Source organism: Lactuca virosa, chromosome 9 (genome assembly GCF_052849685.1).
Source record: "Lactuca virosa cultivar CGN04683 chromosome 9, Lactuca_virosa_CGN04683_v6, whole genome shotgun sequence".
NCBI classification, from domain to species: domain Eukaryota; kingdom Viridiplantae; phylum Streptophyta; class Magnoliopsida; order Asterales; family Asteraceae; genus Lactuca; species Lactuca virosa.
In genome coordinates this window covers 265,959,801-266,031,889 of record NC_136434.1, presented here as the reverse complement: position 1 = coordinate 266,031,889, position 72,089 = coordinate 265,959,801, and the positions used below count along the sequence as shown (strand labels likewise).

The window sequence follows — 72,089 nt, the reverse complement described above, 5'->3', positions numbered from 1 at the left end:
GGTCGACAGAGATAACTGACGTGGACACATCGGAAGAAGAACTAGTGTCAGAAGAAGAGGGAACAAAAAGGAAGGATAAAAAAACCTGGAGTACCACAAAGCGAAAGAAGAAAGAAAAAGAAGATGTGTCAGAAGAAGAGTTTTCAGATTACCATAAGGAGTTTGCATCACTGAACTTCAAATAACCATTCTACGACAAAATCAATCACACTCAAGTTCCAAGAAAGTTGAAAAGACCAGTGGTATGGAGATATGATGGCACAACGGATCTTGATGACCACGTATCTAACTTCACATTGGCAATCTGAACTATAACCATGAAGCGAAAATTTTGGTGCATCTTATTCGTAGGGATGTTGGGCGGGTCGGCTTGGTAATGGTTGGAGAGCTTACCTCCTAAGAGCATCGCTATCTACGAAGATTTATGCAAAAAAATTTACTATGATATTTATTCAAAAGAGGAGGTTCCAACAAGAAGCCCAATCCTTATTCGCTTGTTGGCAACGGGAAGGAAAGACCAATAATGCATATCTAGAAAGATTCACAGAGGCATACACATGAGTCCCTGCCTGGAATGACCCAATGATAAATGTAGCTTTAACATACGGCCTCAGAAACGGGTCGTTATTCAGAAAACTCCAAGGGTGTGAATTCAAAAACACAGAGGAGTTATTAGAAAAACTTAATAGATTTATCCGGTTGGAAATCATAGGTCTGGAAAAGGGTGCCTCAGACAGAAAACGGTATAACAGCAGATCATAGCCGACCGACAGGCCAAGTAGTCACTCCTTAAGAATTTTGACTAGACCATGGGTAAGGGGGAGGTACAAAAAGGATCGCGGTTCGGAAACTTACATGGCCAACAAAAAAGGACCCGACCCGACTGGATAACAAGAAAATACTCTTGGTACCCGACTAGGTATTATGAGTTCCATAAATGCCAAGGGCACTCCACAAGCAGCTGTGAACGGCTCAAAAGAGAAAAAGATAAGGGTAAAATACCAATAGTAAAAATCCGAGAATAAGCGGATGATAGAAGACCATAAATTTTGATGATTCGAGCAAGAGAAGAAAGCTCATAGAAGGAGCCTAGGGGTGAAGCACTGAGGGAAGAACGTCGAATTTGGAAACAATGAATCGTACAGGGTGACGAGTCGTTGACCGTCAGTGGAAGGATTGGGCAAATACTCACACGATGGATTTTCATCGACACATGGAGTTCGACCAGTATCATGTACAAAGAGTGCTACTCTAAGTTACCAGAGTTCATGAAGAAGGATCACAAGCCATCCCGGTCGACGGTGTCCGGGTTTGTAGGACAGGCTGTATGGCCCAAAGGGATTCTAACTTTGCGTATATCATTTGAAGATGTGTTTAGTCCCCAAAAGAAAACAATCTTAGTAGATTTCTTGTTGATTAGCATTGTGTCACGTTATAATGTGATATTAGGGTGGATATCCTATACGAGGGACACACAATTACCTTGTTGGTCAGCCATGACACGTAACACGATGTTATATTGCTAAAAAAGGGGAGGAAAGCAAAACATAAAAGCTACATGTCAACCTAATGTCGGTGGTGATTTACGAGCGATATATAGAGCAGACCATCAAGATAGGAAAGTCACTCCCGTCGACTCTAAAGAAGGAATTAATTGTGTTGCTGAGAGCAGAAAAAGATGTGTTTGCATGGAAGCTGGTTGATATGGCTGGGATTCCCCAGGTCCTAGCCGAACACTGGCTATAGATAGTAGATAAGGAAATACTTGTGATCCAAAAGAAAAGACCCATGGCCCCAGAACGAAGCAAAACAGTTTACAACGAGGTGGATGAGATGGTGTCAGCAGGAATACACAGAGAGTTGGTAGCTAATCCTGCACTTGTCAAAAAAGCAGACGGGTCATTACAAATGTGTGTTGATTTTACTAGCTTAAACAAAGCATGCCCAAAGGATGCTTATCCTTTGCCACAAATAGAACAGAAAGTTGAGTCCCTAGAAGGATTCAGATGGAAGTCATTTGTAGATGCATACAAAGGGTACCATCAATTCTTAAATGATTTTGGTAAGTTATCCACCGATTCTTAAATTGACTAACTCTATCTTAATTTCATTAATCCTATTATTCTAAGTTGTCTACCAGCAATGATAGCTCCCTTTGACTCATTCTTTTTGTTCATACTATGTAATGACTTAACATGTATGATTATCAGTGTTGTAAAACTCGCCGAGTTGGCCGATTACTCCTCATAGTACTCGCTACTCGGCCCCTTTCCGAGGCGAGTTATAGAATCTCGAGTATTCCCAATCGGCCCCTTACTGAACTGAGCAATGTTGTAAAACTAGGTCATCTCGGTGATTAATATGTATTATATACTTAAAGATTTATTATTTAACAACCACACATGTGATTATTACTACATATATATCTTAAATTTTCAGTAATTATTCACGAAGTGAGACCATTATGTGTTTTTCAGTTTTTATGTATTCACATGTATCCAATTTTGTTATATATTTCAATAAACTTATGATTTTAACTTATGGTTTTCACATATATAATTTCCCTAAAAATATTTCTACATGAATTACCGAATCCGAGTACTCCCCGAGAATTCCCGAGTACTCCCGAGTACTCGCTACTCGGTAGTCGGCTGAACAGGTACCGAGTAACGAGTTCTATAACCTTGATGATTAGTCTTAGGGTTCATGGCAACTTGTCAAATTGTCCAAGTTATTAGATCAATCACAAATATTAATCTTAACTCTATTATCTTTAACCTAGGGTATCTCTTTACTTAGTTTTCTAGCTTGGAAAAGTTGATAAATAATGTGATTCAAGATACATAAATATGAACCAAATCATAAATCATGCAATAAGTCACATAAACATAACAAAATCAATATCAATACACATGGATCTTTAATTGAGCACAATCATAATAAATTAAAGACAAAACTGCAAAATTGGTCCCTATGGTATTCAAAAAACTTTGGATAGGTCCAAAAAGTTTCCAACTTGCATGGATGGTCCAAAATCAAGGTTTTTCTTTGGTTTTGGTCCTGAAAATACTGAAATGTCCATTTTAACCTTATTATTTCTTTTTTCCATTTTTATTGAGTTTTGTATTTAAAAAATTATAAAAAAAATTAAAAAAATATATATCACCCTACCCCTCTCCACGACTCCACCCCCGTACCCCCTTCTCTCTCTCTCTCTCTCTCTCTCTCTCTCTCTTCTTCTTCTTCTTCTTCTTCTTCTTCTTCTTCTTCTTCTTCTACTTCTTCTTCTTCTTCACATGAAATTAAAAAAAAGAGCAACCTATAACCCCATTGTTCTTCCATTTGACTTTCTCTTTGTCCTTCTCTTTCTCTCTCTCATACAAAACCTGCAACTCAAGAAAAAATTCAGAAAAAAAATTTGTATGTGTGTGCGCTTCATTAGAAACCAAGATCTCCGGCAAACACCAGAACTCCGATGAGCACCGAAACTCCAAGATCGCCCCTACAATCTTCCCATCTCCCTTTCACATGAAAAATCTTTCTTTAACCTGCATCATCTTCTATTTCTCTATCGACATCTTCCTGATACAAAACTCATATACAATAATGAACACACATGCATAGATACACACACACACAAACATTCTACAATCAATTTGCAGGTTTGAATCTTAACTTTACAAGCCCTAGATTTGCAATATCCGTGGCAGTCAAACCTAGAATTTACAAGACCCGTGTTGAATCGATTCAAATCGATCCATATGGTTCAGTTGGACCTTGAACCTGTGATTAAAGCGTAAGACTTCCATGTCTCTCCTATCTTCTTCTTGACTAAGAAACCCATCTGGATTAATCAGATGAAAAGATTCAGAATCTGGTCCATCCATAATGCGTTCATAGATTGAATCGATTTAAGCATGAGATGAATAGGTTTATTTGGGTTCAGAATCGCCGTCGGATTCAAATCGGAAAGATGGAATAACGCCAACACCCACAGCCATGGCTTGAATCGATTCTGGTGAGTAATGGCATTCGAGGGCTAATCGGGACAAATTGCGAACTAAAAGGGGTTGCGGCAGTGGCCGACGATGGTTTCGATGACCACGGGTTTAGAGGATCATGGTAGTGTGATTGGGTTTAGGGAGTATTATACGAAAGGAGAGAAAGAGTTTGAGTCATGATCTTCTTGGTCATCGGAGAGAGAGAGAGAGAGAGAGAGAGAGAGAGAGAGAAAGAGAAGTGGGTCCATTCTTTTCTTTTCTATTTTTAATTGATAAAAGATTAAAATAAAAATACAAAAAATACAAAAAGGAAGTTAGAAGGGTAAAATCGTCCTTTCAGGTTTCCCTAGGAACAAAAACACAAAAAGTTATTAATTTTAGGACTAAAACCACAGAGAGTATTCAATTTTGGACCTTCCATGCAAGTCGGAAACTTTTTGGACCCTATCCACAGATTTTCGTAAACCACAAGGACCAATTTTGCAGTTTTGTCTAAATTAAATAACTCTCAATACCAAATATCAATTAATAAAACAAACTAGGGTTTCATAAATAACAAATAATCATAAAGGGTTTAATCCTAAATATCAACAAGAAACATATAGGAGATCAAAAAGTTAAATAATTATAGACAAAAAAGTAAATATATCGATAACTAATGATTTCTTCTCTTGATCTTCAGATTTCTGCTTCTATATCCGCCTGCCGGCTGATATAACCTTCTAGACTCTCAAAACCGCCTCCTTGGATGTTTTTTCCCCTATAGGGTTTCTGGAAATTGCCCCACTTATTACTTACTTATGTTGGGAGAATTTGAAGTTCTATATATAGGTTTCTATGACCACATATTTTGAGGTGCAACAAACGTTTCTCGGCGAGATTTAAATCTGGAAAATATCTTCAGAATCTTTAGCTTTATTGCACCGACTTCAAACCCGATTTTGGACATGATAGAAGAGGAATTAGGAAAAAGACTCTCACACATGAGTTATAGGAAATTTTGTCTAGTTTCCAAAACATATTTAAATTCATCAATTAGAGGTACGAGTTGAATGATATGGCCCAAACACTGAAAAAGGTCCATCAACAGATTTATAATCTAGCAAGACTTTTCTTGTTTTGCTCCAACTCATCAATTTAACTCCATATTAACTCATTTTTGTTCCTTTTCATCAAAATTGAATTTTTATCTACAAAATATAAATATAAATTAATTAAGCGCCTTTTTTCCTATTTTAATTATAAAAATACCCATAAAATGTCTATAAAAATATGTATAATTTAACACATATCAAAATACCGCATACTTGGCTTTTGCTTGTCCTCAAGAAAGATATAGAATAACTTAAGTTAGATTTGTATTTTCATTATATAAAATAACCTTATTCTAAACCTACCAATTTTACTCAGCTTCAATGTACATATTTGTGTCTAAATCCTAATAACTTTCCTAGTTTTTGATACCTATGTTCTTTATAAATGCTCCCCACTTAGTATGAACAATAAACACTTTTAAATCCATTCGATTATACCCTTTTAATAAATACATTCAATCTCAAGGTATTTTTATCAAGCTACCATATATTTTTTTTACTATCCCCTTTTGATAGTTCTTTTTGAGATACCACCTTCCACATTTCCTTGGTACATATTTTTCTAGATATATATTTATTTTTGCATATTGTACCAAATTTACTAGCTTTCGCTCATGACTTTCTATAGGAGATTTTGGATACGTGTTTTTGCTCCTCCCAAAGCTCATTAAAAGAAGCCCATGAATTTGTATGGAAGATATATGTGTATATTTTTTTTTATTTTATACATTCAGGTCACATGTTGACTTCTCCTCTTGAGCTCAACTATATATTTTTTTAATTTCTTCCATATCTCATTTATTTCATATCTGAAACCTTCTTTTCTTCCTTTCTAACCCATTTAAATATTGCTTTTAGGTGGGGATACATTTTAGTAAACAGAGAAAAATATATAGTATCCCTCATACCACACAAGTTTATAGATATACTATAACATATCCAATAAATAAAACCTTAGGATTCATTTCATAATATTCTACATAACTTTATTAAATTTTATCAAGACTTAAATTTCATATAAGTAGCTTTTTGACATTTGTTTTCATCAATTATTTCACATGTAACCTCTTACCCCACATTTAAACCATACATCGCCCTCGTTGTATACTTAATATATTAAAGAACATTAAAAAGGAGAAAAAGGTATAGTCTCTCATGTGATAGTAGTGGTGAGATTGATATTTAAATTGCATACATCATGTTGTTGATGGAAACTTTTTCTCTAGTTTTGGAAATCCTTGATTCACTGAAATTTGCATTCTTTTTGGCATATCAAAATTCAGACATCTTTGTTAGAACGTTGGCGTCTCATCAGTGTACATGAGAAGTGACATCTTCTTCATTTAATTATTACGGAATGAAGTGAGCTTATCTTCCTTTCTAATTAGTACAATACGTGTTTTGTTGCGTGAATAATAGGAATTCAACTTCTGTTCACACTAAACACTTGTTCCTTCTCCTTCTTTTATGCTTCTTTCTTCATTTTTAACTCTTAATTTTATATTTATGCTATTCGAGGGGTATTAGTGGCATGTGGAACCATAGATTTCTACTTGAAGATGTAAAGAGTTATTAACAAGAGGAAGAGAAAGAAACATTTTGCTAGATAGTGCATGTTGTGAAAGCAAAATTAGAAGAAGGAGAAACATAAATTTGAACCTTACTATTCAAGGTAAATTGAAGATCCAAAAATTTCAAAAGCTCATGGAAAAGCCATATTTATAGAGGAAGATGATAGTGACGAGGGAAACATTGAAGTCTGGTCAACAAATTGGGAGGATGAGGTGGTTCGCAAACCAAATCGTGGTGCCTACTTTTTTTGCAAACACATATAAAGAAGCAAAAGGGGGAAAGTGTTTCATGGTCCAAAGTATAGGTTCAAAGCTATTATTTAGATGATGGAGAATTTTTTGATGTTTTCTTGTGAATAAAATCCATTGGAAAGCATGTTGCAGCAAGTGAGAAGGTGATCGAAAAGGTACATTATATTCTTAAATCTTTGGATATTCCTACTACTCATTATGATTATGAACCAACTAAAGTAAGAGATACAATTTCCAAATTTAGTGAAAGTATAAAGTGGAATCACATAAGAGTTTCTAATCTTGATGATGATCTTAACAGGAGTACTTTTAAAAGTGAGGAAAGAAGGATTAAGATTGAGGAACTTTAGGTAGATATTTCTAGAATTAGGGATGATATAATCATTTGAAAAAAGATAACAGGTTAATCATGAAACAAAGGAACATGTTTTGTCAAATAACAAAGCGTTTGTATAATAACATCACCCACCTCTATCTTAATTGCGAAATATAAAATGACATGCATTAGAAAATGTTGCGTTTGTTAGAGTTTCAGGAAGAAGAAATAGATGTCGAATGTTATAAATGTGAATCTTTAATTTTTTATGGGTTGGATTACAAAAAGTTGAAGAATTCTAGATATCAGAATAAATTAAAAATATGATGAAAGATGCATTAACTGAAAATGATAAGCAACCAATTCGAAAGAACTCAAATGAAAAGTATGTTTTGTTGTGCAAAAATAGAAGTCTGAAGAGTCTCGTATTGTTGATTTTATCTGAATTTGATGAAAGTGAAATGAGTGAAATATTTGTTGAAGACGAAATTGATTGTTTTAATTTTGTGCAAAATGTTGAATCACAAAGGAAATTATTTTTGAAGATTCTGCTAAATTTAAAAAAGTTGTTAATATCAACGGAATTGTGAATTTGAAAGAAAAGGATGTTGTTTTTCCAAAAGTTCAACGTACTCCAAATTAAGTATTTGTTACAAAAGGACTAGACAAAACTGATACTATTGACTTGACTTCTATTGTAAAGACTGATAATGAGAATTCTTGAAAGAATCCTTTTAGTCTGTACCAATAGATAATGGTGAGGAAATAATAGGACTTTTCGGAGAAAACGTCATGGAGAGTGAAGAATAGATACATTTCTGAACCATTTTATGAATCTTTTACTTCATAAGTTTTTGTAGAAAATTCTAATACTCAAAATGTGAAATCAATTCCAAAGGAATATTATGAGTCAGGTGATTTAAAAGGAAATTCAAAAGTGAACAATCAAAATAATCAAAACAACAAGGAAAGAAAAGAAAAAGATCAAGGCTAGGAGAGCAAGATACAAAAAGAACTTGAAAGAAAGGAATAAATTTTGGAAACAAAATGAGAATATAACAAATTCTATTAAAATTGTTAAATCTCAAGATGTTACTTGTTATTGTTCTTGTTTAAAATCTCATTTGCAGAATTCAAAGTCTAACAAATCATCTAGACTTTTAAATGAAAACACTCATTCATAAAAAATTGAAAAATCAAAATCTCAATTTGGTTCAAGTTCGTGCTATAACCAAGGTGCAAAATCAAAAGGAATTGTGAAACAACAAAGTTTTCAAAATAAAAATGTTTCAAAACTGAAATTTTTATTCCAAATAAGGAAGTTTTAAATTCATATGTTGAAGAAAAGGAATATCTAGTCCATTTGATTCCAACAGCAAAAAGCTTTTATTCAAAGAAAAAACATATTTTGTTGAAATCAATCTTTGTGATAAAAAGACACAAGTCTACAAAATTATGAAACATGTAAATGATGTTTCGATTGTTAAATCATTTTGGATTGAAAAGACCAAGATTTTTCCTATTGTTAACTTCACACCGCAAGTCTCATCAAGGCCCAAGATGGGCTGGGTTCCTAAATTAACTTAATTTTGCAGGTGATGTGTGGCGAGAAATATGATTATGAATGGTACATTGATAGTGGTTGCTCACGTCAAATAACAGGAAATAAATCATAATTAGTGGAGTTTTTTAGTTTAAAGGATGCTGGAAGAGTCAAGTATGGAAACAATGCGATAGGAAAAATAAAAAGATATGGGTTGATTACTAATGGAGAGTTCACTATAAGAAATTTAGCCTATGTTGAAGGATTACAACACAATTTAATAAGTGTTTCTCAACTGGTTGTAGGTACTGGGTTGAAAGTAGGATTTGATGAAGAAGGATGAGTGATTTAACATAAGGAGTCGAAGAATGTTCTTCTTAAGTCGAAAAGGAAATGGGAGATGTATCCCATTGATATGAAACCTATTGAAGGAAAACCATCAATTTGCTTACTTGAGAAAGCATCATTATATGATAGTTGGCTGTGGCACTGAAGACTTTGGCACTTAAACTTCAAAGATATCAACAAGATTGTTCTTAGTGATCTTGTGCAAAGACCTCCACTACACAAATATAATAAAGAAAATTTTTGTGTTGCATGTGAATTTGGAAATCAAAGTCACAAAATTCATTCATCAATCGTGAATACCAAGATTGTTGAACCACTTTAACTGATTCGTATTGATTTATGTGCTCCTTGATCCATTAAAAGCATCGGTGGTAATAAGTATATTATTATTATTGTTTATTATTTTCTCATTTACTTGGGTGTTACTTCTTTAAAAAATAAGAAACTACGTAACGGATGATCGATTTTGTGAAAAATGTTGAGCTTCAATTACGAAAGCCAGTAAGGAAGATTCATAGTGAAAACAGAACTGAATTCAAGAATCAAGTATTTGAGGAATTTTTAATGAAGAAAGGAATTAGTCATAGTTTCTCATCTCCCTATACTCCACAACAAAATTGTGTTGTTGAAAGGAGAAATCGTTCACTATGTGAAGCTGCGAGGACAATGCTTTCATTTGCAAATCTATCACTCTACTTCTGGGCAGGTGTCATTGGAACAACATGTTTTACACAAAATAAATCTTACATTAACAAGCAATTTTTAATAACTCTTTATGAGAAACTAATAAACCTAATGTGAAATTTTTTCATGTGTTTGGTTCCAGGTGTTTTCTTAATAATTTAAAAGGGAGTCGCAACACGTTTGATATGAAAATAGATGAGGCTATTTTCTTGGGATATTCTCTTACTTCAAAGGCATATTGTGTTCTAAATAAGAAAACAAGGAAGATTAAATAAATTTACTATGTCACTTTTGATGACAAGTACATCAAATACTTTGAAAAAGAAGTTATTCAATGCGAAGAAATATTCCCACCATCTTGTTTTAAAATAATACCTCTTATGATGTTTGATGATGACTTCTTGAATTTCATTGATGAACCTATCATGGATACTTCTTCTGAAGCAAAAGCAATTATTCACCTTCATTGATGAACCTGACATGTCCAGTGGAGATTTCAATGAATGATGATTTTGATGATTATTATGAGGTTAAAGATGTCAATTATGAAATTATTCTTGAGTGTGATCCCAACTATCCACCTTTAGTGAAATGGACAAAAGATCATCTGAAATCACAAGTGATTAGTGAAACGTCCACCGGAGTTCTTTCTCATTCACAAAAAAGAGAAAAAATCATTACTAAATACAAATCAATAGTTTTGTATGTTCAATTCTTTCATCTCTAAAATTGAACTAAAGATAGTAAAGATTGTTCTTGATCATTCAGATTGGGTTGAAGCAATGCAAGCTAAGCTCAACGAATTTGAATGAAATAAGGTTTGGAGATAAATTTATATACCTCTAAATGCTTATGTTGTTGGGCTTGAATGTATCTTTCACAACAAGCTAGAAAAAAGGTAAGGTGGTATAAAATAAGGCACAACTCTTTGTGAAAGGATACTGTCAAGAAGAAGGCATTAACTACGAAGAGACCTTTGCTCCAGTTGCGGGACGGGAATCTGTTTGCATTTTCTCAGCGTATTCTGCACACAAGAACTTTGAAGTTTTTCAAATGGACGTCAAATGTGCATTTTTGAATGGTGAACTTGAAGAAACAATCTATGTCGAGCAACCTCCAGGTTTTATAAATTAAAAGGATCCAGGTCATTTCCATACTTTAGACAAGGTTGTATATGGTCTTAAGCAAGGTCTTTGGGCATGGTATGAAACTTTAACTCGTTTCCTAAAGCTGTAAAATTCAAACAAGGTTCGGTTGACCCTATATCCTTTCGTAAAAAGGTTGGAGATCATTTGATGATTGTCCAAATTTATGTTGATGACGTTATTTTCTGTTCAACTTATCCAAATTGGACTGTTGAATTTTGAACTTTAATGGAAACTAAATTTGAGATGAGCTAAATGGGTCCAATTAATTTTTTTCCTTGTTTTAAACATAGGATAGATAAAAGAGGACATATTCATTAATCACGAAGCTTTTACAAAGACTTTAATTACAAAGTTTGGTGTGAATGGAGATACGGAAGTAAAAACACCAATGGCATTTGTAACAAAGCTAAATCCTTGACTTGATAAACCAATAGTTGATCTTACTTTATATCGACAAATTATTAGGTCATTGCTTTATTAACATCTATTAGACCAATATAACGATTGTTGTTTGTTGTTGTGCGAGGTATCAAGAAAATCAACGAGAACCTCACATGAAGACAATGAAGAATATCTTTAGATGTCTTCGTATAACTACTTCATTAGGGTTATGGTATCCGTCTAATATAGGTTTCTTTGTGTATGCTAATTCTGATGCAGATCTTGGTGGATGTGGTCTTGATCGAAAAAAGTACAACATTGGGTGTCAAATTTTGGATGGGAAACTCATAATTTGGCAATCAAAGAAACAAACATATGTTTTGTTGTCTACTGCGAAGGCTAAATATATTTCTACTGCTTCTTGCACATCACAAATGATTTGGATTCAAAGCCAGTTGCAAGATTATGGTATAAGTATGAAAAAAATGTCATTGCAATGTGATTCAAAAAGTAAAATTCACATATATCATAATCCAGTACAACATTCAAAGACAAAGAAAGTAACACCCCAAAAATTTTAAACTTTAAATAGCTATGGTTTTAAAAACATTAGGGTATTAACCCATCTTTAAAAAAAACGGTCCCACAAAAACCTTTATAAATTAAAACATTGGGTGTTACCATTAAGCATTAAAAAATCCATAGCAAGAAAATAAGAATTACATCAATACAAAATAATATGAAACTTATGAAATTCCACTCCATTCTTTATAACTTGACTTCTAACTTCCATCTATCATCCCCTCTCCTTAAAGGTAAACTGAGATACATGGCAAAACAGAGATATGTAAGACGCTAATGTCTCGTGAGCTATGTGGATTTTTGACCCAAAACATTTAATACATTTTTATCAAAAACATTTCATCATTGCAAAACATAGTTTTCGACCATAAAACATTTTATGGTCAAAGAAGTATTTTAGATTTGTTGTAAGCGGTTCTTGATGTTGGTACTGTGCAATGAAGGGCAGGAGGAAAACGAAAAGAGAAAATAATGGAAGAGCTTGTACCTATAAATCCTAAAGCTCGAAGGAAACCCAATAAAAAGATGAAAGTTAATGTCGTTGATGAAGAATCGGAGGAGCATACGGTAAGTGATAATCATTTCCCAGTTAATGTTCAGAATATTGGTGACACTGCGAATTCATCAGGACAACCAAAGACCATGGAGCAATCTACACTACTAGAAAAATAGCCTTTTACGACGCGCAATGTGTGTCGTAAAATGCTCAGACGACGCGCAAATGCGTGTCAAGGAAGGCCTTGTCATAACGAGAGACGACGCGCTTTTGCGCGTCGTCTACTTACGACGCGCATTTGTAACGCGCATTTATGACACGCATTTGCGACGCGCAGTTATGACACGCAATGCGTATCAATGAAGGTCCTGTCATAAAGGAAGACGACACGCATTTGCGTGTCGTAACCTTACCCCGCACGTGTTTATGACACGCAATGCGTATCAAGGAAGCCCCTGTCATAAAGGAAGACCACACGCATTTTTGCGTGTCATAATTTTAAATGTTTTATAAAATTATATATTTTTGATAGATTTACTAATTTTCAAATTAAATAACACACATTAAAAGTCTCATAATACAAAATAAAATACCATAAACAATAAAGATAATTCATTGCATTAATATGTCAAATACAAATAATCATTCCAATAGTAAGTAAATGTAACACATTGCTAATATTGCATAATATTTATTATAGAAAACAAAACATGTACAACATTAAAAGAAACCCAATGACTAAATTCTCCTTTGACAATTTCCTTTCTAAGAGAATAACCTGAATGCATGAACTTTGAGAGGCAGCAGGGCATGGAAGGAGGTTGCTAGAGTTGTCAGAACCTGCACAGGGCAAATCGGTAACTTAACATGAAATACAACTGGCTGACTATGATTAAAAGAATAACCTCAAGTTTTTCTTTCAATATTTCTTGATGCAATATTTGAGTGATTAAACAAATATAAACCATGACTGGATAACATCAAGTGAGCAAAAGTAATTACATTGACTGACTATGCAGTAAAAAAATATGTATTGCTTGAATTTATTAATCAATATGAACCTTTTGCTGATGAGTATGCTTTTGGCAAAAAGACTTCACTCTATCAAGAGCTTCTTCAAGAGAAGATGAGTTTGTAGCAAAAGTTACACGAATCCAATTTTTCAAACCTACAGTAAGTCCTGCAAAACCCAAAAAGAAACATATTTATTAGGTCATTATAAAATTCAACAAAATGTTACAAAAGGATTGTAATCACCTGGAAGAAGAATCACGGATTCCTCTTTGGATAACTTGAAACAAAAGTCAATATCATCACTAATATCATTTACTAAAGAAACATTCAGTTTAACCTACACAAAACAAAAGAAACAATTTTAACAAAACTTGAAAAGTATTTACCATTGAATTTAAACCAAAACACCTAAACCCTTACCATAACAGCTATAGCTCCCTGTGGTTTTTCTGGGCATGTTAAACAAGGGATTAACAAAATCCGCTCATTTCCTACCAATAAAAGAATCCTACAAGATGGAAAAGCTGACCCGAATCTACATCAAGGAGGTCGTGAGACTCCATGGAGTGCCAGTGTCTATTATCTCGGATCGAGATAGTAGGTTCACTTCAAGATTCTGGAAATCTCTTCAGAAAGCAATGGGAACACAGCTAGATATGAGCATTGCCTATCACCCACAGACGGATGGTCAGAGCGAGCGTACCATCCAGACACTTGAGGATATGCTCCGAGATTGCGTGATTGACTTCGGAAAGTCATGGGATGCTCACTTGCCTCTAATCGAATTCTCCTACAACAACATTTATCACACGAGCATCAAGGTTGCTCCTTACGAGACTCTCTACGGGCGAAAATGCAGATCACCCCTATGTTGGGCCGAGGTGGGTGACACTCAACTAGCAAACGGGAAATCACCAGCCAGTGCTCTCACAGGACCAGAAATCATCCGTGAAATGACCGAAAAGATAATCCAAATCAAAGCTCGACTTCAAGCATCGCGAGACCGACAGAAGAGCTATGTTGACAAGCGGCGGAAGCCGTTAGAATTTCAAGTCAGGGATCGCGTGTTACTAAAGTTCTCTACTTGGAAAGGAATGATCCGCTTTGGGAAATAGGGAAAACTGAACCCGCGATACATTGGACCGTTCGAGATTCTTGCCCGGATTGGTCTAGTGGCTTACAAGCTGCAGCTACCTGCCGAGCTCAGCAACGTACACCCCGTGTTTCTCATCTCAAATCTGAAAAAGTGCCTATCAGATGAAACTCTTGTCATTCCTATAGAAGAGATCAAGATCAACGAGAATCTCCTGTTCGTCGAAGAACCAGTTGAGATATTGGATAGGGAAGTAAAACGTACAAAGCAAAGCCGCATTCCGATTGTGAAGGTTCGATGGAACGCCAAGCGTGGACCGAAATTCACATGGGAACGCGAAGATCAAATGAAGCAAAAGTACCCTCACTTATTCTCGCATTCACAAACCTAACTTTCAAAAGAATTTCGGGACGAAATTCCCTCTTACGGGGGAATGATGTCACAACTAGAAATTTAGCTAGGAAATTCAACTCTCATGTAATCATTCAACTATTGTAAAGCATGTACTCTATGTAGATATCACTCAATGCACATTCAAATACACCTCTTATGTTCAACACAGAGTTTGAAACTCTAAAAATCCCGGTTCAAGTATAATAAGGTCTAGGATTTTCTTGTTGGGCCAAATGGACTAAGAAGTATCCAAGTTGACTATTTTGGGCCTAGAAACCCTAATTTGGGCTCTAAACGGTTCCACTTTCATGAAACTTGACATTTTGGGACATTATGGGCCTAAGATGGATTAGTTTACCCTAATGGGCCAATTTGGGCCACAACAAATTCCAATAGCCTCAATGGACCCTAAACATCTTTAATTGGACTTCATTGGGCCGTGAACTACCCTAAAGGCCCAATGGGCCGAAAACTACTTATTGGGCTTCAGAAACTCGATCCAAACCAAGAGTGGGCCAAGCAAATTCAACTCCATTTATCTTAAGCCCAATTCTCGGCCCAAGATAAAAAGAAAAGAAAAGATCAAGGGAGGATTTAGGAGGTGATGACAACACATAATTGTCTAACATACTTCTAGATAATCCCAAACATCCATGAGATCTTTACCCTCCATGTAAAATTTCTCCTTCCCTCTCTCCATTTCTTTCTCTCGGCCGAAGACAAGCCCACAACACACCCATACACTTTCAAAACTTTCTCTCAAACATACTCTCAAGAACTTCTCCAACTTTCTGTAAATTTTCGAGATTTAGTGTTGTTTCAAGAAGGTTTTCACCAAAAATAATCATTCCTTGGTAGGTTATTATCAAACACAAACATCTCCTTTCATTTTAACATTAATAACTCCTTCTTACATAGCTTTATTCCATGATCACACTCTTAGAAACTTCTTAAGCTCGAAATCTACTCAAGAAGGCTTGCTAGGGCCGAAAACACACTCACTTCTTCTTCAAATCAAGATCAATCAAGCAAGGTGAGTTCATACCCCCTTGTTTTCGGTTTTCTACTTGTTTTTGGGGGAGAATACAAGTAAAATGTGTAGATCTATGTATTATATGCATGTCATGTGTGATTTCTTGTATTATGTTGTGAATATGTGTTGCAACTTGACAAATCTCGAAATCCTTGACAAGAATGAGTAAAATTCATAAACTAAAACATTTTATACATCATACTACAAAGATAAAAGTATATTGTCTGTCTAAATGTGTAAAAACAAAACAAAACTTGTGTAGTAAGATCATTTTGTCAAATAAACAAAAGATTGGGCCATTTATGTCACTTTCGGTTTGATGAGGATCAAAAAGAATGTATTTGTATAAAATCGAGTTTTTGTGATAATCAATCACACTTTTTAAAGGACTAAAGATGAAAATTTTAGCCTTTTGGGCTTAGAAGTTTGGGCCTTACGGTTTTCGGCCCAATTTGCGAAAAAATGAGACTTTTAGGGTTAAAAGTGTTATTTGATCAAAAGTTGAGGCAAAAATGTAAATAAACCGAAATCAGGGTTAAAAATGTCATTTATTTCTAAATTAGGCCAAAAATGTAAAATTCACGAAAAATGGGTCAAGAATGTAATTTTCTACAAAAATGGGCTGAAAACGCCAATATATGTATATTTGGGTCAAATCTGTCAATTATTAAATATTTGGGCCGAAAATATAGAACTTTTATAAATTAATGGGCTAAAATGTTATTTTGAACTAAAATAGACCAAAAATGACCTTTTTTGTGAAATAAGCCTTTAAATGTCTCAAATTAGTTTTTAAGAGGTTTAAAGTGCAAATTCTATCAAAATTAATTTCAAATTATAGAATTACGACCTAACAAACTATACTATAACGAACGAGTGAAATACAACAACAATGCGATTATTGGGCCTAGTAATTGCTATACATGTTTATTGGGCCTTCGTGGTCCAATTACATGTTTATTGGGCGTAATGTATTCATCACATGTCTATTGGGCCTAAGTGACCCAGTTACATGCTAAAAGGGCCTAATTTAGCATTTACATGTTATTGGGCCTTAGTGGCCCATTTACATGCTAATTTTATCCTGGAAATAACTTACACGTCTAATGGTCCATAGTTGTCTTTTCTTCATGTTTGTTGGGCCTTATCTTATCATTTCATACATTATCTAGTGATCGAACATCTAAATACATATAACATTATACAAATTCATGTGAATACAAATAGGATCTAGTGAGACGTGTCGGTTGACACCACTGAGTGTATGGCCATAGCTTGTACTTATAATCAGAGTCTCCTGGAGGGAGAGCGAGAGTTTGTGTATAGATCGATACGGGGGTGACTCCCCCACACCTGAGTTGTTCGCTACAGTTAGACTAGGCCATTCTAGGGTGACAAAACCTTGAACGAAAATCCGGCATTTGGAAAAATGCCAAGACAGGCAAATCAGTCACTATCATGTATGGTTATAACGACTCATATAGAGATCCATTTCCATTAAGACATTACGGAAAATTAAAAACTTGTAAGTCATAATGATACAAAACATTTCTACAGTGCAAGGACCGTGACATTTTTATAAATAAGAAAATATCGGATTTTCTGGGGAAATACTATTATTCAAATACTAATTACATACAATAGAAAGAATACAAAGAAATTAGAACTGCATTTCTATATGTTAGTACTATGAAATTCACACATGCATTTATACTCGATTTTCACATCATTTTTCAGACGTTTTACATAAAATATCGTATTTTCTGGGTTTACAAAAGATACAAAGACTTTTATTCAAACATGCTTATGAACTCACCAACATTATATATGTTGACCGCTTTCAAAATAACTTGTCTTCTTAGGTAATCGTTAAGCTGAAGAATCGTCAAGAGTATTTTGGGATTTCTTTAATGCATATGTCAATTATCGTACAATTATGTATTTGAATTATGTAATGTAAAACAATTTACTTGATGTGAACAATGCCAGTTGTAATATGTAATGTTGGTGACAATTGTGTTATGTTTCATGTATATTCATTGTGACGATATTTCAATTTATAGTCACACGAGCCCCCGGACGTTTCCGCCATCTGGTTCGGGGGTGTGACAGATCCGAGGAACAGCTGCCTGAAACATTAAAAATGTTTTTTTAATCTTTTTTAAACCTAGAAAACTTATGAAAATGGAAGCTAGGGGACAACTTAAGGTGCACCATGTGAGAGTTACACAAAGCATTAAATCTAGAAAGAAATATAAAAGAAGCACCTGAATAAAGGTTGCTGGACCACCACATATATCAAAGTACTTATTTAGGCGCTCAATGTTCTGAGAAAACAAGAAAGATTATTTTACAATATAAAATATTTGTAATATAAAAAAAGTGTTAAGTACCTTAGCATTCTTGAAGATGCCATTAGGATAAGTTGTAACAAACCACCCAAGCCTCCAACCTGGCACTATCCATCTACATGAGAACGAATGAATTGCCATAAAAAATCACCAGCCAAACCTGAACATAATTTTAGGTGCACTGAGAAAAGTCAAAGGGGTATATTACTATATTATATGGTAGTTTGTATTAAGATAAGAATATGTGTATAAAGTTGTCATATATAAGTGTTGATATGTTACATACTCTGTTGATGTTCTTAGCAATTCATAGACCATATCCATCTGTAACATCAAGAAAAATGAAATTATGTGTTTATGTATTTGAAATATAGAAAAAAAGGGACATCAATATTCACCTGTAAAACATTTGGCAAGTTTAGCCTTTGACCAAGCTGGGTAGCAATTGTTGACTTTCTAACACATGTTGTGCCACATACAAGAATAACTAATGGTACTCGCTGATGGTGAAATCTACAAAAGGTATAAATACAGAAGAAAGATTTAATTACTAAATTAAGAATTTATAAAAGGGGACAAAAGGGGAGTTGGGAAATACCTTGTCATCGTCTTGTAACGATTTATATATTCTTGCCCATAGCCCCCCCGCCTTTCCATGAGCTACAATCAAAGTCATAATTATGGTTATGCCTTTGATTTGAAAGTGGCATAGTGTAAAAACTCAGAAATGGCTAAAATGGAGATAACAGGGATATATATATATATATATACCTTAAACAAATTAGCTTCCAGATCAGATTGAGAGTTGCAAAAAAACTAATATATGAGATTTAAAGAGACATATGTTAATGTAGTATTTGGAGGATGTAATATGATGACATACACGTCCAGAAGGCTATTATCTATGAGCAGCTTCTTGATTTCAAGGTGAAAATTTAAAGAAACTGAATCTTTATTCATCATATTGATATTACCACTCTTGTTTTTCCTTTCTTAACAGATAGCCCATCCATCTCAGCTTCAAAGCTATCGATTTGAGATTCCAGCTCAGACACCTAACCAATAATAAGCATTGTCATATATAATGTCTAAAAAAGGATCCACATATGTAAATAATAAAACAAAGGAAGGCCTTTAAAGTACTAGTATAATGCTATAAAGGCAGTAGTATAGTGTAGTGTTATACCGTATTGTTCAACCAATCTCTAGTCTCTGACTTGGCTTTCTCCTTTAGATCCTACAAAATATCATCAACAAAGAAACTTCACTATACAATGACTGAAGGTTATTTCCATGTATCATATGCAAAAAAAGCAAAGCAATAGATACCGTTTTAGGCTATTGCCCTAGGCCTTCTTTGGAGAAAGATTTTGTCTTTGTCTCCTTTTCACAAATCTTAAACCGTTCCATTTCTCACTCAATAATCTTGCGGGCATCCATCAGAGTCTGCTCATAAGAGGCACTAACCTACGTCAACACGTATCAGAAAGAAGAACCAAATGTCAATAAAGTAGTAGATGAAACAAGATATAGGCATCTAATTCTTAGCATAGAAGCTAAAACCAGATTAAATTTGAGATAGTGTGGCAGCAATAACAGAAAGTGTAAGTGCCAACAGATAATGACCAATGGAAGATAGCATATGTATGTGAACCAGAGAACACAACAAGCAAGTAAGAAACTTGTTTTTCTTCAGACCACGCTCTTAGTGAGAAACACTATGTCAACTCCTCATGGCCTTTTATATTCATATTCCTTTAAGTTTAAGCAGCATAGTACTAGTCACCAGACAAAACTAGATGGTATGTGATGCTAATAAAATGCATATGCAAATGTACTTCAAATTATCATTTGTCAAACAAAAATGACCTTCTTATCATTGATCTCGCTGGACCGTATCCATGTCTTAATCTGGTCTGTGTACCTCTGAAGTTTCTTAATATCCTTCTTCAAGTCGGCCTCAAACTTCTCCTTCTGATTGGAATTGTCAGTATCATATACCTAAAATACAAAATTCAACACGCAAACATGAAACTTCAGCATTCAGATTACACAAAAACCAATAACGTCAATAATTCAAAGAAAATTAAAAACATTTACGCATGCCTTGTTCCATGTGGTTTTAAAGCTAATAAATAATATATTGAATCCAATCTTTTTTAAAATATATTAATAAAACTACCTACAATTCTTGAAAGATAACTGAGATTGATTCATCTGTAGGAATGGAAGAAAGGATCTCAAGTTTTAGAGATTTGACTTGATATGCATCTGAAGTGTTTATAAAGATGTCTTCTGAAGGTGATGATGTTAGTAGTGCTTTAAAGGCATGTGGCTGTGGATATGCAAGATTATATGTATAAAGAAAACAGGAATTAAATTAAATTAACAGAAGATTTATATTGCTATTTAAGTTAGTAACCTTGACATGAAAATTTTCATAAATAGGATGTGAATCCTCATGTAGATACACCGGTCCTCTTGCAGCATCAAGGGAGTTTTCTTCTCGTGTCTCAATCTAAAGGCAAGTTGAACACTAGTAGGACTGTAAATGGACAACTATACCCTTAGCTCTCATTAACAATTTTATAAGAAAGTTATATAAGGAAAAGATCCTCTTGGATAAGCTTCCACAATCCATTGCTTAGCTGTTGTTAAATGTTAACATGAACAAAAGGTAAATAATTAAGGTAAACATATAAAAAGGAGAAAACATATAAATGGAACATCATTTCATACCAATTTCTTTTGGCAATGGTTCTGGTCTTCTTCGAGGTGAAACACATGAACAAGGTATAAACACATAGATAAATGAAACATCATTTCATACCAATTTCATACTAATTTCTTTTGGCAAGACACTTTTTGTTCCTTGGAGTTGTCATATACTTGGCAGCAACTTGTCTTGTCTTGGCCACAGGGGTAGAACCGACTTTTAAACTAGGTCTGATATTGCTTTGTTGGTCACATATCTTTTGAGAAATTGAACAAGAAATACCTACTAACCTTGGTATCCTGGGCTTTGAAGGTTTTGCAGGAGCTGAAAGTGGACATTTCATGCTAACAACACCCACACATACAACCACAACCACCTAATGGTTGTGGGTGGTGGTAGAGAAACACGTCGGTAGCCTAGGCTGCCGGCCACGATGGTAGGTGGTGCTTGACGTAAAAAACAAAAAAGAAGGAGAAGAAAAAAACAATCGATACCTTAGGCTGGAGGAAAGTTTGTCTTGAGGTCCTCTTCCATCTTCTCCTTCGACGGTTACTCAAAAATCTGACAACCCTACACAAAAACTCGAACAACTCCCTCTCTAGCCACTAAGAAGAACGAACAGAAGATTAGGGTTATTTTGGGATGCTAAGGGTTTAGTTAGAGGGGATGTAAGAACTAAATATATGAGAAATCGTCCGTAACATAAGAGCCCAAGGGGATCTCTACATCAAAATGAGGCTTTCATCTCAAGGGTACCTGACGTCAACATGTGGCTGCCAATTAGGGCTTTTTTTTTCATGTAGAGGATGTAGTTGGAGGTTTTCTTGCAGATTAAAGCCCGAGTTGTGTTGGACGAACGAAGAAGGTTAGAGGTGCTGGATATAGGTGAAGATGAAGGCCCTAGGGTTTCTTTCTAGCTAATTCAAAGATTAGCATCGATGGAAGAAGGTAGAGGCATCAGTAGAGGGAACAAGGGAGACTGAGAGAGGAGCAAATAGGCAGGGGGTTTAATTTTTGGGATGCCATTTCCCCCTTACTACTAAAACACGCGTTTCATTAAAAAAAATTATAAAACGACATCTTTAGATGATGCACATTTTATAATAAGCGCCCTCAGTGTGTGTGTGTGTTTGTTTTTTTTTGTGAGACACTAATTTTAGGGCACACAAAAATGCATGTCCTAAATTCTTCAAATTTCTAAAGATATGACATTATTTTTAGGGCACGCCCTTTTGCGTATCATTAATCAGTGCGTGTCATAAAAGCGCATCATTAAAGGTCTGTTTTCTAGTAGTGCTACCACTATTGCAATGCCTACTCAAACTGCAAATCTCGACATTTTCATATTCTTAAGGTATCATCTACTCCTAATACCACTATTATTTTACTGTCACAATCCCACATCCAACCGAAACTGAGATTTTTTAGAATATCATTAATGAAGCTATTATTAATCTCTATTAATCACAATCACCCTGTTGAATCATGAAAAATAACCCTCTTGAACTTCAGCTACCGCAACCAACAAGCTACCACAGTCAAGCTCCCTCTTCAGCATCCGAAGTCATCAAAGCCAACCGCAGTCACTCTTTGTTACTTAGTTTATTTTATCTTACTTAAATTCTCTCTATTGTCCAGTATGCCTTTCATGGCTACTCTTAGAGATTGAATCTAATGTAACTCCTTGAGTATCTATAAATAGAGCCCATTCTCATTATTCCAAAGATTAGAAAGTGTAACGGATCTATCATTCTGAATACACATCTCTGAAGTTATCTTTTCTATCTCTCCATCTAATTACTCATCTCTTCTTACTCACAAATCTTACTAGAATATAACTGATTACAATCTCTCTTCGGAGCAAGTCTCTTGTGACTTAATCACTAAGTTTGATCTCACTTATTAACTTGCCTTGAATGCATTCCTTGTTATGAATTAACTTATGTGTACTCTTGATATAACAATTGTTGTCATTTCATTTCTTTACTTTTCCGCAACTAACTCTCTAACTATCTAACTCTAAATATTATTGTTGAGCTTTTAGATCCTTCGAGATTAACTATTCCGCAATATACTTGTTCTAACGTTTGTTCAAGTGTGTCTCAAAGTTTTTCTCTCAATAATTGGTATCAAAGCCATAGTGGTTGCTTTTTGAAAACAGAACTCTGATTTTCAAAGGGCCTTCTATACCACTGAAGCTCATTTCTTAAAACAAAAAAAACTTAAAAATATGGCACAATCGTTATCTCTGAATGTTTCCAACAGTGTTGGTGGTTCTAATCGTGCCCCAATACTGGTAGCAAATGAATATCATCACTGGTCCCAAAGAATGGAAAGATACTTAAGGAGACTTGGTAGAGATGTGTGGCGATCCGTAGAAGAAGGACCACATGTCCCAGTCCTTACACCAGTCCAAACTGACGGCGCTACAACCAGACTAGGAGGAGGTCAACCAGTCATGAATCGTCCCACCAAGGATGATCTCGATAAAATGGAAAATTGATGTTGTTGCTTTTTATGAAATCTCCTGTGGAGTTGCTCCTGACAACTTCGATATTATCATAAACTGTAAATCAACAAAAGAGATCTGGGAAGTTCTCAAGAATTTGTACGAAGGCTCAGAACAAGCACAAGACAAGAAGGTTACTACCGCACTCAATGAGTTCAACAACTTCAAAGCTCATACTGGCGAAAGCTTGGAAGACTCCTTCAAAAGGTTCAACCTGATAGTCACCAAGTTATCCAATGCGGGCACCATCCGCAGTAACCATGAAAAAAATCTTTAGTTTCTTAATGGTTTGGGAAGACATTAGACTACGGCTAAGATGATAGTCCAAGGCGATAGAAAGATTCATTCTTTGTCACTCTACAAGCTCAATGGAGTACTGCAAGCACAAGAATCCACCGTACTCAAAGACTGTGCTGACTTCGGAGGACCACTTGCTCTTATAGCACAAGCTCCACATAATCAATCTTACTCTCCCTCGTATGACACTCCACCGCAGTCATACGAAGCTGATTCAGAGTATGACGATGAAGAAGAATTTCAGAAGGCTATTGCTCTGGTTAGCCAACAGTTCAACCGTCTACCACCTCCCTCCTTCTGCAAGAATCAACAGTTCAACAAACCTCCATTCAACCGCAACTTCAGTCCCCAGAATAACCATCCTCGATATCCCAAAAGTTCTCATCCACCACCGCAATCTCAGAATACCCAACCAAAGGAGGCACCGTAGTCCACTCAAACCACTGACCCCAGTACTACCTCTGAAGACAAGACTGATGTTGTGATTTGTCACAAATGCAACAAAGAGAATCACTTTGCAAGAGATTGTAAGGCCAATGTAGTAAAAGACAGAGCATTCTACCTTAGAATGGCTCAAGAGTTGGAAGATAAGGAAAATGCAAGGGCATACGTAGCCCATGTCAAAAGAGACCATCAAGTTTGGTCATCCGGAGACGAAGATGAAGCCATCAGCAGTGTCAAAGGAAAAGGGAAAATCTGCATGCTGGCAACTGCGGATGATGATGGGTCTACAAATCTGGACAAAAACTACTGCTACATGGCAAAGGATGGAACTCTAAGCATCGTCGAACAGGTAAAACTCATGATCCAAACTCTAAACTATAGCATGCATGACTGTCAACCTTACATAGATGATCTTAATGACACGTGTGCTGCCGTCCTTACATACTATAACAAAGCCTTAGATGAGAATAACATTGCGTCCCAAGAGATGTTCCATGTGAGAGGACGACTGGATAACAAAAGACTCAAAATGGCTATGTTAGAAAAGGACTTAGAGTTAGAGAAAGATGCAAGAATGTTGAGTGAAACACAATTAGAAATAGCTTTGAACCAGAGAGATTTAGCTCAGAGTAAAATTGTACGCTTAAATCTCTTAATCGAAAAATTGTTCAATGAAAGTGAAGCTATTGAAAATTTGGTAAATAATGGAACCGTGGACAATACGTACAATTGGGGTTGGTCAAATGGATATCCTACCACAATGGATTCCTCACCCCGGTTCAACAAAGACAGACTGTATGTCCCTCCTGACCGAGAATTTCATTTCCCAGTCAATGACAAAACCTTTCCCGAAGACATCAAAACTCACTTCGGTAGACTTCATAATCTAAGCAATAATTGTGTCATTGAGGAGATTGTGCCTGAGGTTTCGGGTCACACAAGTGATCAAATTCCTGATGGGTTTTATACAAACAATCCTATGTGTGCATGCAACCCTAGAGTTGGATCTATGTTTTCACTATTAGTTATACAACTTTATGAACACAAAAGAACCATAGCATGCATCTACTATTTTCGAAATTGACATAGGAGAATAGAATAGATACCTTTTGTTGTTGTGTAGTAATAACAACTAGTTCCTTGAATTTCCTTAGCTCTTGAAAGCAAGTACCACAAGTGTAGTACCTCTAATGGCTCACAAACACACTAGGTGAAAGGATAAATATGGGAGAGAGGAGAGAAGGGTATCTTGCCCTAAAATTCGTCCCTTTTAGGGTTTCCCAAGGCTTGGACGAATTCTAGTGCCTTAGGGTGCTATTTATACTTGAGGCTAGCCAGGGTTTCAAGGTGGAAACCCTAATCCCTTAGCTTAGGGCCTAAGCAAGTCCATGGACTCCTTTCCTTAAGCCCTTGGACGAAAACTCCTAGATCCTTCTAGGATTTTCATTCAAGCCTTAATAAAGGTGATCCAATAGCCCAAAGTCTCAACTATCAAATAATTACAAAACAGCCCCTGTACTTTTAATTAATTCCTTTAATCCCAAAATTAATTCATGATTAATTTCTGATTAAATACTAATTAATAATATGATTCCAAATTAATATATTATTCATATAATATAATAAATAAATCATATTTATGCCCTAATCAACCTCTTTCCTCAATTGTCATCCTGTCTAGTCACCCGTGTGAAGGCAACCCAAAAGGACCATGCTCACAATCGGGTCAAGTACATACCAAAATAGTTATGGACTTAGACACTAATCCAACAGTCTCCCACTTGGATAAGTCTAATAACTATTCTGCGTATGACTTCAGAACCTGATCAGCAATCGTAGCTTCCAAAAGCCGCTGTCAACTCTGATCTTATCAGATACGCGTGTCCTTTAGATAAGGGATCATATATTCCTCCATTCTAGAAGATATCGTATAGACATGAGACATGGATTGAAATCATTCTCTCAGTCTATGTGTCGTTTCCCGATTTCCGATTTATGACGACTGACTAATTGAACAAATCAAATCAGTCCTGGCCCGGCCGAGCACTTTCTTTTGTCATCACTAAATCATCGAGGGGCCCACAGATATCGCTTTTATCCCACCTTGGGTAAAAGGAATGGATAAACTTTGACTCAAATGCTTGCTTGCACCTACTAATCGAATCACACACAACAATAAGTTTTATAACACCAAGTTACTGGTGTGTTTACTTATCATCAATGTGCAACCGACTAGCAAATAACAACTCACACGTCTCGGTTTCAAGAATATACAATGTTATCGTCTCACCAATCACTCGTGATAAAACCATGAAGTGATTCAAGTGAGCGTGGGTTTAATCCAATACTTTAATCTTATCAAAGCACTCATGAACTCTGCAGCAAACTTGTGCTATGTCTAAACACTTTAGACAATCTACAGACAGATTCATGACAGTCTTCCTTCATACCTACTTCCAACGTATGACCGACTGTGGAGCTTCGAATAACTTAGTTATTCTGGAAGTCAAAACATGAAAAATGAAACGCAATAATAATATTAATCCTATATGGTCCCAAAACTTTTTGAGCGTAAATAAAAACACTTTTAAACACCATATTGATTACTCATTATTCATTGCTTACTGTTTCAGAAAATCAACTTATTACTCGAATTATAACCACAATTGTCCCATGCTCCAAGAATGCACACTTTGGTTACCTATGGTCCATACTCTGTGAAATACAACAATTGAAAAACTTTTCCAATGAAACTCATTTCACAATCCCCAATTTTATTATTAGTATAAGAATACCAAATTCTTGCCACTTTTAGAATATGTCAGATTCTAACACTTTATGCAATGATTCTTTCGTAATGTCATAGCACAAAAGTCACCAAGACCCGGCTAATGAAATTACTAAGTTCTCTATCAGAAATTGTTACAAAACAATTTTATAGATGTGATGTCTCTCACTCAAAGTACATTCCTTTGAACATCCTTTTGCATAAAAGTTTCTAATCTACATAGAGTCTTAATATCCAACTCCCATTAATGGAAACATTTCCATATTTGCTATATGACAACTTATTCTTAATAGAATCTTATCTATTCATAATAATGTCAATATAGTCCATCCAGTACTATACTTCCAACTACTCACAAGCGACAAATCCTCAGTGAACCTCAGACCGTCCTTTGATAGTTGTTTAATTATTTTAGTCAAAACCGATTCTAGTCCTTTTTCCCTCTTAATGCCCTAGGCATTTGGAAAATTTAGAATGGTCAAATATTATAACATATGCAATCGGTCCCATACCCGAAGCGTATTAGACACGATGCATAATGTCTCATATAAAGACGTGATACTTTATCAGCCTTCTGCCATAATATTTTATGTGCCATGTTCCCGCAATTCGAACTATGAAGAGGGATGCCGTAATCATAATCGAATTTTGAGAATGCACTATGTATCCTTGACTAAATTTATTAACATTTCTCGAGCTAAGCTTTAGAATTTTGAAACGAAGTATAATATTCTCTCCCTTAATTATAGCAAAACAACTTTTCAACCCTTGCAACTTTGCAAAGTGAATCTTTGTTTTCTATAATTAATATTGCTAACTTGCAATACTTACCATAATAATCATGCTCCCACTAACATGATGATTATTTTCTTACCAACATAACACTTATGCTCCCACTAGCTTTGACATGTATTCAGAAAACAATTGGACTTCTAGAAAACAATGCTTATTGAATTCCTTAAGTTCATATTTCTAATACCTAATGCTTTGATAAGCCTTTATCTAAGCTTTTTAAGCTCATACACCTTTGCCTTAGATAGCTCACATGTGTGTCTAAACAATTCAGAATTTATGTTACTAAGTCCCAAATGTTCAGATCAATTGCCAAATCTCACAATTCGAACTATGAAAAGGGATGCCGTAATCATAATCGAATTTGAGAATACAATTTTCACAATTGCTATCTTCTTAAAATCTCTCTTAGTGAAAGCATTTCTTCACAATCATTTTCATGAAGGAGGAAAACCTTATGACACTTAGATTTTATGATGTATGTGTTCCTATCCATGTGAATTTGTCAAAACGAAAGTTTGCGACAAATCCAAAAACATATGGACTGAACTTGTTCAATCTTGATTTCTTGCCTCATGGTAACATGAATGCCCACCATGTCTTCCAAGCAACTCACCCTTTCATATCAATGTACTTTCCATTGATCAAGGTGCTTTGTCTTTATGCATTCAAATGAGAACTTATAGAACTCACACGCATAATTAACTCAATTGGAATGGCACAGAAAAAGAGTATGTCATCCACGATAGGCTTTAAACCTCAAGTCGTGTGCTAGTGATGATCAACTAGGTTTACTCTTGATTTGTTCTTGAAACTTTTCAAGACCATTAAGACTCCCACTGACTCCTTGACATATAAGATTCTCTTGTCAAGAAACATTTCTTGACAAACAAATATTCAAGAGTTAGTGTAGCCTTTTGTCAAGTTTAACACTTCACACAATTGGTCCTGGTTGGTCTTTGTCTTATCCAAGACATCACAACTTACCAATTTCAAATGTGCAAGAATAAGAAAACTTTTCCAAATTCCACATTTGTCGAGTGTTATAAACCTACTTAAGACTTGTCACTCATGTCAAAATCTTGACTCTAAGACTTGATATTGGAACGAAGTATGATTGACTTCTTGATTTAACCATTTCTACAATTCTCGATTCCTCTTTTTAGACATGCAATTGCACTAAGACTCACTTAGAGGATCAATTGAGATATGGTTCTTAATCATTAAGACTTATCATAAAACACAATAAAAGGTACTCTCCCTTCTTCTTAGAATAGAGAAACTTTTATCTTTCTGCCTACTTGATTCTTCTTATTCGTTCTGCTATTGATTGAAACTCTTTCAATCAACTCAGAATTATACTTAATCTTATAAGTATAATCATATTTACTAACCTTTAGTAAATCATGACGAATATCTTTATCACTCTTGTGGTGGACTTGATCAACGCACAACCTAGTGTACTCGATCTCCTGGTCCTTCTCTTGACACTTTGCCAAAGAATTAGTCTAATTTCCAAAATATGAAGTTTCTCATTCATCACGCAACCAAGTTGTATGATTTCAAGTTTTTGTCCAATTGAAACTTGGGCGATGAGAATCTTCCTTTATTTGGCAAATCCTCGACATTTCACAAATAACATAATCAAGAATCACATCCAATTCAACATTGCTAAAATTAGAAATACATAAACATCCATTTTCACATATGCCATTGCAAGGATAAATAAATAGGACGAAATCAAAATTCATTTTATTGCGGAAAAACTTGTCCTTACAATGCAATTCAAATGAAAACTATGTTATTTCAATTTCTAAGCAATCTATTCTAACTCTAAAGTAGTAGCTCAAAAATCCGATCTTCAAGCAATGCGATCGAAATCCATTTATTCACGATCAGATTCAGCTTACTTCTTCCTTTAAGCTTCCTCTATTTTCTTCGATCCTACAAAACATCAAAATGTAATCTTATCACATCATGTATTGAAAATCAAAGAATAGGAACTTATAGAGTTAGTTATTGGATTTTACCTGAAGTAGAGCCATACGTCTTGACTCTCCCATCTCTTAGATCTCTCAGGTAAACAGGGCAGCTTCATCTCCAATGCCCCTTCTCTTGGCAGTAGAAGCAGATGGACTCTTTTGGAATGGCACAAGGAACTATCTCAGAATTTACCTTTTCTGGATTTCCAATGTCACTATTTTCAATGTCCATTGAAGTTTGGGAGTTTGATTTGCCAGACAAATTTGCTCGATTAGCACGCCAAATCATTTCTGATTCAGCAGCTATAAGCAAATAGGTCAAATCAATGAGGGTCACATCATGGTCCATCATATAGTACTCTCTAACGAACTCACTATATGATTCAGGAAGTGACTGAAGAACCCAGTCAACAGCCAACATTTCTGAGATATCGACACCCATCATCCTTAACCTATCAATGTGTGACTTCATCTCTAAGATGTGTGCACACACAGGTTTCCCATCTTCGTGTTTACTTGCCAATAGGGCTTGAGTGAGCTTGAACTTTTCAAGCCTTTGAACTTGTGGGTTAGGGAGAATAATTGGAGGAGGTGGAGGAAGTGAAGCATGACTCTCATTTCCTTGATCGTATCGTGGAACGTCATCTTCATTTGGAAAGCTTGTTCCAAGGGACTTGGGAAGACCATTGTAAGATTTAGACATCTACAAAACGGGAGAAAATTCAAGTTAGTTGATAAGAATCCTTGATGTAACACCCAAATGAAACATCAAGGCTAGGATCCAACACAACATTCTACAACCTAGAAGAGGGATGCCGTAATCTAGTTGCAGAATATTTGAAGGTAGGTAAATGACGATTTACCAATTCCCACCATGAAAAACGAAAAAATAAATTTAAGTTTTAAATGAATTGAAACTCCTAGATCTTTTGAGATTCATTGAACTTTTCAATGGCATGTTTAATCTCGATTATGCCCTTCTATTTGTGACTGGGATGCCGAGGATCACAAACAAGGTGTGAATAACCATACGAATCACGTGGTGCACCCAATTGCTACTATCACCTAATCAATGTGCCGGTTAGCCACACACGCTCCATTGATCTATGATAAACATCGAGCCACCCTTCGCCACCAATGTCATTCCCAAATTAGTGTGCCGGTTAACCACACGCGCTCCACCAACGATTGACAGGGGCACAAAGTGTAATTCCATGGATTAGCATCACTTTCACATTTTATCCTAGAGTAACTAAGATTTGGGAATTTGTAAAAGCATTTAGTTACTTTGTACTTCATTATACTTATAATGGAAGGTTTCATCCTATCCTACCCGTTCGGCTAACGACCCTCCACTAGTCAAGAGTGCGGTGGGTAAGAGTGGATACCCATTCAATCGCCATTTTATAGGCAACATCCTTAAACACCCCTTATAGACCAGCTTCGTGAATGAGGCCTACTAACGGTAAGACTGACTGTTTACTTATACATATATAATATTAGACTTTTAATGTCATATATATATAGTATAGGGTGTATTTTACACTTTTAAAATACTAGGTGGTTTTATTAACTTTACAAAACCATAATGGTGTAATTTGAACCTTTTCAAAATACGAGGGTTTTAGAATTTAACATTTCAAAATTAAACTTTTAATCAACTTTTAAATTCCAAAACTTGAGGGCAAGTTTTGAAACTTTTCAAAACAATTAGGTTTTAATCTCACTTTAAAATTTTCGAAATTTAAGACTATTTAAATTAAAATTTTAAATATTAAAACTCTTGATTTAATAATTATCTGGAATTAGACTATTAATTTAATTATTAAATCATAAGGGATTATCTAAATCATGAGGATAATTACCATTTATACATTTAAGATATCCTAATCCCTTAATTATCTCTCTAGATTTTGAAAATATGGTTAGGATAATAAAAAAACCTATTATTACCATATATAACAATTAGAGGATAATTACAAGATATGGGATAATCCAAATCCCTAAAATTTAGGATCTTATCTTGGGGAGGAGGCTAATTTCGAAAATCAAGGGATTAAAACAAACCCTAGATTTCGAAATTTAAGGGTTTAAGGAAAGGATTTGAAGATCTTATTCAAACTCTTGCAAATTAGGGTTTGCAAACCCTAATCTTGAAAATCCTAGCCTCCTAGGGTTTATTGGCAATAAACCCTAATATGTCAAGTTCATACAATTGTATAATACTAATTGAAAACAAGTTAACCTGGCTCTGATACCACTGATGGGTTTTATACAAACAATCCTATGTGTGCATGCAACCCTAGAGTTGGATCTATGTTTTCACTATTAGTTATACAACTTTATGAACACAAAAGAACCCTAGCATGCATCTACTATTTTCGAAATTGACATAGGAGAATAGAATACATACCTTTTGTTGTTGTGTAGTAATAACAACTAGTTCCTTGAATTTCCTTAGCTCTTGAAAGCAAGTACCACAAGTGTAGTACCTCTAATGGCTCACAAACACACTAGGTGAAAGGATAAATATGGGAGAGAGGAGAGAAGGGTATCTTGCCCTAAAATTCGTCCCTTTTAGGGTTTCCCAAGGCTTGGACGAATTCTAGTGCCTTAGGGTGCTATTTATACTTGAGGCTAGCCAGGGTTTCAAGGTGGAAACCCTAATCCCTTAGCTTAGGGCCTAAGCAAGTCCATGGACTCCTTTCCTTAAGCCCTTGGACGAAAACTCCTAGATCCTTCTAGGATTTTCATTCAAGCCTTAATAAAGGTGATCCAATAGCCCAAAGTCTCAACTATCAAATAATTACAAAACAGCCCCTGTACTTTTAATTAATTCCTTTAATCCCAAAATTAATTCATGATTAATTTCTGATTAAATACTAATTAATAATATGATTCCAAATTAATATATTATTCATATAATATAATAAATAAATCATATTTATGCCCTAATCAACCTCTCTCCTCAATTGTCATCCTGTCTAGTCACCCGTGTGAAGGCAACCCAAAAGGACCATGCTCACAATCGGGTCAAGTACATACCAAAATAGTTATGGACTTAGACACTAATCCAACAATTCCTATCTGTGGCACCATTTACCCAAACTCTCAAACCTCATCCGTAGTTGATGAAGAAATTGTCATTGAGGGCCCCGAAGTCTCGAAAGACTTCCCATCTCTGCCCTCAGACCGCAGTGTCTCACACTGTAGTCAAAATTCCCACAAAAGTCCCACTGAAGTCCCAAATCAGACTTACTCGGCGGTAGTCAAATCATCTCTACCGCAGTCCTCAGTAAAAGGAACTGTGACTCTTCAGCCAATTCATCATGAATTACCCATAGAGAACTTTGAAGTAGGTCAATGCTCTCAGACCCCTGAGTCTTCAAGTTCGGATGATTCAAGCCCACGTTTTCAAAATTTTTCTAAGAATTCCAGGAAACCGCAGTTGAACATCAAGGGCTGCGGTTCCCCAAAAACTTTAGCAAAAAAGGTTTTCAAAGAGGAAATTCGCTCCCGAGGCACAAATAGACAAACCTTTTCGAAAAACAAGAAGCATGTCAGATTTCCAAAGTCCAAAAGCCTAGAAAAATTTATTTTCTCACACTATCTTTCGAAAAACTCTCCCATCAAGAAAACATACAAAAAGGAATGTACAGTTTCAACAGTCATTCCTATTTCATCTGACACAACCCAAAAGAGTGTAAAGTCTTTTCGAAACAATGGTTTTCAAGTTTATTCCTCTGATGATCCAAAATGGAAAGGTATCTTACCCACTCCAACACTTTTAAAGTCACATCAAAATTTTAACAAGTGGAAGGGTATTCTACCAAATCCAACAAAAAGGACACAAAGATCTACACGTGCTAAACCTTTTTCAAAACAAACTTTTCAAAAACCAAACAACACTCATGTCAGATCTGTTCAACCTCGGACCGGTCAGAAGCCCAACTCATCCTTTAGACCGCTGACCAAACGTGGTGTCAGAACAAAATACAAAATCTCAACCTGCAAATGTCAGTGTAGTTGCCAAAAGGATTCATCCTATTTCAAATCTAGTTGGAGTCAGAAACCTCGTAATTTTTCAAAACCACACAACACTCCAAAACTGCACAAACACCCAAGACTAGGATTAAAAGTTGACAAGAAACCTGTCCCTACAACCTCGGTCCATGCATCATTCAGAAACTCATATGTTGTCCCAGGCTCCAAACTAGTTTGGATGCCTAAACTAACCGTGTAATTCTCAGGCTTTGTGCAAGGAGGAACAAGAAGAAGAATGGCTAATCGACAGTGCCTGCTCCCTGCACATGACCGGAAGGTTAGAATACCTTCGGGATTTCAGTGTTGGCCAACTATGTAAGGCAGGCCATCGAGTTGAATTTGATGATCAATTTTGCTATGTAATGACAAGTGATAGGAACACATGTTTGATCAAGTCTCGATCCGAAGGTACTATGTATCCTCTGGATGTCTCTCTGATCATAGGCAAACCGCAGTTATGTTTCCTATCCAACGCTGTGTCCGAAGTTAGCTGGCTATGGCACCGCAAGCTAGCTCATCTCAACTTCAGATACATCAACAATTTGGTCACTGGAGAACTAGTCAGAGGACTCCCTATTCTCAAGTTCAGCAATGATACTCTTTGTCCTGCATGTGAATGTGGGAAGCAATCCAAAACAAGTCACCCCATGGTGATTGACTCTTCAATTTCTGAACCACATGAGCTCCTTCACATTGATCTCTGTGGTCCATCCACCGTAGCCAGTCTCCATGACAAGAAATACATACTGGTTATAGTAGATGACTTCACACGCTTCACATGGGTTTTCTTCCCCAGACTCAAGTCAGAAACACCGCAGATTCTCATCAACTTCATCAAGGAAATAGAACTTCAGATCAAGCTGCCAGTAAGACGTATCCGCAGTGATAATGGAACCGAGTTTACTAACCATCTCCTCAACAGTTTCTTGGTGTCCAAGGGCATCACTCACAACTTCTCAGCTCCCTACACACCACAACAAAATGGAGTAGTAGAGAGAAGGAACCGCACTCTAGTAGAAGCAGCCAGATCCATGCTCAACTTCGCACACCTTCCTCTCTACTTCTGGGCTGAAGCTGTGGCAACCGCATGCTTTGTGCAAAACCGAAGCATTGTGTGCAAACGCCTCAATAAAACACCGTATGAGGGCCATAACAACCGCAAGCCAAATGTTCCCTTCTTTCATATCTTTGGGTGTAGATGCTTTGTGATCAACAACAAAGATCAGCTTAACAAGTTTGCACCGAAGTCTGATGAAGGCATCTTCGATGTGAAATTTGATGACTATCACATCCGCAACACCCCTCCATCCACTGAAACCACCGCAATCCTGGAAAGTGATATTCCTGCCTCTTCGGGTCCATTAAATCTTGTTGAAGTCAATTATGACGATCTCTTCGACCCTGTAGAAACAGCCAAGTTATCCGAAGTCCTTGTGTCTCAAGAAGCTCAACAACAACACGCTGATGTATCTGGTCCTTCACTATCCGAAGTAGCATCTCTCAATACTTCTACCTTGCTGGTTGAGGGGGAAAGCTCTACTCCGGATCAAGCAACAACCATCGAGGTTCCAGTACTTGATATAGCTCAAGTTCCCATCCGTAGAGAATCATTACCATCCAACGTTTCTTCCGACTCGGATGATGAAAACTTAGAGAACATTGACACAAGAACAGACTCTAGGATTATCATTCTTCCATCTGCAGTCCAGGGGGAACCTTCTCAGGTTCCAGAGGAACTCCCATCAGCAATCCACGGGGAACCTCTTCCGACTGCTCAAGAAAATTCCATTCTCGTTCCAACAAAACAAGATGATTCCGCAGGATGTTCTCAAATCCAGGGGGAACTGTCATCTCCAACCGCAAAATCTTCTGACATTGAAGACATTCCCTCTACCGCAGCTGATGATCATCTGCAACCCCGTCTACACGTATGGACGAAGGACCACCCACCAGGTCAAATCATTGGCAACCCATCCGCAGGTATCCAGACTCGATCTTCCAAGGACTTATCTGATCATTGTCACTACACAACATTTATGTCCTCAGTCGAGCCCCGAACGATCAAAGAAGCATTACTAGAACCTGATTGGATAACCGCAATGCAAGAAGAGCTTGAAGAATTCAAAAGAAACAAAGTGTGGCAGCTCATCCCAAAGCCACATGATCACACCATTGTTGGTACTAGATGGGTATTCAAAAACAAGCTGGATGAATCTGGTGCGGTAGTCAGAAACAAGGCAAGGTTAGTTGCAAAGGGCTACAGTCGACTTGAAGGTGTTGACTATGATGAAACCTATGCTCCGGTGGCACAAATGGAAGCCATCCGAATCTTCTTAGCATACGCAGCCCACAAGAACGTCAAGGTACACCAAATGGACGTTAAGAGTGCATTTCTCAATGGGGAATTAAAAGAAGAGGTTTATCTTCAGCAACCTCCAGGCTTTGAAAGTATTGAATTCCCAGACCACTGCTACAAACTTGAAAAAGCAGTCTACGGTCTGAAGCAAGCCCCAAGAGCGTGGTACAAGACTCTCTCTGAATTTCTTGTCTCGTCCGGATACAAAAGAGGAGTGATTGATCCCACTTTATTTAGAAAAGCAAATGGTGACCACCTGATGCTTGTACAAATATATGTGGATGATATCATCTTCGGATCGACTGATCAAGGAATGGTGGATGAATTTGCTAAGCTCATGACCATCAAGTTCAAAATGAGCATGAATAGAGAGATTAACTTCTTTCTAGGACTTCAAGTGAAACAAGTTCCACAAGGGATATTCATTCATCAGGAGAAATACACCACTGAACTGTTAAAGAAATATTCTATGGATAACAGTTCTTCGGCTAAGGTCCCCATGGCCTTCGGATTAAGATCTCTGCTGATCCCTCAGGTGAATATGTGGATCACAAGACTTATAGAGGTATCATCGGCTCTTTGATGTACCTCACCGCAAGCAGGCCAGACATTGTCTTTGCCACAGGTGTATGCGCAAGATATCGGGCTGACCCAAAAGTGTCACATATGACCGCAGCCAAACAAATTCCACGGTACCTGAAAGGAAGCAAGTCTCTTGGATTATGGTACCCCGCAGGCAATGATTTCAGCCTTCAAGCATTCACAGATGCGGATCACGCCGGATGCAGACTAGATCGAAAAAGCACCTCAGGTGGATGTCAATTTCTGCGTGGAAGAATCGTCAGCTGGTCATCAAGGAAACAAAGTTGTGTATCTCTGTCTACCGCATAAGCTGAATATGTGGCCGCAGCCAGCTGTTGTTCACAAGTTCTATGGATGAAAACACAACTTATGGACTACGGATACAGAATGTTGCGGATACCAATTTACTGTGACTCTGAAAGTGCTATAGCGATTTCTCATAATCCTATTCAACACTCCAAGACCAAGCATATTGAACTACGGTATCACTTCATCAAAGACCACATTCTGAAAGGTAACATTGAACTCATCTTTGTCCATACTCATGAAGAGATTGCTGATGTATTCAAAATGGCACTTGACTCTACAAAGCTCAAAACTTTCTTACAAATGTTAGGAATGATGAATCCGGACCCACAATTCTTCTTGAATTGATAGGTACCGCAGACCATTCCTGGTCTCGGTTGCGGTCCTAACTGAAAGTTACTTATGATAGATGGTTTTGGTATATCCTGTGTACCGCAGTCTATGTATCGCAACCATATATCATATTTATCCTTCACTAGTACTTATTGTTTGTTATTACTAACTTATTGTACAAGTGCTCTCCTCAGTTCTTCTACTGCAGTCATACATCTACCCATCCGCAATGAATGATCCATCCGCAATAGCAAAGGATCCATCTGCAATGCAGTTTCCATCCGCAATCGCCTTAATAACTGTTTCATTAATCTTTGAATCATGGTGTGCTATTTAATGATCCTTCATTAAATAATACATTAAATAAAAAAACATTCCTTGGAGAAACTGTCCCTTCATCTTTTTGAATAAACCTTGTGTCAGACCTATTTTAGGTATGATGACAAAAAGAACGTTTTTCCATAAACAAATCCTTAATCAGTCTTTTCCTCTTACCCAACACGTCCCATCCGTTACAACTTCTTTTCCCTTCACCACACGATCACCAGACGTGATGATGTACGTCCGACTTTTCATTAAATGCAAACCCTTTTTTGGTAAAATCTCAAAAAAATTTAAACCGTTTCAAAAGATGTGGCTGAGATTTCATCTCCCAAATCACAAGAACCCCCAATTTTTTTTTACCTTATTCCTTTTCACCTAGGGTAAAAAACGTTTCCCGCTTCCTTAAGCCCCTATAAAAACCTTTCTTCTTCCCCAAGAACAGTTTACGCTCTCTGAACATTGAATCCTTTCTCCATTATCACACTCTGTTTTCCTCACTTTTTCTCAAACTGCTACAATGGTGAAATCCGGTGTATCCAAGAAACAATCCAAAGCTTCTGAATCAGTGAACCCTACTGGTTCACACTCTACTTCAAGACATCCCACTCCTACGATAGCATCAAGCAATTTCAGGGCTATATTCGAAGACCATTCATCTTACAATGCTCTGATCAAGCTGATGATCAAGTTCTTGAACAATCATCCACTGTTTGGCCCATTCGATTCGTTTACAGACGTTGTTCCCCTCTCAACCCTCTTCAAATGTGCCTTTTCAGCCTATCGCCCACTCGAGAACCCACAAGAAGTGCATCTAAACCTAGTTAACGATTCTTTAGTAATTATGTCTAAAGAAAAGTTTCTTTCTGCCATTAACCTTCTTGTTCATCCTTCAATCAAGATTTTTTCTCCATCAATGGCGGACATCACTTCTGCACTTTACGAAATGGGTTATCAGAAGAAAATCAAAGGCATTGGAGAATTCAAGAAAAACCAACTGCCTGCGGTCTGGCAATTCGTTTGCCATTTTGTCATCCGCAGTCTATCCAGCAGAACTGGAGGCACGGATAACATGGGACTCAAACTCCTGGAGTTAGTATGGAGTATTTTCACTGGCCATGACGTGAACTACGGTCAGATTCTATGGGATGATTTTCTACAATACATTCCCAAGGAGAGCCCAAGGGAGAACCCTACCGAGCTTACGTTTGTAAGATTTTGGTCCCTCTGCATTTCAGACCTCCATGCGGACGCATGAATAAGCATGGGCAACGACATCGATTTCTTTGTCACCAAGGATCTTAAAAGGTACAATCCCTCATCTGATCAATCTATTTTTGGACCTATTAGAAGACTTCCAACCCACATTCTCACCACTCTTGGTCTTGAGACTGCTGATGTCTCAGATCATATTGAGGCTACGGAAGGTATTGCCCCATACCTTCCTACCCCGCCTCTTCAGACCCCATCCGCAATCATTACCCCTGGAAGTACCGCAGTCCCTTCCTCCACTATTCTCTCAAATCTTTCTTAAAGAAGAAAGAAACTGGCCTCACCCCGTTAAGGCCCCCTCAATGTCTCCAAGAAACAAAGAACCCCAAAGAAAGATGCTCCCAAACCAACCGCACCCTCCAAGAAACGCAAAACCAAACCCACCGCAACCACACATGATAGTGACTCTGATGAGGATGAGCAACCAATTGCCATCCTTAAGAAAAGGAAAACCAATTCCACTGGCCATATGCGTGACCGGACTGATACCTCAGCCTCTCAAAAGGCTCCGGTAGTCCTTGGGGTGGCCGCAGACCCATTCAACACCACCATCGAATACCACTCAAACTCAGAAAGTGAGTCTGTTTCATCTCATCGTGGAGACACCCCCCCAGTTCAATCCCAAGAGGATAACACTAGTTCTTGCCCTAAGGTCTCCAGGGCTTCCCGACTGCATTTCTTTTCACCTAAGGAGTTGAACTCCATCCTCTTGAATGTCACCCATACACTTCAAACACCTTCCCAACCGCAGGGCACTTCTTCCGCCCTTGCCGGAACTGAGCCGAGGCCAAACTTGACTACGGGTCAAGGAGACCGAGGAAGCTCAGGAAATCCTACTCTGCTTACATCTGTAACAGGTGGTTTAGGCACGGTGAGCACAAGTGTGCAAGGATCCGTGGACCCGAAGGACACTTCGGTGCGATACCAAGGATTTGACTGTGACAACTCTAATGACTCATGGTTGAACTACACTCCGGTATCTGAAGCCGACATCCAGAAGTATGCTGCTTTCCGTAGGGCATTCCAAGCATGAAAAGATCAACAAATCAAGCAACAACAGCAAAAGGAACATGAAATCCAAGCTGTGGCTAAGTATTGGGCAGATGCAATTAACAATGCCAATACTGTAGCCACCATACAGAAAGTTCAAGACTGGATGACAGAGATGGCTGAGACGATCCTTAAACCTCAATCCACTGCTGAAGGTACAGGCCCCTCCAAAGTCACTCCAACTTCAACTCCAACTCCAAATCGAACTCCAACTCCAAATCCAATTCCAACTCCCACCGTTCAAGACTCACAAGACGAAGGAACCACAATAGAAGTCAGCTCCGCTCCCACCTTCGGTTTTGATGATGTTGATCTACAAGAGGTAAACAAACCCTCTCCCTCTGATGATGATCTTATGATGTTCGATGAAGAAGAAGAATCCAGTAGCTCTCACCATTTAACTTCTTAACCCAAAGAGAAGAAGAAAAAGAAGAAGAATGCTGTCACAAGAAAGGAATTTTTGAGCCTGCAAGCAAAGGTCAATCAAATTCTTGCTGCGGTCAAGCCAACTCAACCGCAACCAGAAGACACACCCGGACCACAGTCATTGATCGAAAGAATCGAACGCTTGGAAACTCGTGAGAGATTGGCTGCTGAGCGCATCTCCCTCAAAGTTGAAATGGGAATCTGGTCCCTTGACAACAATCGACAGGCAGATCACAAGGACTTCATGGCTGCTACGGAACGCCTCATCTCTGAGGTGACCGCAATCAAGAAAGATCTACAAGCAGCCATTGCGGATCAAGCCACCCAATCTCAAAAGCTGATAGTTGAGACTCACACTGCATATGAGTCCACTATCTCAGTCCTTCAAGCTACAATCAACCGCCTGCAAAGATCCCTGTCAACCAACTTCCATGGCCCAGAAATCCTTCAACTCACCAAGGAAATTCACAGGCTGCTCTTCAACTCCACCATCCCCAACAATCAACAGTTGGCAGATGCCCTTAAAGCCCAATTTCAGGAAGTTTTTGCCAAAGTTGATGGCCTTCTAAAATGGCTTGAGGAAGCTCCTGGGTTGCATTCCTCAAGAGGGGGAAGTGAAGAAGAAGAAGACTATCACTCCAAAAGCCTCTCGCAACATCAAAGCCCCCCATCATTACCGGAAAAATTCCCACACCGTAACCATCTCATCATACTCCACCTCATAACACTCCACCTCAAAAGGAGATCACTCCTGAGAAACCAGAGACCCCTCTTCACTTCAAAAATCTGGTGGATCACATGTCCTCTTGATAGCTCCATTTTATTTACTTCTTTTTATAGTTTTTTTTAGCACATTTCATTCGCATTTTAGTTAATTTCCATGCATATTTTCCTTTTTGTTATTTTTATGACCATTTCGGGTACTTTCTAGTTTCTTGAGCATTATTGCAGATTTTTTGGAGACTAGCGGAGCGGGACTCTTGGGAGGCGATTGGGCTTGAAGGGAAATGGGGATTTCATGCTTGATGGCTATGGAGGTGATTCATGGAGTGGGCTTGTCAATTGCTTGAAGGCTTGGAAGATTTGAACTTTAAATTTGCAAGGCGCGGGAGAATTTTCGAGTGTGCGGAGGCTGATGATCGGGCGATTACAAGAGCTTTGGAGGATTTGGAAAAGTCAAATTGGGCTCAAATTGAAGAGAACTTGAAGAAAAATGGGCTAGAAGCTGATCGGAATCGAACTGGGCCAATGGAATAGCTGTGGGGGCCCAAAAACTCCGTCATAGTCACGCGGCCCGCGTGGAATCCTGACAAGGGCAAATTCCGGATTTTGTCTAGAGCTCTATATTGGGAAGGTTGGTGTGCCTCTTCAGCCTTATCTTTGACATCCGATTTGGAGGCTTTCTCTCTGGAGTTTGGGAGCATTTTGAAGGCCAAGAACCCTCAAGAGCTTCACCATTTCATCTCTTAATTCTTGCTAAATGTTTGGTACAATCTTCTCTAACTTTATTTCTTTGAGTTTAGCCATGCTTGGCTAAACTAATCTTGGTTGACTTTTGTTGAATCCTTTGAACTTTTGTTGAATGTTGAAGAATCCATGAACATGTTCTTAAATCTTTATGGGAATGTTTTGTGTTTTAACATCTTATCAGTACTTGTATGTTTTAGTTCATGAGTTTAAATGTGTTTGTGGTGATTAGTTGGCTAATTTCTTGATTAAGTAAAGGATCTTCAAATTAGCAAGCAACAAATGATTTTTGTGTTGTTTTTGCTTCACACAATCATAAAAACATTTCCTCCAACATGGTGGTGAAAGCATTTGACCCCTCTTGGATTTGGTGACTTTTTGGTTCTTAATGCTAGTTGACTTTCACTAATTACATGCTTAATGGAAATTGTGACTTTGACTAAGGAAATTGTTATGAGCTTCTCTAACCATTTTAACAACTAAGAAAAGTCTAGGTAATCTCAAGCTTCTTGGATTACTATAGCCAAATTAAGGATTTAAATCAAGTATTGCACCATTGGATTCTAATGATATGTTCATCAAAAGTCAAAGTGAGGAAACCTTAAGTCAACCATCTTTCTCTTATTGATTTCACATCAAATTCTTATTTTTGCCAAATTATTCATTTAAGTTCTAGTTTAATTCTAGTTTTAGTTTAAGTATTTCAAAAATATCAAAACCCCCATTTTTATTTTATTGTCATTTTACAAGTACTGTTGCAAAAAGATTTTCCATAGAGTTATAAATTGAACCAATCTCCGTGGATCGACCCCTTTACCACTATACACTATTTTAGTGTAAAAGATTTAGGGTTATTTATTTTTGTTGGCCTCGACAACCACCACCTCTCCAAGCTCAAACGACTCCCCTGTCACTACCCAAAGGAAAAAAGATTGGAAAGCAGCTAAACTTGCTGAGCTTATATTGAGAGAATGCGGTTTTGACACTATCATGGATGAATCCTTGATAAACTCCTGGATCAATCCTCACCGCAGACTGCTGGAAGATGACTACAAGCCATACCTCACATATGCTGAACCCCCCTCGGATGGCTACTGGGATGTTCCAATCTCCCCAAACGCTAAATACTTCACAGTGTTTGAGCCATTTGACCGCAGCCTTCCAGATCACAAAAGACTGCCAATGGAATTCGATAGAGTTAACCATTTTTATGTTAAACATTCCTCTCCCATTGAGAAAATCTGGTCTAACGACAGAACATCCGCAGTAAAAAACTACAAGCCTCGGAAGTTCATGAAGGCTGACTTCATCCAATACACTCTCACTAGAAGGGAACACGACTATGTCCGCACCCAGGCTGACTTCCCCTGCATGAATCCTGAAGAAATCTTTCTCATAGCCAAGGTGTTCCAGAACAAGTCGGAGAAACACCCGAAGATGAAGATAGCTCTTGAAAGAGCTAGTACGTTTTTGAAGGAGACTGTCTGTGATTTTGCTAAAATCGACGCAGACATTTACCACACCATTGCCAAGAAGTTTGATCTACCACCACTCGATCCTGCACCGATGCTTACCAAAGGTTATCAAGAAAGATCCTTAGGTGCAACCAACTTCCCTGAACTAGGAGTAATTTGCAAAAGGAAGACCAATAAAGTCAAATACTTTATTCCTATGACTGCGATGAATCGCCTCACCAGGAAGCAACTTAAAATCTGCCGAACCGCAGTCGAAAGATCAAAGCATACAACTGCTGAAGTCAAGTTTGAGATTTTAAGGAGAATTACTTGGTTGGAAAACGTCAGGAAGTTTTGGTGGATCCTGATCAAGTTTCTTAAACTTGATAGCTGAACAAAAATTAAAGAGGTCACTTAGGGGGAAATTGTTGAATCATGAAAAGTGACCCTCTTGAACTTCAGCTACCGCAGCCAACAAGCTACCGCAGTCAAGCTCCCTCTTCAGCATCCGAAGTCATCAAAGCCAACCGCAGTCACTCTTTGTTACTTAGTTTATTTTATCTTACTGAAATTCTCTCTATTGTCCAGTATGCCTTGCATGGCTACTCTTAGAGATTGAATCTAATGTAACTCCTTGAGTCTCTATAAATAGAGCTCATTCTCATTATTCCAAAGATTAGAAAGTGTAACGGATCTATCATTCTGAATACTCATCTCTGAAGTTATCTTTTCTATCTCTCCATCTAATTACTCATCTCTTCTTACTCACAAATCTTACTAGAATATAACTGATTACAATCTCTCTTCGGAGCAAGTCTCTTGTGACTTAATCACTAAGTTTAATCTCACTTATTAACTTGGCTTGAATGCATTCCTTGTTATGAATCAACTTATGTGTACTCTTGATATAACAATTGTTGTCATTTCATTTCTTTACTTTTCCACAACTAACTCTCTAACTATCTAACTCTAAATATTATTGTTGAGCTTTTAGATCCTTCGAGATTAACTATTCCGCAATATACTTGTTCTAACGTTTGTTCAAGTGTGTCTCAAAGTTTTTCTCTCAACACACCCGTAGTTCCACCATTCCTACCACCTCAAACAACATCATCTACTCCAACCACAATTGTTCATGTCCCTATTCTACCAACTACTTCTAATCAAACAATCATACCCATTCGATCTCCCATTTTCATAGATTCTACTACACCACCATCTATTACTCAGAAAATCACTATTCTTGTAATACCACCATCTTCAGAGATTACTATATTTGAACCAATTCAGTCATATATAGTTCAAAATGAAACAAATTTGTCTGGTGTTGATGAGGATTTTATTGTTAATGAAGAAGAAGTAGAGTTACCAATTCTTTTCAAGGTTTTGTTGAACCTGTCTTAGTTCCTTCTTTTCTTGAAGATAAAAGCAATTTAGATGAAGCAACAACTAATAATCCTATAAAATAGAGGGATTACAAACTTATGAACATGAAGCTTAATATCATGATTCGTAGAGCTGATTATTTTTCACCCACCAATATTGAAAATTTGATGACCGTCCATGAAGCTACGGTGAAAACCATACTCATAGAGAGTAAAAGGTTATTTGATAAGCAAGAACAGTTGGTTAATGTGATAATTTCTAAGGTCAATGTTGCTACTTCTAAGGTAGATGTTGCACTATCTAAGGTAGAGGCTGCAACAAACAAAATTCAAGCCATCAAAACTTCTCTTTTGGCCGAAATAACTGTTCATAATAACAAGTTTGTTGAACCAATTAACACTCTTGTTTAACATTATGATTATAAAGCTAAGTTGGTGGATATTATTACGGGTGAGGAACATAAAATTTAATTTTTTAAGTAGGAAATAAGATAGTTGAAGTGTGATTTTGTTAAGAATGATGAAGAGTTGTTACTTGTCAATGGTCACAAATTCGAAATCAATCAACGTATGATTGGCATTGTTGAACAAGATGATGCTCCTCATGTTGATTATATGTTGCAATTACTTGATGCCAAGCTTCAACCTATCCTCTCACAACAACGTGTTTCTGAGGGTTTTCGGAGTAGTAGTGCTACTTTTCAACAAGGGTGTGATATAGTTCAGGTTATAATTTACAATCCATATGTTGTTCCCAATATGGTGAAGAAGCTTGAAGAAGCAAGAAATATTACAATTAGTGAACAATGTTTAAAGAAGCGTTTGGAAGGTATGACAACTAAAATTCCAAAAGTTATAGTTAAGACTTGCTATGTGAAGATTGTTTCATAACTAGAATTGATCCTAATAATAAAGAAGAAAAAAAAGAAGCTTAGATGAAGAAAGATGAGGAGCTTGAAAGACTTAAGCAACTTCAAATTGAGATTGATCAATAAGATGCTGAAAAAGAGAGATAAAGAGGCAATAGAAGCAACTTAGAAATCATTATGGCCAGCATGGACGATGTACAAGACGTTGAAGGATGCAATAAAACATGTGTATAAGTATTGGCTTAATCCAAGGTTCTCTTTTGTAATTGAGAATAAGAGTGATTGTCATTTAGATTTCCCAATGTCTGCAAAAGCCTTCATGTTTACATGCTTTCTGAATAGTGTTGGAATTGCATTATAAAACACTACTACAAACAAGAAGCTCTTTAAGTTCCATGCAACACATTCTAGGCCTTAGTACGAAGTATCAAGTCTTAAGATGATTTCTGTTGAGAAGAAGAAACAATGTAGAATTTGTATTCTTAATTACTAATCTTCCATTGATGAACCCATATGATTGGATATGCTTATTTGATATCATTTCAAGAGAAGAGTCAATATATGCATCTCAGATAATGCATTTTGAAAAGAATGATAAGATCTTACTACATGGAGTGAGGCAAAATAGATGTTGAAGTGGCTGCAATTTTAAATAAAAATACAAGTGTCAAACCTTGTGATCAACCGGAAAATCTTGAAGAGTCGTGAGATGGATTTGTTTAGAAGAAACCTTGGGGTGTTTTTTATAAAGTCCATGAGAACAGGATCATGAATAATATATGATGTACCTTCAAGATAATCATTTATTCAAGTTAGACACACTTATTGGTATCATCACAAAGGCCGAGATTTGCAAAGTAAACTCAAAGAATGATATTAAATGTGTTTCAGATATGCTGTTGTCACACTCTGTTAAAGCGGAAACATGAAGGGTGACAGACTAAGGTCTCATAACACAAGGTAAATAAGATTACCAACCATAATCATTGAGAATTTTTATGCTTACATCATATTCGAAACAATATTAAATTTTAGTTCCATACTACATAGTCTAGTACATAACAAGAGCAATAAACATAAATCATTATCGCGTCTTAAACTGGCTCACTGACCATTTCCTGAAAAGCATGCAAAAACGAGGGTCAACTATAAAATAGTTGGTGAGTTTATAGGTTTATAAAGGTACATCATTTCCGTAAGAAAATATAGATTTGTTCAACAAAAGTTCCAACTCAAAATGAGTGTTGAATGCCAAAACTCTGTGTTCACAACCAAGAATAACGACCGTTCTTTCCCCATTCCATCATGTCCATGGTTCCCATGATGTCATTTTACAGAAATATGCACTCGTGGTTCTCGGCGAGTGGGGGCCGTCTACCCCAAACAGCGGTATCCATAAGACCGTCGGCTCGAATATGAGTTAGTAGGCTGTAGTTCGATTCTGGGGGACTTAACAAGTTCATAACAAGTTCATATCACAAAGTTCATATCAAGAATTTATAGCACAAGTTCATAACAGAGAGTTCATAGAAGAGTATCATTCCAAGTTCATCAAGTTCATAAAACAATATCGTTCCAAGTTCATTAAGTTCATAAACAAGGCTCGGCAAGTTCACCAAAATGGAGTTTAGCAAGTTCATAAAACAAAGTTCCACAAGTTCATAAAATAGTACGGATAGCTCATAAAATACTAGCATGCTTTCCACTACAAAACATGAAAACAGTAAAAAGGGGGCTGTGAATACTCACTAGGGAGAGTTGCAGTTCGAGCTTCGTGGTTCGGTGTTGTAGAAATTGATTTCTACTAGTGCCCTATGGACCACATAGTTTCTAGTGAGATACAATTCACTAAACCATTATCTAAGATCTACCTATCTAACTAGTGGTGTCGCAAAGTGCCCAAAGTTTGTTAGGTTCATTATTGGTATTATTGAATTCACGGTGTCTTGTGTTCAAAAATAAATAAAGGCATGAAAATGAACTCCAAAAATTGGTAAAATTTATATTATTGTTCTAACAGAGGGTATTAATGTCCAGAATTTTTATAAAGAATTTTGAAGGTCATTTGTTATTTATTTGCAATTTAAGTCTAAATAATACAAAATTTTAAAATAAATAGAAAATAGTTGCAAAAACTCCCAAATTTATTTTTATAGGTTCTGATAATCTTACCAAATTCGGGAAAAATATTGATTCAAACCCTTGAGTCCTATGACCTAGGTTTGTAAATTCATGCTCTAATTCAATGAAAAATATGAATAAAATATCAAAGAGTGACCAAATTATATAGAATTTTATATGGGATCCTTATTGGGTGAATACATCAGCTATACAATGTTTCAGATTTTATCACATTTGTAAATGATTATTTTGAATTTATGGCCATTAAATTCTTATTTTTGTAGAAAAATAAGGATTTTGTTTAAGCACTTGGAGTTTCACACAACATCTCTTAAAAACATGACATTTCATAAAACAATTTGGTTCAAAATGATTTTGGAGCTAAATGGGTTATACAACCCCCATCAAGTTTTGAAGTGTAGCACTGTATGGTTCATGAGTTCCAAATGTAGCTGAAAGTTCAACAATTTGTGTAGAAACTTCTATAACGTTTTAGTTCATGAAATTTTAGTTATTCAAATATAAATATGTCAAGTTCCTAAAATAATTTTCTCCAAATTTATTATGGGGTTTAAGGCCTTTAATAATGTAATGACAAACTAGTGATCATAGAAGAAGTGATGTTTGCGCAACTGTTTTGTAAAAATCGCCAAAAATCAAATTCTAAATGTTTTAAAGTAAGGCTATATAGGTTCGAAATTTAACTCAGAGAAATAGTCCTTAGAAAAAACAATATCTTGATTTGGTCAAGAAATGAGTTAGTTATGACCTTTAAAGTTGAGTAAACAAATCTGACAGAATGTTGAAGAGTAAAAACTCATGAAAACATAGTTCAAACTTCTATTTTACCTAATGATATCAGTTTCATTTGCTTAGATTGAGACATAACAACATTATATTAAAGATATTATTTAAAAGTACTTGTTTCTAACCATTTGATCTTACATGCAACCAAGGTAGATGAGACTAAACTTCTGAAAAATCGGTTTTTGGTGCTAGATAAGGCTTGCATGTGCTCACCTTTGCTCTTGACTTTGGTTTGATCATGGGTCATCACTATCTATAGAACATGAAACATGTTTTTGGTGGTGATCTACAAACATCAAGATCAAACAAAGGTTCTTGGCAAGAACATGCCTTAGAAGTTGAAAACAGAAGGAGAAAATGACTATAACTTGTAGAAATTCGTTATGGGTCTTCAAGAGATGTATGATAATCACTTACCCTTTGCTGTGAAGCTTCAAAAAACCCACAAATATGGCTGAAAAATTGTGGTTGAGGGGTTGTTTTCTAGAGAGATAAAGTGAGGTTTCTAGAGAGAAGGAAGAGGAAAAGTGAGATTTTGTCTCTCTGGATAGACCATCTCTCTCGTCATTTCTTTGTTGTCATACTCCACCAAAATCGACCACAAAACTCCAGAAATGTGATTTAACATATGAAAAATGAATTGGCAAAATCTCTCCTATGGAAGTTACTTCTAACATCAGATTTACTCTCTCTCAAGGACATGCAAAATCTGACATCGGGATTTTGCATAAAGAAGCATGGTATAATGAGTGAGAGAGAGAGAGTGTGTGTGTGTGAGGGATATGTATGGCCGAATTTTGGGGAGAAGAGAGACTTTATGAGGCTCTTTAAAGCTGAAATTCTTTAATAAGGTTTCCTCTTAACCATTTTTATAAAAATAATCTTTTGTTTTTATAAATATTCTATGAATTTTTATAAACTTCCAAGAGTTTATTTCTTGGTTTTTATTAAATATTTTGTTTTTAGAAATAATTCATAAACTTGTATTCTCTTAAATTAAATTATAGAAATGATAACATATTGTTTGATTTTTGTAAAATCAAAATTTGTATTTCATGTAAATTAAACAAAGGTTCACATATGAATGTAGGATTACACAATAATTGGATTATTTTTTTGGCCCATAATTCAAGTTATGATATGTGGATATTATTTCCAAATTGTAATTAAATAAAATTATGATTTAATTAAATTGAGTTTGATAAGTTATTTAACTAGTTAAGCACGTCATATGTTTCGATTAAGAAATTAGGGTATTCTGCATACCCGTGAGCTTTGATCTTCTGAACATGGTTTTTGTGTTTAGCTTTAAGATTGAACTTTGGCACTTTACAACCTAGTTGGAGTATTCACATATCAATGTGATTGCTTAGTACAAAGTAAGTTACACTACTTGTTCCATGGGATCTATTAAGTCGCAATATAGCTCAACTTGTTGCATCTAACATCAAGTTATGTGCACACATGGAAAAGACAAGGTTCTAGATGAGTCCTAACCTGATTTTTGAGGGTTGTCACAGCTGCGATGGTGGATGAAGGTCCCGATCATGATTCTCAACATAATTCCTCATATATTTGATGAAGCCAAGTAAAGATAACTTCCATGACTCAACACAAAAGGGGAGATTGCTAAGTCTAGCATTTTGTAGTGTTGTGTTTGAGTCAATAGGTGAAAGGTTTCACAGATCGGTATCATTTGTCTTCTAATTGTAATGTGCAAAATAGTTATTTTGGTTTCGTATTTCTTAGTCTAGGCTTTGCAGCTTTAGTAAATTTGTTTTGGCATACTGTCTTAGCTTAGATGTCATGACCTCATTGGTCATTGCCTAACCGACTCCCTTAGGTCCACCTATATAAGAGTCATTAGTTAGAAAGAGAGAGTATGTGACAACTGCCAATTTTGGATCTAATAGAAGTCAAACGAGCCAACAAAAGTCAAGTAAAGTCAACAAGTCAACGGCTTAGGAACAAAATCCTTATGATTTTGGTTGGCACCTATACCGAAATCACCATGTGATCTCGGTTGGTGCATGGACCAAAATCACTAAGTGATCTCGGTGTGTTAGGATGAAATCACATGTGATTTCGGTGGTCCTTTAGGGTTTTCAGTGGGAAGAAGAAGGAAGGAGGGTCTACTTTCGTGACATGATGTTTCATCTTTTCCAATACAAAAATATTACCCATCAGGTATCCATGCAATTATCCAACAAATATCAAAGCAAACATCACCTCATCCTTTCTCCTCTTTAACCTTGGTCGAGAACACCCACAAACCCCCACCATATTCAAACACTTCATTCTTCTCTCAAGAAACAAGATCAACCCTTCAAGGAAAATTTCTTCAAGTTGATTCTTAGAATTTTTGGTGAGTAATTCTTGTTAATCTAGTGTTTCTACACACTTTCATGTTAGTTTCACCTTATTTACACAGATGATTATGTGTTAAAACTCATAGGATAACATCATCTTCAAAGACTTCATCAACCACTTTCAAGTGTTCTAGGCTTGAAGATCTTCACAATCATCTCTTTATCCAACCACAAACACACTCAAGGTGAGTTCATACCCCCACATTTTCGAGTTTTTCATGTTTTACGGGGGGGGGGGGGGGGGAATAATAGTAAAGATTGGTTTATCACACAAATACTTGCATGTTTTATCACTATGTTAAATATAAAACATTATTTGCATGAAATATGGTTATCACTAGTCTTTAGACAATTATTTGTGATATAATGGTTTTGGAGATGCAAAACTAACAAAAACAAAACATAAACTATGTTATATAATCATAAGAAAAGTTATGATTACAAAACTACAAGGATTTTTGAGACTTTTTACCAAAAAACAGTTTTTCTAACAAAAATGGTTACATTATAGTATTTCACCATTTTTGTGGGATACAACCCAAAATAAGTTGTTTTGACCATACATTTCGAAACTAGACAAAAGCATGGAAATGGACTTTTTTCATACAAATTCCTCATACTTGTGCTAGATGTAAGTTTTTATGACATAATCTTTTAAAAGCATCTAGACAAGATAACTACTATGTATTATTATAAATGATTATATAAATAGTCTTGATAAAAAAATTGTAATAAACTATAATTGGTATAGTTTAGGAGTCACAAACACTACATTATCATTTCAGAAGAAACAAATAATTATTCAAAGGTATAATTATTTTCACACTATGTAACCTTTATAGAAGAGGAATGCATTCATTTACAAGAAAAATGAGTTTTCAGTACATGTAAACCGGTTGATACAATTTTGTGAGACATTTGGCTTCACCGTACCTACCAGAGTACACACTAAGTACTGCATTATAAGTAGAGTCTCTTGTAGGGAGAGCGTGACACTTGTGTATAGATCTCTACGGGATTGAAAACCCCGCACCTAAGCTTTTAGGTATAGTTAGACCGGCCAGTCTATGGTGACAAATGTCTAACAGTTCCAACGCCTGAAGAACGTCGTAGCAGGCCAACTAGTTGCTAGCATGGTGATTGTCACACCCCCAAAATAGAAAGGCGGAAACGTCTGGGGGCAGATGACTTGATGTACAGTATCATAACAATTGAATAATAGCAATCAAAGCATCACAATCATTGCATTGAATATTTAATAAGTTTACATTGTACTCAAAATATTGTTTACATGATATCAAATGCATGTGCCAAAAATATATAATGTGATGCGACAACGTCCCATCCACCAAAACTCTTCTGATTATTTGTTTACTGATTTCCTGAGAATACAAGTGATTTTGAAAAATGTCAACAATTAAGTTAGTGGAGCATGAAAATTCTCTACAATGAGTGTCCATTGCTAGATTTTGAGATCACGATAGCTTCAACTTTTCCGAGACACTTCAGCACCAGACCTACCGGACCTGCCCTTCGGATGTTCTGCCTTTTATCACTGCTTTACCCTCACCATTTCCGAGAATTTAGGGGGAGATTGTTGGAGCATGAAAATGCTCTACAATGATGAGTGTTTATTACCTTAGAATATTCCCTTATATGAAAAGCATATTCCCTCTACTAGTATATAAAGTGGAAGTGAGGGTCATTTGTTTGTAAGAGTGCACTACGTAGACCTTAGTTTAGATAGAGTTTTGGGTGGGGATTCTCCCCATCCATGAGGGTTGTTATTGTAATATTTTGTATATATCTATCTATCCACTATAGTTTTACTCACATATTATGTTCTTCATTGTTCATACTATTATCTTGTTGATAATATATTTCTGCACCAATCCAATCAACAAAATAGGAACCTACAATGACATAGATAATGATATCCCCAAGCCGCAACTGACCACTTAGCCTTAAGCTGAAGTTGTCGAGTCAACCTTCACAACAACTTCCTACTTGAGTCTCGCGACTCTAAGTGACAAAACTTTGAGCAAGGCCCTCGAGACCTCTGAATCAACTAACTCACACATGTCTGCGTCATTCAGACCAAAACTACCATGGATACTAAGACCCAAAAAATTACCAGTCCCTTCATGAACAAAACGTATCCGACATGCCGACAACGACAAAGACAACTACAATTAACACTAGTGATATACCATATTGTATGCCCTCCACCAGCTCCTTAGAAACCTTTTCAACCTTTCCTAATCCCCATATAGTTCCTATGCTTTCAATAATATGAGCCTATACTACCTTCCATACTTATCCGTACGTGTCCCAAGAATTCTCCCATAGGTACACACCATCGCTCGTCCTAAACTCTCCCTCTAAGATTTGTGTCATACATATGCACACACTAGAATACTTCAATGGTTTCTCAAGTCACTAGGAACTCTATCAATGCTAGGTGTACCAGTACCCCCATATGATTAGAAAAGCCACCACCAACTACCTAGATTCCTACCTTAGATTTCCTCATACGCAAGTGCTCACACTATCACACTCTAGCACTCTTCCAAGGTCACTAGGAATACTCAGCCCAACCTGCTATCAGATGCGAAGGAAACTTCTACCAATGTTCACTAACCATCTTACGAATACAATTACATGCAACAAGGATTAAAAAGTCCTTCGAATGAAAGATCATGCACAACAATGGTTGGAATCAAACAAGAGCTACACAATAGGGCTAGATCAAACATTATAAAACTATTTATTCCTTGTGGCACGTAGCTTCACGTATCCGATTAATAGTCAATTAACATCAATATAGGTTTCACATAGCACAAAGCAAGCATCATTCAAGTAGAAGAACCAACAAGCAAATATGAATCATAAGGATTAGGCAATTCTAACATGCAATTCTTGAGGATCCTTAGTATACACACTATCATGCATCTCTAAGAACTCATATATCTCTTACATTAGACATCTTTCCTAAGCAGGCACTCTAGCATGAAACCCTGAGTAGATCCTTAGCCTAACTTATAGCATGCACATCATAATATAACTCATATAACAACTCAAACACAACATATAAAGCAAGTATGGATATTTTAGAAAATCACTTTTCTGAGGTCCGGCTGACTGTAAACATCACATCTTCTCTTTTCTTCTCTTGAAATGAATCTTTTCCAATGGTCCTAGTAAGACTCCCAGATCCATAGTTTGAGTTTAGAATCTCACAAGTGTTCATCCAAACCCCTCAAACCAGGGCTCTGATACCAACTTGTAACATCCCAAAATTCCAGGCTAAAATTTTCATTTTTATAACATCCATTTTTGTAAAATTACATTCAGGGAAGATCATTTGTTCGTAGACCATTATTTAAAAATCAGAGATATAATGAAGACAATACGAAATATCGAATCATAAAATTATGGATGTGTGTATACAGTCTCACATTCGCAATCCATTAAGTACCTATTAAATATTTAATCCACAACTGTAAGCACAAAGCATAGTGAGTTCCCTAAATTATCACATACATCACAACATAATAATCAGCTATAGGTTATCAATAGCAGTGGAACCATTTGTAGTCTTAAGTATCACATACAATAGAACAATATAATCACCTATGGGTTATCAATAACTCTGGGGACTATCAACAGTCCCAGTGGGCTAACTGCACATCCTATGGATTAACATCACACCTCACGGGTTATCAACAACCCTGGGACTATAAGCAGTTCCATTAACTCACAACAGTCCAGGAGTTATCAGCAACTTAGTTCACATATAACAATAATCATAAAATAAGATGCAGCTGGTCAAATGTATATATTACAATACAGACAAGTATAGTGAAAAGATTCATGTCGCAGATAGCAACTAAACACAACAGCTCTCACACTGCCTACAAACATTGACACACACCTCCTAATAAACTACACAAGGTAAACCCTTAGTCTAACTTCTAAAAATAGAAATTTGACCAAAAGTCAACCCATGCCAAAACTCAAAGGTCAAGCTCAAAGTGAACAGTCATCATCACCAAAAGTTGATTCTCATGTGGTGACAAGCCAATGGTCACATCATGACTAACAGAGTCATCCACGAACCAAAACTCCAGATAAGAACAACTCAGTTGCGATCAAAACCATCATCGCGTCGTGACATAGTTCGTCCAAAATAATCGGGAAAACTCATCGTGACGTCTTGACCCCAATATGGTCACATTGTGACTAGTGCAGTTTCGGAAAACTTAATTCATTCAACCCTTAATCCTTTAATCCATCCATTCCAACTTTCCATAGGGTCTTTTTACTCAAAAAATATTCCAAAAATAAATGCTTTATAGACATGCATGTCCAATGCATTTCTTGGTCTCATATTAGGTCAAAATGATGACAAATGTAACCATAATCTTATAAATGTCTTCAAAACTTAGCAAAACTTCATATCCAACATATTTAACACTCTAGGGACCTCAAGGACCCATAAAGTTTCCAAATTTATGGAATCCTTCTATCCAAATATCCAAAACATAAAGAAAAAGGGACAAGGAGATTATATCTAGAAGCATGGAACATGATGTTGGGTTTTTATGTACTACAACATCCTATGGTGCACTGTGACAACCGTCAAATTCAAGTCAAAGTCAAAGTCAAAGTCAACAAGTCAAATCGGTCAAACTTAACTAGTACTTGTATGTTAAAAGTTATTCTATGTATAAAAATGTGCATCTTTATGTCAAAAATTCAAGTGTCTCGAAGAATCTATGTGTTAACAATGTAAAAACCTTAAAAAGGTAGTTAAACGCATCAAAACACGACTAAAGACCCTTTCGGGGACTTAAAACGATCATTAACGAAGCATAAAGGGGTTCGCGAACCTTGCATTTGCGAGATTATGCGATAATAATGGATAAGGTTAAATCTCTCCCAAATCTCTCCAAGTATGTGAAATCTCTCCCAAATCTCTCCAAGCATGTGAAATCTCTCCCAAATATCTCTAAGTATGTGAAATATCTCCAAGTATGTGAAATCTCTCCCAAATCTCTCTAAGTATGTGAAATCTCTCCAAGTATGTGAAATCTCTCCCAAATCTCTCCAAGCATGTGAAATCTCTCCCAAATCTCTCTAAGTATGTGAAATCTCTCCAAGCATGTGAAATCTCTCCCAAATCTCTCTAAGTATGTGAAATCTCTCCCAAATCTCTCCAAGTATGTGAAATCTTTCCCAAATCTCTCCCAAAATCTCTCTCGAAGTTTTTATAGTCATCCGGGTCATCCTGACCCTTAACTTGGTCAAAAATCACGCAAAACGGAAAGATTTCTCGAAAAACAGCTATATAGGACCGAAACCCCTCTTAGGAACCGAAACCCCTCTTAGGAGCCGAACCTCTTATGAGCCGAAAGTGTCAGAACCGAAAGTGTTAGAAGCATGTCGGACCGAAACCTCAGCAGACCGAAGCTCAACAGCGAGGACCGAACTTCGGCTCCCATGCGAGACCCTCGCACCCCCCACTTCGGACCTTCGGTCTTCCCTCCTACTCTCGGTTCCCTCTCGGTTCTCACACTCCTAAGAGTCGAACATCGCAGGTTCGGTCCCTATTGTCCGGTTTTCGACTACTTTCGCCTCCTAAGCCCGTTTTTGACGGGATTTTTTCACCGAATTCATATTTTTATCATTTTTAACCCCCAGATCTATTATTTTAATTATTTTTTTCAAGGATTTATTAATTATAAATCATTATTTTACAATAAGAAGAGTATTCTACACCACAAGTGGGTCAAGTGTGCCCACTTGCCTCCTATGTGTCACTTTCTCATTGGTCCAACCTTATCCACATCACACAAACCAAGGCATACATCCCTTCACCCTAGCCACTTGCTCCAGCAACCCTCCATATAAGGAAATGCCTGGGATTCCCTTGATCTTTTACTTCACCATCAAAATTATACACTACTTAAACCATCAAGAGGGCCTCTTTTCTCTCAACTTTCAGCCACACTTTTGATGTATTCTTGAGTCATTTGTTCACTTATTGGTAAGTATTTCCTTCTAACTCAAGTGTTATTACATGTTTTCATAACACTCTTGGATTAACGACTCATATCTTCACACCAAAAATCGTTCTTAGGATCATCCAAAACTTCGTGTGTTCATCAAGTGATCTAGACTTGAAACTCATCATATTCAACCTTCCACTCTTCAAGAAATCACTCAAGGTGAGTTCATACCCCTACATTTTCTAGTTTTCTTCAGTTTTCATGGGGGCGAATACAAGTTAAAACACCAAGACATATTCAAAACTCAACTTGACAGCTTACAACAGAAAAGTTGTGACCTGTTCACGAACTGTTTTACCAAACTTAAACTTAATATCTTTCAAAACTGTATAATATGCAAATAGTTCAGGTTTATACCTTTAAAATGACTACTTGCACATCTCCATATGATTTTTCTAAGATTTATGGTGATTTTTACAAAACTGCCTATGATTTCAGAAACGAATTCGGACCAGTCTGTGATTATGAACACTTTCACATAAGTTAGAGACTTCTAAAAATCATAATAAAAATTATGAGTAAACTAGACACATTTTCTAAACTCTCAGAGTTTACGGAGTTAGATTTCGACTTCGTATGATTTTTCTATGATGATTTCAAAACCGTGCAGAAAGGATAAAAACCAATTACATAGTTTACCATATTAACAACACTTTGTAGTATGTTGAGCAAAGTGCATAACGATAAGTTTCTCAATGTTTGATGCATTCTTGTTAGTTTATCATCATGAACAGAAATTAGTCACTCATGTTAAGGTTTTTCCTTCATTCATTTCGAACACATATAATAAACTACATTAAGTATAGTTTATGAATTTTCGATAAAAGCATACTACATGGAAAAGGTTTTACTCTCAAAACAAATGGGTTTTTCATATACTACTTGATAAACTATAATAGTAATAGTTTATGGATTTATATCACAAATGTATTTTCATAAAAGGTGATTTCACTTCCTCCACGGAAGAGGCTTTATACTCAAAACTATATGTAAACTAGTTAACGTAAGTTGTGAGACATTCTCCTTCGGGGTACTCTTAAGTACCACAGAAAATCCTGAATTAGTTATAACCAGAGTCTCTTGTAGGGAGAGCGTGATAATTGTGTATAGATCTATATTGGGATTGACAACCCACACCCATGCTGCTTGCATAAGTCCGATCGGCCGATCGGGGGTGACAAGTGTCATTTCGATTCCGACGCCTGAAGAACGTCGTAAGCAGGTTATTCTGTCGTAGTATGGTTATAGCGACTCACATAGGGAGTTAACAATCTTTCAAGTTTACAGGAAAAATTCTACTTTGAAAAGGGGTTTTACTTCTAAATTAAACGAGTTTATGCCGATTTAAACTTGCATGAATTACTCTAAGTATGGAAAAATACTTGTATATTCTCGGTCTTGACGCTTAAGGCTACATGACTTTTTATAAGGAAAATATTGGATTTTCTTTGGAAACATATTTCTATCAAAACTACATTTCATCTAGAATTGTTAGACTTCAGCTATAATTGCTAAGTGTATATGCTAGAGTTATATAAGAATCTAGTCGCAATCGACCTAGAATTGGTGGGCCCGCCTTACTTCCTGTTCCTTGTTTGGTTGTGGACCTAGGGCAGACCCATTATATTCGACCGTTTATTTAACTTAAATTTTATATAACTTATATACACTGGGTGATTATAGAAGGAATCTACAGGTGTTTCTAGGGTACATTATTGCATAGCATATGAGAGTTCATTTCGCGGTTAATAAAGAAAATATTGAATTTTATGAAATCATACTCTATCGCTTTTTTACAAGGAAAACGGCTTCTTTCTCAAATAAAACTCTTATGAACTCACCAACTTAATTGTTGACGCTTTTTCAAACTACTTGTATTCTCAGGAATTCAGTGAAACAGGAAATCAACCGCTTTTGAGGATGGGATGTTAAATCGTCAAACATTTTATTTTTGTCATCATAAGTGTAATTGATTGGAAACATGTAAACACATACTATTGTATAACTTTTTCAATTATATTTTTGATGGTTGTATTTACTTTGGGCACTATCATACTCATTGTTGTGATACTATACATGAAGTCCTCCACCCCCGGACGTTTCTGCCATCCTTGGTTTGGGGGTGTGACAGATTGGTATCAGAGCATTGTTTATAGTGAACTAAGTATATCGAACCACATAAGATATACAAACTATAAATGCATTGGGACTTAAGTCTCTGATTTAAACATTTTCAAATAACTCTACTTTTAGAAATAAATAGTTTCTTGTTAAAAGTATAAGTACATACATGCATACCGGTTTAGTGCCACGTCTAAGGAAAACACAAAAGTTAAAAATAGAAGAGTTGTGCAATGTGAATATGCCCTGGGATATGCAATCAAGTCTGGGAGGAATATAGCCTGATCAACTATATTCGTCCGAGAAGTGACTAGTATGTGCCGGGGGATAGTCATAGTGGACAATGAGTCTATCAACTTACCAACACCCATACCAGAAAATCGTTAACAACCAAACATAACATTTAAAATACTATAGGAGTATTTTGTGGTAGTATAACTTATGTGAAAACTAAACTGATTCTTGCTAGTAGGTCTACAATCACTAAATGGATACGCTAAAGTTATATATAACCTAGATATGTAACTAGTATGCACCATGTCATCATAAAAGTAACTAAAGAGGATCAAACCCCTATAAGTAATTCTAGGAATATAATTATTATATGCCTCTTACCTCACCCCTATTCTCGCACGGACACCATGACAAGATCTTACTTACCGGGAGACCCCTACTTTCCGAACTCGAAAAGTTAGTGGGCGATGAGGAAAAGAGTCGAAGATGGAGCCAGAGGTCGACAACTCTCCTTACATAGCCAGGGCTCTCGCGAACCGTCTCGACTACATCGAACCTATGCCCCGTTGGGCAGCATTGATCAAGGGATGGAGTCGGCATCAGCAACAGCAATCGCCATTTGGGGACGAATTGTCGAGAGTAAAGTTAATTTTACTCACAAGACCTGGTAGATTAGGCCCATGAGTATGCGTTGGTGTTACTCCCCTCCATGTGTAGGCCCGACCCCGCGAGTTAGTGATTACACTAGTCGAGAGATTTGTTTGCGGTCCAAACCTTTCCTTGCAATAATGTGGTGTAGACCTGCATCAGGCTCAAAACCTTTCTCTAAAAGCTAAATATACTAGAATCATACAAATGAAAGGGGCATGCGTATTATTTTCATTGGGAGCAATACTACTAAGAATTCATAAGTTTATTATATATAGACTCTCGTTATGAATTGTTTTCAAAAGACACCAAAAACATTGGAACTCGATACACTCAGAACTAAGATAAACTGAGTGAGATAACTCCTGACGTATAAACCCTTATTCAATACTCATTATCATTTCTTCTTTTTAAACCTCATGGTTGAAAGGTGCCTTTCCATAGACCTATAGGGTGCGGTCATACCAGCACTAATGCACCGGATCCCATCAGAACTCCTCAACCAAGTGTGTTTGGACAAACCTAATCCTAGGATGGGAAAAACTTAATGCCCATACAAAACCTACTTCTACCCACTACCATAAACTCCTTCTCCGGAACGTTAGCAGAAACATCAAGACTAGTTCAGTAAATTGCGAAATTTATATATGTGTATATAAATGATAAGGGTATAATTAGAATCATCCCCACTCACGAAATCGTTTCTCCACATGCAACAGAGTTATGTCTTCACAAGAAGGTAACCAGCCAATAAGCAAGGCAGCAATCCTGCAGATAGACTCTGCTACTTTTCATGGCGCAACTCAATACTAACAACGCCAGCAGAGTTGAAGGCGGTGTTGACAATTCTAACCGCAGTAACAGTCAAGAACACCAGCGGGTGCCTACCCACGAGGACGCCTCAGACCACAAACCTAAGAACAAGAAACGAAAATTTTGCGACAAAAAGGAGTGCAACCTATCTCAAAAACACGCTAAAGGACAACAATCCGTTGTTGCCCCTGTAATTACAACATCAGTCCCGACTCATGCCTCGACACTAGCCACAACGTCTGTCACTCAAGCACCGGTCAGACAATATATGGGAACACTTCCAAAGTGTAACAAGTGTAACTACCATCACAATGGAGTTTGCCGGGTGTTTCACTGTAAAAACTATAACAAGAACGGACATATTGCCCGTTTCTGTAGGACCCAGACCCAGCATATCTCTTCAATCACCAACATCAGTGTAAGTCCAGTATGCTACCTATGCGGTGAAACGGGACACTTCAAGAGGGACTGTCCAACTAAGAGGAATGACGGAGGAGCAGGAGGAGTGTGACAACCAAACCAGCAGGAGCAACATGGAACCTTATTAGGACTTTTGTAATGTTTCCAACAACAAAAACGTTTAAGTACCATATGTTTGTAATGAAATTGGTATGTTGCTAAAATTACCGTATATCAAAAAGTAGTTAAAAATACTCTCTCGTTCAATCAAATCAAAGACACTTATATATGATCTTAGGATCATTACCAGTAAGCTGGGATAACTTGATATATACATCAAGGTTAATTATAATCAAAATACTAAAGACTTAAAGCGAATAATTCCGTCTTAACTCCTATTCCATGTCTAGTAGTGAGATTAGGGTAGAGCCACCCACTCGACTGGTTCATCAATACCAATTTACATGCGACTTACATATACCGATCGATCATAGAATGATCGGTCGGGGATCAAGATATAAGGAATCACTACTAGTATTCAGAACACACTTACTACCAGTGCTAGCTGTTGTGGTATGAATCATTTGTAGTAACAATAACACTGATCGAAACGGAGCACACTAACAAGAATCACATGATACTCCATCTCCCTAATGAATAATTCGTACGAATACATCCTAACACATGTGTTACTAAAAAGATCCGTTGTCATCATTCGATGTCGATTGGTATAGTCCTCACTTTCCCGATTACACGGCTACGAAAAGACCCTTCACCTAACCTCGAAACCCTCGTCTCTTATAAACGCAAATTCGACAAGGATCTCCGGTCCATCTCTCGCTGTGAAACCTCAAAACACTCACCAGAGGAGTATTACACTTTCCGCACCTTTTCAAATTTTTCCTAGTAAACCCTTCGAGAATATCACAAGTATAACAGGACAAGAGCAAGCACAGAAGCTTGAGATGAATACAGTTAGTCTATCACTACGAAGTGTATACGCGAGGATAATATATAATTAAGATTCTATGGACATTGGATGTGTGTTTCCGCCCTATTTCCTGTTCCTTGTCTGGTTGTGGACATGGGGCGGAGTCACCCATCCAACTGTCTTACCAATCCTAATTACATACGACCTCTATACACAAGTTAAAGATAGAGGGACCAGGTACGAGTCCTACCATGAACTTCGGGACAAGGCTACCCAGGAGTACGAATGAACGTCCTACCATCCGAATAAGTCTAGTCTCGAAAACCGAACCCATATGCTCCCTACCGACCTAATCAAATGAGAAACACTAAAGCAGACCTTATGCAGCGCTCCGAGGGGAAGTATTACTTACGACTTAGTATAAATTCGAGAAAGGCTGAAAGCATCTCGAAGCCGACAAAAGAACTACACAGATAAGCGACGCAAACCCTCGGAATTGCGGGTTGGTGACCGAGTTCTACCGAAGGCCTCACCATTCAAAAGAATGATATGTTTCGGTAAACAAGGGAAACTAAATCCAAGGTACAGAGGACCATTCGAAATCCTTGCTAGGATTGGCTCAGTAGCATACAAACTCCGACTGCCCCAAGAACCTAATAATGTACATCCAACCATCCACGCGTCAAATTTAAAGAAAGGTATGTCCGACGAGACTCTTGTGATACCTCCCGACGAAACCAAAGACGCATCCCTGTTGTGAACATCTGTTGGATCGTGTAACAAGGACCCGAGTTCACCTGAGAACACGAAGGCCAAATAAAGCAAAAATACACTCATCTATTCCCCAACCCTTGATGTCCCACTCAAATACAAATTTCGGGACGAAATTCCTTCTAATGGGGGGATAATGTGACAACCGTCAAATTCAAGTCAAACTCAAAGTCAAAGTCAACAAGTCAAACCGGTCAAACTTAACTAGTACTTGTATGTTAAATGTTATTCTATGTATAAAAATGTGCATCTTTATGTCAAAAATTCAAGTGTCTCAAAGAATCTATGTGTTAACAATGTAAAAACCTTAAAAAGGGAGTTAAACGCATCAAAACACGACTGAGGACCCTTTCGGGGACTTAAAACGATCATTAACGAAGCATAAAGGGGTTCGCGAACCTTGCATTTGCGAGATTATGCGATAATAATGGCTAAGGTTAAATCTCTCCCAAATCTCTCCAAGTATGTGAAATCTCTCCCAAATCTCTTCAAGAATGTGAAATCTCTCCCAAATCTCTCTAAGTATGTGAAATCTCTCCAAGTATGTGAAATCTCTCCCAAATCTCTCTAAGTATGTGAAATCTCTCCAAGTATGTGAAATCTCTCCCAAATCTCTCCAAGCATGTGAAATCTCACCCAAATCTCTCTAAGTATGTGAAATCTCTCCAAGCATGTGAAATCTCTCCCAAATCTCTCTAAGTATGTGAAATCTCTCCCAAATCTCTCCAAGTATGTGAAATCTCTCCCAAAATCTCTCTCGAACTTTTTATATTCATCCGGGTCATCCCGACCCTTAACTTGGTCAAAAATCACGCAAAACGGAAAGATTTCTCGAAAAACAGCTATATAGGACCGAAACCCCTCTTAGGAACCGAAACTCCTCTTAGGAACCGAACCTCTTATGAGCCGAAAGTGTCAGAACCGAAAGTGTCAGAAGCATCTCGGACCGAAACCTCAGCAGACCGAAGCTCAGCAGTGAGGACCGAACTTCGGCTCCCATGCGAGACCCTCGCACCCCCCACTTCGGACCTTCGGTCTTCCCTCCTACTCTCGGTTCCCTCTCGGTTCTCACACTCCTAAGAGTCGAACCTCGCAGGTTCGGTCCCTATTGTCCGGTTTTCGACTACTTTCGCCTCCTAAGCCCATTTTTGACGTTTTTGACGGCATTTTTTCACCGAATTCATATTTTTATCATTTTTAACCCCCAGATCTATTATTTTATATATTTTTCAAGGATTTATTAATTATAAATCATTATTTTACAATAAGAAGAGTATTCTATACCACAAGTGGGTCAAGTGTGCCCACTTGCCTCCTATGTGTCACTTTCTCATTGGTCCAACCTTATCCACATCACACAAACCAAGGCATACATCCCTTCACCCTAGCCACTTGCTCCAGCAACCCTCCATATAAGGAAATGCCTGGGATTCCCTTGATCTTTTACTTCACCATCAAAATTATACACTTCTTAAACCATCAAGAGGGCCTCTTTTCTCTCAACTTTCAGCCACACTTTTTATGTATTCTTGAGTCATTTGTTCAATTATTGGTAAGTATTTCCTTCTAACTCAAGTGTGATTACATGTTTTCATAACACTATTGGATTAACGACTCATATCTTCACACCAAAAATCGTTCTTAGGATCATCCAAAACTTCGTGTGTTCATCAAGTGATCTAGACTTGAAACTCATCATCTTCAACCTTCCACTCTTCAAGAAATCACTCAAGGTGAGTTCATACCCCTACATTTTCTAGTTTTCATCAGTTTTCAGGGGGGAATACAAGTTAAAACACCAAAACATATTCAAAACTCAACTTGACAGCTTACAACAGAAAAGTTGTGACCTGTTCACGAACTGTTTTACCAAACTTAAACTTAATATCTTTCAAAACTGTATAATATGCAAATAGTTCAGGTTTATACCTTTAAAATGACTACTTGCACATCTCCATATGATTTTTCGAAGATTTATGGTGATTTTTACAAAACTGCCTATCATTTCAGAAACGAATTCGGACCGGTCTGTGACTATGAACACTTTCACATAAGTTAGAGACTTCTAAAAATCATAATAAAAATTATGAGTAAACTAGACACATTTTCTAAACTCGCAGAGTTTACGGAGTTAGTTTTCGACTTCGTATGATTTTTCTATGATGATTTCAAAACCATGCAGAAAGGATAAAAACTAGTTACATAGTTTACCATATTAACAACACTTTGTAGTATGTTGAGCAAAGTGCATAACGATAAGTTTCTCAATGTTTTGATGCATTCTTGTTAGTTTATCATCATGAACAGAAATTAGTCACTCATGTTAAGGTTTTTCCTTCATTCATTTCGAACACATAAAATAAACTACATTAAGTATAGTTTATGAATTTTCGATAAAAGCATACTACATGGAAAAGGTTTTACTCTAAAAACAAATGGGTTTTTCATATACTACTTGATAAACTATAATAGTAATAGTTTATGGATTTATATCACAAATGTATTTTCATAAAAGGTGATTTCACTTCCTCCACGGAAGAGGCTTTATACTCAAAACTATATGTAAACTAGTTAACGTAAGTTGTGAGACATTCTCCTTCGGGGTACTCTTAAGTACCACAGAAAATCCTGAATTAGTTATAACCAGAGTCTCTTGTAGGGAGAGCATGATAATTGTGTATAGATCTATATTGGGATTGACCACCCACACCCATGTTGCTTGCATAAGTCCGATCGGCCGATCGGGGGTGACAAGTGTCATTTCGATTCCGACGCCTGAAAAACATTGTAAGCAGGTTATTCTGTCGAAGTATGGTTATAGCGACTCACATAGGGAGTTAACAATCTTTCAAGTTTACAGGAAAAATTCTACTTTGAAAAGGGGTTTTACTTCTAAATTAAACGAGTTTATGCCGATTTAAACTTGCATGAATTACTCTAAGTATGGAAAAATACTTGTATATTCTCGGTCTTGACGCTTAAGGCTACATGACTTTTTATAAGGAAAATATTGGATTTTCTTTGGAAACATATTTCTATCAAAACTACATTTCATCTAGAATTGTTAGACTTCAGCTATAATTGCTAAGTGTATATGCTAGAGTTATATAAGAATCTAGTCGCAATCGACCTAGAATTGGTGGGCCCGCCTTATTTCCTGTTCCTTGTTTGGTTGTGGACCTAGGGCAGACCCATTATATTCGACCGTTTATTTAACTTAAATTTTATATAACTTATATACACTGGGTGATTATAGAAGGAATCTACAGGTCTTTCTAGGGTACATTATTGCATAGCATAGGAGAGTTCATTTCGCGTTTAATAAAGAAAATATTGAATTTTATGAAATCATACACTATCGCTTTTTTATAAGGAAAACGGCTTCTTTCTCAAATAAAACTCTTATGAACCCACCAACTTAATTGTTGACGCTTTTTCAAACTACTTGTATTCTCAGGAATTCAGTGAAACAGGAAATCAACCGCTTTTGAGGATGGGACGTTAAATTGTCAAACATTTCATCTTTGTCAACATAGGTGTAATTGATTGGAAACATGTAAACACATACTATTGTATAACTTTTTCAATTATATTTATGATGGTTGTATTTACTTTGGGCACTATTATACTCGTTGTTGTGATACTATACATGAAGTCCTCCACCCCCGGATGTTTCCGCCATCCTTGGTTTGGGGGTGTGACATGCACATACAACCCTAATAGCTTTGGATCTAAGTTTGCTCTAGTTATACATGCAACAAAATTTCCAAAGCTTGAAACCTACAACTAGCGTACAATTTGACATATGAATCATAAAAGTAAGTTAGAAGATTACCTCTTTGTTGTAGCTTGTAGCAATTGGTCTTTCAAGAGCCTAACACCTCAAGTGTGATGCCTCAAATGGAATTATAACAAATCAAGAACAAGAGGAGGACTTTGAGAGAGAGGAATACATATATAGTGTAGAATTCCAAGAGTCATAAGCAAACCCTAATTCTTACACTTAAGCTTATGATCCATAACTTATATGGACCAATACTTCGTGGACTTTCACATAAGCTTAGCCCATTACAAATTTAACCATGGATCATTAGCCCAAACCATATGTCTCACTGATTTACATAATAAGTTCCCTTTAATTTAATTAGTCTCTTTTGATCACTAAATAAATTCCAAATTAATTCTTGATCAATACTAATTAAATAATATGATTTCTCAATTAATATATTATACTTATAATATATTAATAAATCATAATAACCTCTTTCTCAAGTATCCATCCTATTAAATTGTTCTAGAGTGTTACAACCCAAATGGACCATTCTGTATCGGGTCATGTACATACCAATTATAGTTATGGGCTTAGACACATAATCCAACAGTCTCCCACTTGGATAAGTCTAATAACTATAATTGCAAGTACGACTTCAAAATCCGATTGGCAATCGTAGCTCTCAAAAAGACCATTGTCGAACTCTGATCTTATTAGTAACGCGTCCATTAGATAAGGGATCATATATTCCTCCATTCTACATATCGTATGAACTGAGACATAGATTATAATCATTCTCTCTGTTCATGTGTTGTTTCCCAATTTGCGATTTGTGACGAACGATTAATTGAACAAATCAAATCAGTCCAGGCTTGGCCAAGCGCTTAGGGGTGTCATCACAAAATCATCGAGGGTCCCAAAAATATCGCTTTTGTCCCACATTGGGTAAAAGGAATGGATAAACTTCGACTCATATGCTTGCTCTATCTACTAATCGAATCACACACAATGATATGTTTTATAACACCAAGTTACTGGTCCGTTTACACATTATCAATGTAAACCGACTTGTAAACTACAACTCATATGTCTCCGTTTCAAGAATATAAGATATTATCGTCTCATGATCACTCGTGATAAAATGCATGAAGTGATTCAAATGAGCATGGGTTGGATCCAATATTCAAATCTTATTATAAGAGTACTCATGAATACTGCAGCAAACTTGTGCAATGTCTATACACCTTTAGACAATCTACAGACCCATTCATGACAGTCTAGCTTCAATACCTACTTCCAAAGTATGATCGACTGTGGATGGTTTGAATAACCTTATTATTCGGGAAGTCAAAACATGCAAAGTGAAACACAAGAATAATCGAATCCAATATGGCCTCAAAACTTTTGAATATAAATAAAAAACACCTTTTATTTAATCACCATATTGATTACACATTATTCATTGCATAATGTTTCGATTAATCAACTTAATACTTGAATTAAAACAATAGTTATCCCATGCTCCAAACATGCACACTATGTTTACCTATGGTCCTTTCTTTGTGAAATAGATCAATTAAATACATCTTGAATGAAACTTATTTCAGAATTCCAAATCCTTATTGCAAGTGTGAGAATACCAAATTCTCGCCACTGCTGGAATGTGTTAGATTCTATGTAATGATTCCTTTTGTAATGTCATGGTACCAAAGTTACAGAGACTTTGCCAACGATATTACAAAGTATTCCTTTGGAGATTGTTACAAGAAAATGCCATGTGGATGAAGTCTCAAATTCAAAGTACATTCCTTTGAACATCCTTCCTGCACAAAAGTTTCTAACTTTCACATAGATTCTTAATATGCATCTCCCATTATGGAAACATTTCCATATTTTCCATATGAAAACTCATTATTAATAGAATCCTGTTTATTCATAATAATGTCAATATAGTCCATTCATTACTATAGTTCCAACTTCAAGCGATCAATCCTTAGCGAACCTTAGATTGTCCTCCACAGTTGTTTAACCAATTTAGTCATATCCGGTTCTAGTCATTTTTCCATCTTAATGCCCTAGGCATTTGGAAAAATTAGAACATGTAAATATTATAGCATATGCAATCGATCCTATACCCGAAGCATATGGGATACGATTCATAATGTCTTAGATAAAGACGTGAGTCTTTTGCTATAATATTTCCATATATAGAGTTTCCAATGGTCAAGAATTTCAACATAACACTCATATATGTCCCTGACTAAAATTGACTAAAATCTCAATCTAAGCTTTTAGATTTGAAATGAAGTATGAGTTCCTCTCCCTTAATTATAGCAAAACAACTTTTCAAACTCTGCAACTTTGCGAATTGAAACTTGTGTTTTCTATAATTAACATTGCTGACTCGCAACACTTCATATAATAATCATGCTCCCACTAGCATAATAATTATATTCTTACTAGCATTACACTTATGCTCCCACTAGCTTTGACATGTACCCAGAAATCAACTGGACTTCTAGAAATCAATACTTGTTGACTTTCTTACCAAAGTTCAGATTTTTGATACAAGACACTTCGATAAGACTTTATATAGGCTTCTCAAACTCATACACCTTTCCTTAAATAGCTTACATGTGTGTCTAAACAATTCTAGAACTTACATCAATAAGTCTCAAATGTTTAGAACTTTTGCCATTTCTCACAATTCGAACTATGAAGAGGGGTGCCGTAATCATAATCGAATTTGAGAATGCAAATATTACAAATTCTATCTCCTTAAAATCTACTTAGTGAAAGTCTTTCCTCACAATCATTTTCATGAATTGGAGAGAAACCTTTGTCACTTAAATTTTATGGTGTATGTGTTCTTATCCATGTGAATCTTTCATTATCATAAGATAAGGTCTATGACATATCCAAACTCATATGGACTGAATTTTTTCAATCTTAATTTCCTGCCACTTGGCAGCACAAGGGCCTACCATGTCTTCCAAGTTGTTATGCAAACAATTTAGAACTCATAGAACTCACATGCATTGTCAACTTCAACTGGAATGGGCACAAAAATAAGAATATGTCAACACGATAGGTTATAAACCTCAATTCATGTGCTAGTGATTAATAACAGGTTTATTCTTGATTAGTTCTTGAAACTTTTCAAGATCTTTAAGACTCCCGCTGACCTCTTGACATATAATACTCTTTTGTCAAGAACATTCCTTGACAAACAAATATTCAAGAGTTAGTGCAGTTTCTTATCGAGACAAAACCTTTACACAATTGGTCTTAGTTGGTCTTTGTCTTATCCAAGACATCACAGCTTACCAATTTCAAATGTACAAGAGCAAGAACATTTTACTCTACATTTGATAAGTGTAATAAACCTTTCTTATAATTATGTCACTCAAGTTACAATCTTGGAGTATGACACTAAGACTTGATTTTGGAACAAAGTATTATTCACCTTTTGATTTAACCATTTCAACAATTTACGATTCCTCTTCTTAGCCATACAAATGCACTTAGAGGATCAATTGCGATGTGGTTCCATAATCACTAAGATGATCATAAAACACGATACTCGAGTACTCTCCCTTCCTTTCAGATTGGAGAAACTTTTATCTTTCTGCCTAATTTGATTCTTCTTATTCGTTCTACTATACATTGAAACCTTGTCAATGACTCAGAATTACACTTAAACTTGTAAGCATAACCATATTTACTAAGCTTTAGTAAATCATGATGAATAGTCTTATCATTCTTTGTGGTGGACCTGACCAGCGCACAACCAAGTGTACCCGATCCCCTAGTCCTTCACTTGACTCACATATACATGTGGACAAGGAATTAGTCCTAATTTCCCAAAGATGAAGGTTCTCATTCATCACACAATACAAGTTGTGTGATTCCCAGTTTCTACCCGTTTGAAACTTGGGCGATGAGAATCTTTCCTTATTTGGTAAATTTTGACACTACCACAAACGAAAGAATCAAATCCATTTTCCAATATTGCTAACAATAGAAATATACAAACATCAATTTTCATAAATGCCATTGCAAGGATAAATATAAAAGAAGATAAAATCAAAATTTTATTTTATTTATAAAATGCGGAAAAAACTTTTCCTTACAATGCAATTACAAATGAAAACTATGTTCCAAAATATTTCTAAGGAATCTATCATAACTTTTAAGCAACAACTCAAAAATCTGATCATTGAACCATGCGATCGAAATCCATCTCTTCGCGATCAGACTCAACATACTCTTCCTTTAAGCTTCCTTTGATTCTACAAAACATCAAAATGTAATATCACCACATCACGTATTAAGAATCTACAAATAGGAACATAATAGAGTTAGATAGTGGACTTACCTGAAGCAGGGTCAAACATTTTGACTATACCATCCTTGTGGTCCTGTTAGGTAGATACGAAAACTTCACAACCAATGCCCCTTTTCTTGGCAATAGAAGCAAACAGATTCTCTTGGAATGGTACATGGGACAATCTCAGACTTAGCCTTTCTCTTTACCATTAGGTCAAACGGTTTGACCATGACCGATCCCTTTCTATTGGGAAGAGAAAGCTTTTCTGGACTTCCAATATTTCCATTGTCAATGTCCATGGAGGTTTGGGAAGTAGATCTTCCAATCAAATTTGCATTACCAGTGCACCAAATCATTGCTGTTTTAGCATCAATTAGCAAATAGGTAAGATCAACGCCAAATCATTGCTGATTCAGCAGCAATTAGAAAATAGGTAAGATCGATAAGGGACATGTCGCGGTCTGTCATATAGTAATATTTAATGAACTGACTATACGACTCGGGAAGTGACTGAAGAACCAAGTCAACAACCAACTTCCTCGACACAAAGACTCCTAACATTCCAAGTCTGTCAATGTGTGACTTCATCTCTAAGACATGTGCACACATAGACCTTCCATCTTGGTGTTTGCTAGCCAATAGGGATTGAGTGACCTTGAACTTTTCAAGCCTTTGAACTTGTGGGTTAGGGAGAATAATTGGAGGAGGTGGAGGAAGTGAAGTATGATTTTTGGGAACATTATCTTCATGAGCAAAGCTTTTTCCAAAAGATTCGGGAAGACCATGGTTTTCAGAACTAGACATATATAAGGGAGAAATTCAAGTTAGTTGATTTAAGTACTTAATATAACACCCAAATGAAATATTAAGGCTAGGACCCAACACAATAATTAACAATTTGGAAAAGGGATGCCGTAATCCAATTGCAAATTATTTGAAGGTAGGTAAATGACGATTTACCAATTTCCACCATGAAAAACGAAAATGAACTTTAGGTTTTAAATAAATT

General features: G+C 36.6%; 1 protein-coding gene and 1 pseudogene across 1 annotated transcript; both read right to left on the bottom strand.

Moving 5' to 3' along the window:
• Window positions 1–13,462: 13,462 nt before the first annotated feature.
• On the bottom strand, window positions 13,463–18,906 carry LOC145140514 (putative aminotransferase TAT2). The gene is made up of 9 exons (XM_079073980.1): window positions 18,899–18,906; window positions 18,699–18,813; window positions 18,587–18,624; window positions 18,343–18,415; window positions 18,217–18,276; window positions 14,205–14,220; window positions 13,851–13,921; window positions 13,674–13,767; window positions 13,463–13,596 (listed from the first exon to the last, which is right to left on the bottom strand). Exons 1-9 carry the CDS (start codon window positions 18,904–18,906, stop codon window positions 13,463–13,465), a joined length of 609 nt encoding a protein of 202 aa, XP_078930106.1.
• A 353-nt stretch (window positions 18,907–19,259) lies between these two features.
• On the bottom strand, window positions 19,260–21,354 carry LOC145140513 (uncharacterized; annotated as a pseudogene).
• Window positions 21,355–72,089: the final 50,735 nt, after the last annotated feature.

Bases quoted from the DNA above. Each gene is read 5' to 3' on its own strand.
- LOC145140514 (XM_079073980.1), bottom strand. The intron at 18,416-18,586 runs GTATGTAACATA...GTTCTCATGTAG, and splicing joins TTGCTAAGAACATCAACAGA to ATGGATAGTGCCAGGTTGGA. The intron at 13,768-13,850 runs GTAAGGGTTTAG...TGTTTTGTGTAG, and splicing joins AGGGAGCTATAGCTGTTATG to GTTAAACTGAATGTTTCTTT.